This window comes from Cydia pomonella, chromosome 10 (genome assembly GCF_033807575.1).
Source record: "Cydia pomonella isolate Wapato2018A chromosome 10, ilCydPomo1, whole genome shotgun sequence".
Lineage (NCBI taxonomy): Eukaryota > Metazoa > Arthropoda > Insecta > Lepidoptera > Tortricidae > Cydia > Cydia pomonella.
In genome coordinates, this window is record NC_084712.1 from 29,241 (window position 1) to 101,329 (window position 72,089).

The following is a 72,089-nucleotide window of genomic DNA, read 5'->3' on the forward strand; positions in this document are numbered from 1 at the left end:
TCATAATCGGAAATATTACGCACGTGTGCTTTTTTATGCAGGGGGGGTCACCTCTCTCTGTAGCTGACTGAGTACAGTCAGTTGAAAAATAATTCTCAAACATGGTCGAAAATTGTCGCATTTTGCTCGTAAATCGAACACGCAAAGTGGCCAACTTTCAGCGGTGTGGACGCAGCAGACGATATACAATTCCATTTTTAGGGTTCCGTAGCCAAATGGCAAAAAACGGAACCCTTATAGATTCGTCATGTCCGTCTGTCTGTCCGATTATGTCACAGCCACTTTTTTCAGAAACTATAAGAGGTATACTGTTCAAACTTGGTAAGTAGATGTATTCTATGAACCGCATTAAGATTTTCACACAAAAATAGAAAAAAAAAACAATAAATTTTGGGGGTTCCCCATACTTAGAACTGAAACTCAAAAAATCTTTTTCCATCAAACCCATACGTGTGGGGTATCTATGGATAGGTCTTCAAAAATGATATTTAGGTTTCTAATATCATTTTTTTCTAAACTGAAAAGTTTGCGCGAGAGACACTTCCAAAGTAAAAAAATGTGTCCCCCCCCCCGTAACTTCTAAATAACAGAATGAAAAATCTGAAAAAAATTATGATATACATTACCATGCAAACTTCCACCGAAAATTGGTTTGAACGAGATCTAGTAAGTAGTTTTTTTAAACACTTCATAAAATTAAAAAAAAAAAATTTTTTCATCAAACCCATACGTGTGAGGTATCTATAGATAGGTCTTCAAAATGATATTTAGGTTTCTAATATCATTTTTTTTCTAAACTGAATAGTTTGCGCGAGAGACACTTCCAAATTGGTAAAATGTGTTCCCCCCCCCTGTAACTTCTAAAATAACAGAATGAAAAAAAAAAAAATATGATACTATGCCAACTTCCACCGAAAATTGGTTTGAACGAGATCTAGTAAGTAGTTTTTTTTTAATACGTGATAAATGGTACGGAACCCTTCATGGGAGAGTCCGACTCGCACTTGGCCCGCTTTTATCCACTGCGCGCGGGGATCCGGCCGTCGCCCCTGTGGCCGGCGCGTCCCTGCACGCGATACCGGGTGTGAACCCGCAAGGAATCTCCTCTTCTAACCTAACGTATACGACAATCGCTAAATATATTTATTGATGTTTGAGGTATATCGTCAGAAAATTACTTTCTTTCCATTCCTCGGCAACAATATAATATTTATGTCCTTCGCGCGGAAACCGTCTTCAACTTCAACGTCAAAAATAGTATACCGTACAGTCACGTCTGAAAACATCGGTACCTTAATATGTGGGCAATAAAATCGTGTATACATATTTTTAGCACTTTTTTCGTATCGATATTTTCAGATGTGACCGTACAAACCTTGGACAATAAATAAAAAAGCCTCAGATCACATGGTTGTCGACCTCGGCTTTGCGTCGGCCATCAAATCTATGACATTTCTTACTTTACGTTACAAACCGACGTGTTGGCCGGTATGACGCATAGCTCGCAACTCGCAAGTCCTAATTTTTGTGTGAGCATCAACATAATGTATTGTTATGCAACCATCGGCCCTATTCGAAGAATGAAAAGATAAGATAACGATAAGTTCTCAATTAGATATCGTTTGTATGTCGTATAATTGACAGAAGCGGCACGATTGGGGCAACCAATGTCACTTTGACGTGAGAAATATCGTAAATAGATCTTATAGAGATCACAGCAGAATCGAAATAAACGTCAATTTTGACATATCGTTTAGTTATCGATCTTTTCAATCTCTTTCCAAGATCTTAAGCATCTCTTAATCATTCTTCGAGTCGGGCCCCATGTCTTTCCGTTCTATGCAAGTCCCGAGGCTGAACAGGAATAGATGTAGTTATTGTGTTACGCTCCATCTACCAGCCTGCCAGTGCCGTCAGTACGCGACACTCGCTTGTGTTTACTTAGTTGCGTAATTAATTAATTATATTCACGTGAGAGTCACACAAACCTAGCCACCGCCGCCGTACAATCAAAACATTCTAAATTAACTAAAAGTTAGTTGTTAGTAGTAAATCTAAAAACAAATAAAACTAATCTAAGTTTTATTTATTTTTAGATTTATATTTAAGTTTTATAGGTTACTTAGTTCTATAATTCTGTTATTTGTTTTTTTCTTTTAATTTTATTATACTTTTATGAAGTGAAAGTATGTATAATTCTTTATTTAATCTTTATTGCACAATACAAAAAAGTACAAATGGCGGAATTAATGCCCGACGGCGTTCTCTACCAGTCAACCATTGCGTCAAACAGAAAAAACTCCGAGTTAACCGTTTATACAGTGCAGTTTAACGCTGTATAAATGGTTAACTGCGAGTTAGTTCGCTAACCCTGGAACGCGGAAGTGGACGCAGATATTGTCAAAAGGGTAACTTTTACATCTATTTATTTTAACACCTCACCTAGTTAACTAATTTGCCTGCTGACAGTACCTGAGGAGGCTGACAAAGAATTGCGACTCCAAGATGCAGGAAACTAGGAAAGTTCTGGTGTGTCCAGTGCTTTGATCAAACCTCGTTTTTAATGCTACCGGTTATTCCAATGACTTTTCTATTTTACTTTGTATTTCATACGATTTTTGAGCCCAGTTTTATATTAAGAAAGTGTCTATGTGAGAAGCTTATCTTCTACAGATCGTGTATGTTACATACGATCACATTTTTATTCCACGGGTAGTAAGTATGTGTACCTATAGACCCTAATGAATGAAGTTACACATGTTTTATTAATAACTTAGCGACCCACCCCACCCCGCCCCGGCTTCGCACGGGTTCCACAAAACCTTAACAAAATACATTCCTAAACCTTCCTCAAAAATCACTCTATTATTAGGTAAAAACCACATGAAAATCTGTTCAGTCGTTTTTGAATTTATCGCGAACATACAAACTGTCTCTCTGCCGATTCGAACTTTAAGATACGTCAAATATTTATTAGGCCTAGATATGATATAGATCGGATGAGTCAGTGGAAAAAGTGACATTTCTTCAGACAAAAACGGGTCGAATGTAAATATACTGCCTACTCGTACCTCGAAACACAAATTCAAATAGTTTTTGTTGAGAATGTATTTTTGTACTTACTGTAGATTTTGTTAGGTCTTAAGTGTTACTTGTTTTGCTGCCTTAGTTATGCAATTGAGATGTATATTTATAGGTACCTATGGTTAATTGTACTACCTTTGATAAATTCTTTGATTATTTTTCATATAATTTATTCTACAACGCAGCAGATTGTTTCTGGATAAATTTGTTTGTTTATGAATGAATACTTACTATGACTATATGAAATTATAAATACTATATGTGCATGCTCAAACATACGGTAAGAATGTAAAGAAACTGCCTACAACCTACCTACTTACCAGAGTCAGTTCATTTACATTTACCGTTTACAGAAACTGGCTTCGTGTTTTCCTTCCTCCTAATATCAGGATTTGCGATAGTAGCCAGTAGGTATCAAACTCACAGTTATTGAGGAAAATCTACGAGTTGTGATATATAATTTATTTATTAAATGACAAGATAAGGATTTAATGGGCTGGCGGACTAGGGTCCATCAGGGGCATTAGGACTTCCTACATCACATCGTAATATTTGCTACATCCTGCTTGTATCACAAACAAAAATTCATGACGATGGATCATGATACATGAGCATAATGTTCTGGTCTTCGTGTTCGGGTAGCTATTTATGTACCCGTGAATGGGTTCCAGCAGGCGTTCTACATGACATCAAAGCTCTCCAAACGGCATCTACGTGTTGGATCTATATACCCACGCACGCCCTATAAATGCCCGGGCTTGAACACCCGAGAGTTTGTAACGGAGATACAAATAATAATAACAAGCCCGCAGGCCGCAGGGCAACTTGTGGCGAGCTGTTGGGGAGTAACGACTCCACGGACCCGAGTGCTCCCGAGAGTCGGTCAGGGTCTCCGTCTCCGGCCTGTCTTCTTCGGTCGGAGTGGACCCCAAGAGGACCCGCAGAACTCTCAGCTCTGGCTTGCGTTCATTGGCCGTCCAGAGAGGAATCGTTAGAGCTATATGCTCCGGGGGTGGAAGTGATTTAGATTTTTAGATTTAGATTTATTTATTTTCATAACGATAAATTACAGTGTAAATTATTCTTATGTTAATCTATATGAATTTACATTACGAGTATGATCGTCAATGATTTGGCATGCAAACATATAATTACTCGTATAAAACGTCAATAATAATTATCAAAAAAAAAAAAAAAAACAAATTCGAAATTACCGTCAAATTAAAAACTACGAAACAAAGGAAACAGGAAACAAAAGAAATAATGGAATACATGTCAAACTAAATATTTAGTAGATATCACATAATGATCGTCATTAAAACTAAGAGCAGTAATAATTAATAATAGTCTAGAACAAATGTGATCTTAAATCAATTTTACATAAACTATAATGTTAAATACTTAGTTATTATAATTTTAATTCCATGTATTCATCCACTGAATATAATGGGTTTTCCAATAAAAAGTCCCTCAATTGACGTTCAAATGCTTCGTTAGATATTTCAGTTCTTAATTCGGCGGGTAGACGTTCGTAATAAGTTAGGCCTATTACTCGCGGATCTTCCCGTCGATCTGATTTGTTTGCCCATAACTTGAAAGATGCATAAGACGCGAGTCGGCACAGTGGCTGTTATCAGCCACTGGGTAGAAAGCGGCGCACACCTCTCGACACCCCTGAGCCGCTCACACCGGTGTTGCTCCTGGTCGTCTTTACGACGGCAGTTTCACTGGCCCCTCTAGTCAGCGGTAAGTCATCGCCTGCCTCGATTACGTGTTTAAGCATTGTTATGGCAGATTTATTTTTTAATACTACGTCGGTGGCAAACATGCATACGGCCCGCCTGATGGTAAGCAATCTCCGTAGCCTATGTACGCCTGCAACTCCAGAGGAGTTACATGCGCGTTGCCGACCCTAAACCCGCCCCTCCACGTTGAGCTCTGGCAACCTTATTTACCGGCAGGAACACAACACTATGAGTAGGGTCTAGTGTTATTTGGCTGCGGTTTTCTGTAAGGTGGAGGTACTTCCCCAGTTGGGCTCTGCTCTAGATCTGGAATGACATCCACTGGCTGTGCCCTACCACACAAAGCGAGATGACATTCACTTCACAATGCCCATACCTCCCTTTTGGACGTAGTTTAATAGATTATTATTATATATTATTATTACAAAAATTGGCAATATGAGGTGGCAGCGTGCGGACGCGGATATGCAGTGGCATGACCCTTACTTCCCGTTATAAACACATAAATACATAAAAAAAACAATATCTATAAGGGTTCCGTTTTTTGCCATTTGGCTACGGAACCCTAAAAAGTGAAAAAAGTTACTTAACCTTTAGTAGAGTTAAAAAATGGGTGTGTAATGCTTAATATAATTTAACTATCTACATTTGTCATAATGCCACTTGATATAATATTATTATATGTTATAATGTAATTTTTATTATACGTTTCTTTTGATATATTGTGATTTCATCTAACTGTCATTGATATCTATTGTAATATAATTTTTAAGCAGTATATAGACAGGTTTTATAATGACTTTTGTTATCAATGAGTTTTTCGGGACTTATAACAATTTTGTTTTTAATAAGAAGGTTAAGGACTTTACGGAATATCATTTGATATTCACCACTAGCTTTTCGGTGAAGGAAAACATCGCGAGGAAATCTGCATACATCCGCGAAGAAATTCAAAGGTGTATGTGAAGTCCCCAACCCGCATTGGGCCAGCATTGGGACTCTAGCCCGAGCCCTCTCGCGCATGAGAGGAGGCCTGTGGCCAGCAGTGGGACGTGTGTAGGCTTAATTATTATTATAATTATAATGTATTATGTGTAATTATTCTTATTGTCATTATTTTAATGACTATTGCATTACGTATGACAACGATGATGACGAAGATTTTCTCATCATGGGATTACCAAGACAGATGGCGTGCATCAGGGTAAAGAGTTGGTAAAGAGGAATGCTGTTTGCTACTTAAACGTTGAAATATACCATTTAATAATAAAAAAGATTGAAATAAAATACAAAACAAATTGTTTCACTAGTTAGTATTAAGTAAGTAAATATTCTTTATTGTGCACCATACAGTTAAAAATAGACAGGAAATGAAAAAAAAACTTAAAAGTTAGGTAACAACAGGCGGTGTTATCGCTAAGAAGCGATATCTTCCAGACAACCTATTAATTAGGGCATATAGTAACTATTAGTGGCTCTGTGAGCTGTAGACCTCGCTCATTACAGGGCCGCTACAATAGATGAATACCTGGTCGACGTGGCACTGAAAGGCCCAATAACACTACAATAATAACAATAAAAAAATACTAGGGTCAGATGCAGAAGGCGGTGATCTTAGATACGGCGCGGATAGTCCGCCGGTTCCTCTCTCTGCGGCCCTGACCACCGGCAGCTTGGGCCCTGCCCCGCTGCTGGCGGCACCCTAGGTCAGGTTTTTATAATATGTATAATTATTTTTGTACGTGTTTTTGTATTTTACATTTATATTCATGTTGTAAAAAGCCTAACATAAGAAGAAAGAAAAATAAAGGAAATAATAAAATACAACAGACGGTTTTGCTTAACGAGAATGTTCGGTCGGAATTGTATGCATGGGCTTATCTTTACTGTTGAATTGTTGATCAATGATTATTACGAAAAGACTAAGGTCAATTGGGAATACCGAGATAAATGCGCATAATTATCTTCGAAACGCAACGTATTATAACAATTATAACCATCGACATCAACACTTCGAACAGAGAGGGTTGCAATATTTCTAAAATGTTCCGTTTAAAAGAAATATTTAAAAGACGCATTTACCTCAAGTGACACATTTGTCCCGGTTGACATTGGAATCATACTCAGTGTAGCGTGACGTTACTTTTGCGTCAACGGCATGAAATGTACGGGCCCTGCCCGCGTAGCCAACATGCCAATCGTTAATGCTCCGTAGCTAGAGATGGGTAGGGGTACTCAGTATTTACTCAAAGCATCCGATAAATACCCGTGTTTACTCATTTAACTGAGTAAAAACGATTGCTGATAAAGTATATAAAAAGTGAGATTTAAGAACTAAATTGTTTTAAATTGAAGAGTGATAAGATAATTAACGTATATTAACAATATTTATATAAGAAAATGCATATAGGACGCTTAATTTTTGAAAAAAGGGTAATCATCAATGAGAGGCAATTTGTGATAATGCGTAGGTAACAATTTTGTTTTTAATAAGAAGGACTTTAAAAATATGGGACTTAAGTTCTATCGATGTTATAGATAACTGCAAGTTGCGCAAAAGTGCGTGTTTACGCTGCACTTAAGACCTTTTAGTAAGGGTTTTTTTAAAGAAAACTCAATAATAGCTCAATGGATCATGTTCAAAGTATTTTTTTAGTACTCCATTCTACGGCTAATCTCCTGATATTTTTTTTTAACTTTGGTTTGAAAGTTAAAGAAAGGTAATCATTATTTCGGCCTTTAGAACCGGGTTTTTTCTAAAAGTATTCAATATATCCAAAAAAAAATTTTTTATATGGAGGATAGTCTCTACTCTGGCCTTCAACAGCATCTTGTAGGTATATTGTGTACAAGTAATTTTTAAAGACCCATTTAATGATGGTTTCTGATTTTTTTTGTGACAATTAGTTACATGTATATGGAGTGTCCCCCTTAAAAAATATTTCTTACAATTTTGAGTACTTAATGCAGTAGCGGCTTACAAAATACACGTATATTTCAAATTTATATGCCCTTTAGTAAATACAAGCCGTATAAGACAATTATAGTTACTCGTAATATATGGAGTTTAATTTAAGAGACCGTTTTCAATTTTGGTCGCAAAAATGTCAAATTGATAAATTTAGTCGATGAAATTTTACATTTTTGCTCTAAAATGGTTAACGGGCTCTTAATCATAAAAAACCAAAGTTTTGTTTTGCTATACGGGTATTTCCAGTGGGTTTTTCGATCGCTCGGAAACTTACACCGACACACAAATTAACCGGGCACCTATGCGGTTTTTGTAACAGCATACCTTAACAGGTTTTTGTCCTAATGTTGGTATAAAAACGCCAAGGATACCTACTCGTATAAAAAGTGGGCACTGCGCAGTGCCTCTTACTCCGAGGACATAAGGAAAACTTACCGGAGCCGGTTCTGATTGAACAACTTGTTACGCTTTTGATCCTATTTCGAAATGACCTTGAAAATTGGCTAAGCTGATTAGTGCATGCGAAATGCAATGAAAGTAATGCGTGAGATGCGCACCAATCACAAAGATGATCGCCTAGGTCGTATAGAAACAAGATCTAAATTAAAAAAAAGTTTTCTGAGATATAAATTCAAAATTCCAAATCAAAGTTACACTGAGCATTTCGCCAAACTCCGCCTCTTTATATCAGGCGTAATTTCTCTGACGTAATATGTGGTGTTCTGTGCCTAAAGAAGGGGTCTCCAAACTTTTTGTGGGCTACCACCGGTTTTTGCACCAGAGAAAAATGATTAATGCTGAACTCCTGGAGCCAGGGATCCGTTTGGCCACCTCACGCGGTCCGGACTATGGGCAATCGCGTTTAGTGTCCGCGGGCCGGATTACAATGCCGAAAGTTTCGTCAGTCCCGTTCTCATTTTGAAATCAAAATATCGCAGGTTAATGACCTACCTACTGCTCACTGTCTGATTGTGCTGAACTTTAGCGTGCATATTTAACTCGAAACTCCAACGGTGGCCATTGGAACTAGGTTATAAAACAATGCACTTCGTTGTGATTATACGTGAAGTCCAGTTCCGCGGCCATTAAGAGAGTAAGGCCAAATTAGCCTCAAAAAAGCTCAGTGTGCTCAACATATCGAAACAGTATTTCACACCGGCCCACCGCCTACAGCTTTATAAGGCGCAGGTGCGCCCACACATGGAATACTGTTCTCATCTATGGGTACCCCATGGTATGGCATCCCAGTACCAACTTCTCCCTCTGGACCGCATCCCACGAAGAGCGACTCGAATTGTCGACTGCCAGCGTATTTCGGATCGGCTTGACTCCTTGGCGCTGCGTAGAGATGTGGCCTCGCTCTACATTTTCTATCGCATGTACAACGGGGAGTGCTCCGAAGAATTGTTCGGATTAATCCTTGCCGTTTCTTTTCGCCATCGCCCAACGCAACAACATTTCCATCTTCACCACTTAGATGGTTGGCAGTCCTCAACTGTGCGTTTTTCCAGGAACTTTCTGCCTCGCACTGCTAAACTATGGAATGAACTGTCTGCCTGCGGTATTTCCGGACCGATACGACCTTGAAACCTTCAAGAAAAGAGCGTACTCCCATCTTAAAGGCCGGCAACGCACTTACAACACCTCTGGTGTTGCAGATGTCCATGGGCGGCGGTAATCGCTTACCATCAGGTGATCTGTCTGCTCGGTTGCCTCCTCTATCATAAAAAAAGGCTAATTAGAATAGTCTCGATGAGTTAAACGGAACAACCACATCCCATTGTACACGAGATTGGCCTGCAGTTCCATCGTCAGCCTCCCCTGGAACTTGTTTGTTTATGGTATATGAGGCAAACGAAGAGACAAAACGTCTGATGGTTTGGTAAGCGATTACCGTCGCCCATGGACACACATTGCCGGCCTTTAGGAAGTACGCTCTCTTCTTGAAGGTTTAAAGGTCGTATTGGACCGGAAAAATCATTAGAAACTAAACCCCCCCCCCCCCCCCTTTTCTATGTCTGCTTATGACTCTGCCTGCAACCGGATCTTGGATTTTAATACCGGTAAGAGTCTTTCCCCCTTATTCATAAACGTCTACTAAAGTTAACAAGCCACTAATAATCGTTTGTCCTTTTCCAACGTATTGGTATGATGGAAAGGGACAAACGATTATTAGCGGCTTGTCAACTTTAGTAGACGTTTATGAATAAGGGGGAAAGACTCTTACCGGTATTAAAATCCAAGAACCGGTTGCAGGCAGAGTCATAAGCAGACATAGAAGTGTTTGTGGCAAAATGAAATAGCGCCATGTCTGTTATCCATGTTACCTATATTTTTTTACATTGTATAAGAAGATATCTACCACGGAATACAAAACACGTTCGATATCTTCTTTGATATATTGGTAGTTTTCTATTCTTTTTGGCACTGTATATTAATTAATTTAGTATACGTTAATTATTAAGTACTAACTATATATCATAGAAAAAGTATGTACTGATTTGTAATTGATTTGCAGTCTTGAAATTTCTCGGTAATTTAGAGCAAGTAGAAGTTAGATCTTTTAATTGTTAATCTATGACTGACTTATCGATAACAGATTTATCCATGTTTCATTTTCTCAAACACTCGTTTGTGCCCCACAAACTTCTATGTCTGGTCATAAGCTCATAAGACTAGGCCAAACCGGTCGACTCTACAGTGACGTCGCCTCTTATCAGTTTTTTTGTCAACACGGTTGTACGAAAGAGGTCGCTCGTGGGCGACCGGTCGGCCGCGTGGCGGCCTTAAAACAGTTTCGATACCTCGCCTCGAGTTGCCCATGTGGCTGATTAATAGAGTAGAGAGGCCAATTCAAACTTACATTGTACTGTAACATCAAAATGATATCTTTAGTATCTCAGTCGCGCGTGTATTTCTCTTTTACCTGACCGTAATTGTATTGGCGCGAACGAGACGCACGGGCGACCGACATCATTTAGATATCATTTTGATTTCAGAATTTAAGTTGAAATTGATCTCAGAGTTGCGAATGTGGTTCTTGAGCTGTCGACGCATCGCCGAACTGGTCGGAGTGATGTATGGCGGGTCACGGGAGATTAATATTATTGGCGGTTTTTTATTTATTTTAATGAGAGCTCGCGAAATTATAAATATCTATCAATTGCCACGTTTTGTTCTATCATAGCCGTTGTTTAAGAGTCCTTTAGAGAAACTGTTGATACTATGATTTTATCGCAACATGATTATAATTTGTGCTATCACCAGTTATAGTAAACAAATCTAATGCTATTTACTTTCAAAATTTGGCAAAATTTGCCGAAATGGCACGCGTTTTGTAAACAATATGCAAAAGACTAAACTGCAAGTTTTCCCACTAACACAAGTATTTTCTCGAGAAATTGCTAAAAATAAGTACCTATTAGTTCCTACCTAGCGAGGCAAGGGCCCCTTACGTAATCACGCGTAGTCAGCGCCTACGAGTCTACGGCGTAGCGCCGCTACGGCCGGGCCCGCGCTACGCGCCGCTGTATCGACAGATCGCATATCGCATGTCGCGTGACGGGTCGTGGGAAGGACGCGGCAGGTCGCATGAGCTCGCGGGCTGTGGGTCAGCTGCACATATTCATATTGATTTATTCCATTGTAATCGTGTTCATCATAGTGGTCTGACATTTTAGTCTTATAGGCGTATTTGCATTGTATACACAACAGCCTGATTGTGAACAGGTTATGAAATTGATCTGGATATTTATTATTATTATTTATTTAACCTTTATTGCACAATACAAAAAAGTACAAATGGCGGACTGTTTTTTTTTGGCGGATATTTGTGTCAGATAATAAGATCTGTCAGTGTCAACAGTAACGTTTCTGGTTAAAGAAACTCACAGGCAATATTAATAATAATACATAAATAATTAATAAACAAGCAGATCTATAGGTGCTTTTCTGTAGTTAGCACAGACCAGCGACCACACTTACGTAGTATATTTAAACTAATTAATGTTTTCCTATCAAAATCTAAGAACATAATAAAAAATCGTCAACAAAAATAAACATCGTCCCATATAATATGTATAAAGCTGCTTCTTTGACTTGCCGGTGAGACGGTAGCTTGACTCTGATTCCGGTTAGTATGGTGTAAATGGGCTTGCAATCATTTACGTAAGTAAATCTCACAGAACTTTTGTAAGTATTACTTACCGTAAATTTATTTTTAGGTGTAAACGCAGTCGTAAGCTACTTACATAAACCTTAAGTTAGTTGCTTACAAGTCTAAATCCGGCCTAACAATGACGGCCGACATTTTCAGTAACTTCGAACTTTCTAAAAATTAAACTTCAGACATTGCATTCATTTATATTTACATAAGTATTTAACTAAGGTTATGTTAAGATATATTAGCTCCTTAAACCAGGTATTATATTAATGTTACAAACACAAGATATTTAGAGAGTCTAGGTTATAATATCCTTGGCCTTTCCTTTTACGAATTATTGATTGATGAAGTTTGCCCGCATTAAGACGTAGTTCTACTCATGTCGTAATTCCGTCCTTCGACCGTTGACAAATAAATCATAACTCCGTTTTTATCGCACACAAGAATCGTAAAATAAAATGAGCTAACACTCATAAATCCTTATCGGTAAGTTATGCTAATACAGAGTTTCACCCACAGAGGTACCTTGTTAACGCCTCTTAATGAACTCGGCGTGCACGAGATATTTTAATTTATTTGAACATTCACGCAATATATTTATGAGACATAAAAATCATTTGCGCATTGATAATAATCTAAAGCTATAAGGGCTTGTCTACACATGATTGATTAGTGTTAAGTCCGAGTTAATACATTAACTACGTGCGTTTGGTGGCAAAGGTCATGAACTTACGTACGTAACACTTATAATCGATGTGAAGTAAGACCTGTGTGAACCTGTACCTACCCGATTGGCTTTCCAACTCTTTCCAAATAGCGCTAATGAATATTAGCGCTATTTCGTTTTGATAGCCATTCGATCTCCGTAAGATAAATGAATGAATACCTAAGCCTATAAATACGTGGATGAAGTACGCGGTCGCGGGATTTCCCTCCCGGGAACATGATCCCGTAAGCTGAGAGTTGCCACATTTTAAGAGGATAATGGACGACTGCTTCTTTGAAAAAAAAGAAGGTGATAATTTCGGGTTATCACCCTCGTGTCCAATATTTCACTTACCCCCCTCGTTGCACAATGTACTATTGTTTTTGTGTAATGTTAATATGCAGAGAGGAAAAATGGAACTATGTTTGTCCACTTTGTACGGAGGAGAAGCGGGCGTTCTCTTTCGTCGTCAGCACCCGTGAGATGACGGCCGGGTTGCAAACAAGCGATCTTCACATCACACACGACCCGCTCCGGTGTGCAAGCGAGACAAAGCTATATATGCATCGCTTAGGGCAATAAAAGTAGACATTGGATTACCTTAGTCTACGTCAATCCCTCAGTCAATCGGTGCCGCGGCTGGGAACAATGATCCCCGCAAAACGCCAGCGAAATTAGCGCCGACTGTAATATACAAGACTGACGCAGCGTCCACGACGAATGTACGACTGTCGTGGCGCAATGGGAAGCCGGGAAACTACTACTAACTTATTAGGTCAAGATCGCTGGTGGCACACAACATGTACAAAGTTATTGGCCTAGCTAATTCTCAATAATTTTATTACAATGATCGCCTCATAGGGTCCTTATGCTAGGAAAATCTTAACACCACCATTACTATTTACTATGCGCACTGTACAGTGACATCTAGCGAGATATTTGGTAAACTCTTTAGTAATCCTAACATAGCGATATCATGAACTGTAACAATTGGGATACCTTCAGTATATATTTACAAGTTGTTTGCGTAATTATTTGTAATTTTATAGGTTTCAGAAAACTGTTATTTAGTATTTACGATACTACTAACGCCATCTAGGAATTCTTGTTTGTGCTACACATATGAGTTGGCTATGTTCCAGTAATCTATATTTATACATTTGCTACGGTTTCGTAAACATAAAAGCGGGATTTCATAATCTTAAAGCTGCAGACACATAAATTAAAAATCAAAACATTGGGTACTACTAATGCCATCTTGTGAAGGCGCGATGAACTATAGGTTGCTAGGAACCAACTAAGAACCATGGGCTATCTAATTGACATTAGTCTTGATTTGCCCTTTCATTATGTTTACATAAAAATGTAGTCAACGCATAACACAAGTCACAGAAGGTTTCGGAATTTCAAAGCTACGGGAAAGACAAAATATTGGTGATGTTTACGTTGAAATCGAGGACTACTTACGCCATCTAGTTGGTTTCGTGCGAACTAAACATAACTTATTTATGTATTTAGGAAAGTTCGCCTTACAAATGTATAAATTTGACCTATCAAAAATAAAAACTGTTGATAAAATCATGGTTGTCCAGAAAAAGTGCGAGATTACGGAGAAATTAAGGTAAATTGGTTTGTTTTTTGTACATTACCTATTTGACATTTCTATTGAACTCCAATTCATAGGGACCGTGCGCGTTGGAGGGTCTGCCATCTTGTGGCCTGAATCGGAACGATAAACATGCACACGTCACGTGTTTTCTTGTGCATAGTAGGTTCTGCCATCTTGTGGGCTACATCTACATACGCCTCGCGCCAAAAATCTGACGCCTCCTGTGCTGCCTCCTACAGTTCATGCACGCTCCCTATAGCGAATCGTCCCTTAATTTAAACCATCATAAGCACAATTGTCAATCCGTAAACCTTATTGCGAGGACGTGCGGTACATGTATCACTTTTAAAGAAGGTTACTACGGACGCCAAATGGGACCAATCAGACATCTTTTGTGATCCTCTTTTTTAAAGGGAATCTTTAAAGAAAGTAGGTAATTGTAGCGAAATGAATTGACAATATTATTGATAAATAGAATCAGTAAGCTTAATAAGAAGTCTTGTGTTGTGTGTACTCAGACAACGATAAATATAATATACAAATACTTAAATACATAGAAAACATACTTAGGAACAAATATCTGTGCTCATCACACGAATAAATGCCTTTACCGGGATTCGAACCCAGGACCATCGGATTCATAGACAGGGTCACTACCTACTAGGCCAGACCGGTCGTCGTAGATTAAAGAATTGAAGAAGTAACGGGGCATTCCAGAAATTATCAGGTTAACTAACTTAGCTTTAGACTGGCACGTTGTAGCTCAAAACCGGGACGAGGGGAAGAAGAGGGGGAGGCCTTTGCCCAGCAGTGGGACAATAGGCTCCTAATAATAATAATTACATAGCTTTAAATGCAGTGGTAGTAGTGGTAGACCAAATAGATAGGGAGTATTATTGCAATGTTCTGCCGCCAGAGTGGAGCACTAGCACCTATCGTAAGCCATAGAGTAACTTATACATACTGTGCCCTGTGCCTTAAACTGTTTTTGACAAGTTTTCACAGATAATAAAATATGACATTGATGCATTAAGGCGGTTTGTTTACAAAAGGCCTACCGGTAAACGCGAAAATCGAAATTGTGTCGCGCAAATGGATTGTGGTAGTGGCGCCCCCTACTTTCATTGGTTATAAAACGTTATCTTTAGGAATCACGTACAAAAGAGGTGTGAAGGGCTTTGTCGCACGTCTCGTCCATATAGCGGGAATAACTAGTTATGATACTTTGTGTTTCTGGGATAGTATCGACACGTTATTACTTACTGCTGTGGCGCAGCGACCCGAAGTGGATCTTGGCCTCCGACACCAAACTCCTGTCACACGTTATTAGGTAAATGAAACTTTTTCTCGACACAAATAGTTTACGTTGAAATTAATGTTTCTTAACATACATCTTTAATCTTTTTTAACCATAGACTATGGATTGAAAAGTTGGAATATTACTACAACATATAAATAAAAATTTGGAACAGTGGGATCAAGATTGTTTAGTCCAAGTAGGTACGTAAGCAATACCGGGAGTTGTTTTAATTTCCCTATTGTAAAAGAGCCTTTCATGGGCTCACTTTATTTTTCGCCAACTACACGATACGAGTACATAATAGTCATGATTGTAGTGCAATTATGTATTATGTTATAAGTGTATAGTCGGAATTCCCGACGGGCGTGAAGTGGCGCAGGACAGGGCTGAGTGGCGCTCTCTTGTGTCAGAGACCAAGATCCTGCCTGGGTCACTCACCCAGTGAAGTATACATAATAGTGATTTCGGCGGGCTGTGGCTGCCATAGGCGTCAGTTCCCCGACAATGTGGACCTTGTTGCGGAATGCCCCTAGTTTGTTCATTAACAATTAAAAACCATATACTGAAACTACCTTTGTTTGTTGGCTTTCGTGTAGTACATAATTTTGTAAGCATCTTTTAGGGTCACGTTATTGACTTCAAAATATGGGTGAATTGAATTTAGACCGCAAGGATTTTCTAGGGTTAAATTATAAGACACTTGTAAATTTTCATATTATTTATTTTATACAGGTTATTGATAACATAAATTTGTACAAATAATAATTTAGTCTCACCATATTTATTAATAGACGTGGGAGCGATCGAGAATATAATCATATTATGTTTTAACATAATATACTCGTTAACCACGGTAGGATGAACGCTACCAGTACCTTAACTCTGCACATTTAACTCGACACTGGACGACCGCTTCTCCATATTGACTCTATAGAAAATATTTCCACGCAAACGAAGGGGTACGATCGCTGTGGTTAATATATAGCAAATTGCGTAAAAATATTTTCTATAATGATAATATTCAGAGAGGAAAATAGAGACTATATTTGTATACGAGGCGAAAGTCCCCTTTTCTCATAAAAGCTGCGACACTTCAGCACGTTGTTTACATTTTAGAGGGTTATAATTAGTCTCCTCTGTTCGTCTGTTTGTATATTATGAATTGTATTTCTTGAAAATTTCACACGAGTGTGTATTACTAAGGTATTCCTTTAAACCCTTATGTTTTCAAAAAGCTAAGTACATAGTCTTCTTTATATCGCAAGTACGCCAACTAAATATGTACAGTCAAAGATATGTTTCAACTTTAAACTTTACTCCTTTGTAATAAGGCAAACAATGTAAACATATCTTTGACGACGTTTGTACCTACAGAGTGTCCAGCAGTAGACTTGGGCTGTTTTAGTTTCGTGAGTGTTGTGGATTCATTAGTGGCATCGGATCGCTGGCCTCAGAGCAGCTTGCATTCATTTCAGAACACGCAGTATGTACACAGCCAAGGTCGACATTCAGATAAAGTAACTTTCAAATAACTAAAACAGCATTAGGTAAATTTCTGTTCATAAAAATAAACAGTTTATATGTTTGTTTTTTTAAATCAAATTTTGAAATCGAAAATCGGACACTGGACACCCTGGATAATTCTTGGCGTATATATTGGCGTACATTCCTGGATAATACAATTCACGACCACGACGTTAAAAGTCAAAATCGTTGAATAATTAGGTACTTAAACTAAATAAGGTAAGAGTTAAGGCACTGATCACGTAACTCTGGTGCTTGACAGCGTTAATTAAGATTCCACTATAAATAATTAATCACGTTGCCACTTAATTTCATTCAAATTAAATAATACTTTAAGTAATGCCACTGGGCTTCGAATTGGTTGCCTATTTTATTAGTACTATAAAATTATTGCTTAAAAATTGGCAAAATATTACATTTTTGTCGAAAAATGGGTATCAGCATCGCTCGTCTCATTCGTTTTTCGTTTATTTCTTATTTCGTATCATTCTGTATTCGTCATACGTTATTTACTCGTCTCGATCGCTCTTAGTCACAATCTTCTTAAGTCAAATTTTGTAAAAGTCTCTCTCTGAATATGTCTTAATTAGTTTTACGTCACGGTCTTCTTTAGTCTTAATCGTTGTTCGTCTCCATCGTTTTTCGTATTATTCGCAGTTTGTTAAGTCACATTAGTTTTTCATCACTCTCTTTTTTGCTCTCATTGGCAATTCTTTTAGTTCTTTTTTGGGTGCATTTGCTACCCGTCCCGTTCTCAGTCGTGCATTTTTTCGTGAAAGTCATTATTGTATTCATTTTTGAGACGGACGATATTATGTGGAAAATAGGTATTGAACACGATATTTGCAATAGTTTAATGATATTCATATTAAACAATAGTCACAGGACTCAGAATGCGATCAAAAACAGAAGAGACTAATTAGGTATGTGCCCAGAATCGAACTTGTCAAATTATTTTCGGCGAAAACGTCAATGAGAAAAAAAAGGAAACCGACAAATGATGCATGAGACTAAAGAAGACCATGACGAAAAACGAATAAGACATATTAAGGGAAAGGTGTCTATAGGCCACGGTGACTGCTTACCATCAAGCGGGCCGTATGATTGTTTGCCACCGACGTGGTATTTAAAAACAGAAAGACAACTTAAAGAATATTGCCAAAGAAGATGAAGAGTGACAAAGAGCGAACAAAACGAGAACAGAACGAGTGACGAATACACAACAATACGAAATAAGAAATAAACGAAAAACGAATGAGACGAGCGATTCTGATACCGAAAAATGATCGCGATCTTTGGTCGTCGGGCGACCGACGGAACAATTCATTTATAACTATGAAATGAAATATAACAAAGATTTACAATAGTAACGATTGTTACATTTTATGTTAAATTGTTAACTTGTCGCGTTGCGTAGCCTAAAAATAGTGTTCAATAGAAATGGCTGAAAAAGTAAACAATTAAATTCTCTACTACTGGCAAAATCTTCTAACCGTTATTTAATTTGTATTTTTATTTCACATATCAAGTTGCTATTATCTTGGCAATTTTGTGGCAATATGTATCCGGTTAGAAGTGTTAGAACATAGTATTAATTTAGCTGTATTTTTAATTGAAGAAGTAGACGTAATCTCAAGTGTACAATGATTTACAAGCAAAAAGCAGGTGATTAGAGAACGAAAAGACAAATTGGCGTGTTTACAATCTCGTCCACTTCTTCTGAACACTATTAGGTCAGATCGCGAGTTGATTGTTGATTTACATGGCGAGCCTGTCAACGGTGGGCGGCGAGTGTGCCAACGTCGGCAACATGTCGTATGCCATGTGCCAAAGTTAGCAACATGTCGTGTGCCATGTGCCAAAGTTAGCAACATGTCGTGTGCCATGTGCCAAAGTTAGCAACATGTCGTGTGCCATGTGCCAAAGTTAGCAACATGTCGTGTGCCATGTGCCAAAGTTAGCAACATGTCGTGTGCCATGTGCCAAAGTTAGCAACATGTGCCAACGCGCCTACTGGTCGGCGGCAGGTTGTCGGGCCGGGGAGTGCGCGCGCGCAGGTTCCGACTCCGCCTTCTTTTGTACGTACCTGTAGGGTTTTATGAAACAATTGCATGGAGTTAATAAACTGTAATATTGTTATACTACATATGTGACGGAAAGCATTACTATGTATGACCAGCAGTTGTAATTATTCTGAATGTAATAACTGGTTATGAATTTGATCTGGATTTCGCTAGTGAGCTGAAGGTCCCGTGCAGAAGACGTAGCCGGCTGGCGGTGAGCGACCGCCGGTCACTCACTATAGCGGCCCGCCAATAGATGTCGCTAGTGGGCTGTAAGGCGGCCCCCCTCGGTACCTGTAGATGTCGCCGGTGGGCTGCAGGGTGCCGTGCTGCAGATGCAGCCGGCGGCCCCCCTCGGTACCTGTAGATGTCGCTGGTGGGCTGCAGGGTGCCGTGCTGCAGATGCAGCCGGCGGCCCCCCTCGGTACCTGTAGATGTCGCCGGTGGGCTGCAGGGTGCCGTGCTGCAGATGCAGCCGGCGGCCCCCCTCGGTACCTGTAGATGTCGCCGGTGGGCTGCAGGGTGCCGTGCTGCAGATGCAGCCGGCGGCCCCCCTCGGTACCTGTAGATGTCGCCGGTGGGCTGCAGGGTGCCGTGCTGCAGATGCAGCCGGCGGCCCCCCTCGGTACCTGTAGATGTCGCCGGTGGGCTGCAGGGTGCCGTGCTGCAGATGCAGCCGGCGGCCCCCCTCGGTACCTGTAGATGTCGCTGGTGGGCTGCAGGGTGCCGTGCTGCAGATGCAGCCGGCGGCCCCCCTCGGTACCTGTAGATGTCGCCGGTGGGCTGCAGGGTGCCGTGCTGCAGATGCAGCCGGCGGCCCCCCTCGGTACCTGTAGATGTCGCCGGTGGGCTGCAGGGTGCCGTGCTGCAGATGCAGCCGGCGGCCCCCCTCGGTACCTGTAGATGTCGCTGGTGGGCTGCAGGGTGCCGTGCTGCAGATGCAGCCGGCGGCCCCCCTCGGTACCTGTAGATGTCGCTGGTGGGCTGCAGGGTGCCGTGCTGCAGATGCAGCCGGCGGCCCCCCTCGGTACCTGTAGATGTCGCTGGTGGGCTGCAGGGTGCCGTGCTGCAGATGCAGCCGGCGGCCCGGCGGCGGCGGCACGGCGGCGGGCGCCCACCAGTCCACCACGCGCCCCACCACGGGCACGCGCCGCAGCAGCCCCTCCTGCCACAGCCGGTTGGCGTTCTCGCGCTCCAAGTCCGCCACCGCCTCTTCGATACCTGTCGCGAGGATATATCACATAACCCTCGGCCTCCTCAGGCCCCGCCGCCAGCTGGGCGCCGGCGTGACGCCGGGCACTCCGGCGCCGACTGGCGGCCGTTGCTGGTCGTTATCGAAGCGCATCAGGCTCAATACAATATCTAGTTGCGATAGAGATATGGACACAATTCGACAAATGGCGCATTCATTCATATTGCAATTCATAAATTAGACTAAAGCATTAAAAAAGGAGTTAAACTTCGCCTCCAAACGAGTAATTGCCAAAGCGAAGTCGCGCGCTATTCTTCGGGAACTCGTGCGTTCTGGTCTCTTGCCAAAGCTATCTAGGAGAATAGGCTAGATGTCCATTTTTAGGGTTTCATAGCCAAATAGCAAAAAACGGAACCCTTATAAATTCGTCATGTCCATCTGTCTGTCCGTTTATGTCACAGCCACTTTTTTCAGAAACTATAAGAACTATAAGGTACTGATACACATGCTCTATAATAGCATGCTTAAAAGTGTGCTTATGAGCATGCTTGGTTTGAGCGTGCTTATACACTGTTCACATTTGCTACAAATAAGCATGCTAATTTTGAGCATACTCACGAATAAGCATGCTCAAAGCAAATACTCCGAATACACATGCCATTTAGTAGCGTGCTCTCTGCCACGAACGATGTAGCTTTCCGCCTAGAGCTCAATAAAATAATTCTTTTGGTGGCGATACAATGCATCACCAACGTTTTGAGAAATAGAAAGAAGAAAAAAAGCAGGAAGATTTGGGTTCGTGATTGGTTGACCAGGAGACAAGACCTTGGAGCTAGTGTACGTTTGATAAGAGAAATGCGAGAAGAAGATATTGCGGGTTATAAAAATCATTTGCGTATGCTTCCACATCAATTTGACTTGTTAGTAAGCAAGGTTGAAAGTGCTATACAGAAACAAGACACTCACATGCGAAATGCTATTTTTATATTGAGGTGACCGTGGGTTCCAAAGGCATTCATTATTTCTGTATAAAGTAATAAAACGTATGGTTTTCTCGTCACCCCAGCGAGACATTTTGGCAGACGCAGGCACATGCACCTGTTGCAAACAACAGATCGATACTAGCATGCTTATTAGCAAACGTGTTCACACTTGCTATTACCATTCCCCTCTGTACCCCCGCCTCAGGTAGCACGCTCAAAAATAGCAGGGCGTGCTATCTTTGAGTATGCTACTAAAAAGCATGCTAATTATGAGCACGTCGTAGACACACATGCTAATAGGTAGCATTTGCTCAATAGTAGCATGCTTTCGTGCTAGTAATTAGCATGTGTATCAGTACCCATACAGTTCAAACTTGGTAAGTAGATGTATTCTATGAACCGCATTAAGATTTTCACACAAAAATAAAAATAAAAAACAATAAATTTGAAACTCACTCAAAAACTGAAACTCTTTTTTTGTTTCATTCAAACCCATACGTGTGGGGTATCTATGGATAGGTCTTCAAAAATGATATTGAGGTTTCTAATATCGTTTTTTTCTAATCAAAGTGGTAAAATGTGTGTCCCCCCCCCCCTCTGTAACTTCTAAAATAAGAGAATGATAAACCTAAAAAAATATATGCCACTAATAATCCTAGGTCACTATAGAACCTTGTCGCTTTAACTACTAGATACTTGACACGCATCACTCAATAAGCACTGTCGTAGAAGTCATTATGGCATGGTTCTATAGTGGCCTAGGAACGGAGTGGCCTGGTTTGAACGAGATCTAGTAAGTAGTTTTTTTTTTAAACGTCATAAATGGTACGGAACTCTTTATGGGCGAGTCCGACTCGCACTTGGCCGCTTTTTTCATTATTTATCAATCGTTCAGATTCGTTTTTAGATTCAAATGTCTATATTACATTAAAGTAATACAAAAGTTAGAAATGATAGTCAAAGTCCGACAGTCGTACTTCACTCGCATAACGCTCCCAACAAAACGATAAGCAAACGTGACGTCACGGTCACCGAGAGCCCATCTTGAAGTATGACAAACATTAAAATTGCGATGCGATTTCGTCGGTGAAATATTGTATGGTATGGTACCCTTAGGTACTTTATTCCTTTTTGGAAATAAATAATATTATTTTAATAACCACATTATTGCAATAAATTGCTCATTTGCTGTCTATTTTAATAATGCCATCATTTACGACTCAGCACATGGGAAATGATTCATTAGCCAACAACGCAAAAGACGAAGCCAATATTCTGGGTAAGCTCTGCGTCCAACTCGCCAGCTCCTCCGGTACCCAGAGCTTAGTGACCGACAACAATACGGTTCTCGTAGGGCCGGTTCAGACGGACTGCAACTCGACTGCAACTTGTATGGGAACTGCATGCCGACTGCACTCCAACTGCAACGTCGACGTGCAGTTCCCATACAAGTTGCAGTCGAGTTGCAGTCCGTCTGAACCGGCCCGTAGAGTCTTTTCGGTTGGTGACCTTCTGGTTTACTTAACACATCTTTGGACACAGGCGATCGAGACAAAGGGCGAAGCCCTAGATCGCGTTTGGCAAAAATTATGACTTATGAGAATGGTCAGTAGCTTTCCAGCAGACGGAAGCATAAAGGTCGTAGTTGACGGCGAATGCTAAGTGTGCTATCAGTTTGAAAAGCTGTGTGATATCTATAACCCACGCTATTCCTTCTGCATATCAATATGCTGCAAATCATCGACATTCAAACAGAGTGCGTGTTGAATGGAGACGCCTTTACCATATTTCCACAGAAGAAACTTACGAACGACATCAAAACACAAGCAACCGTTGTTAAGTTCGACGTGCCCTCCATAAACAACGTTATAAACTTTTCCTACTCCTCTACTGTTATCTGTCATTTATGCATTCATTAACACGAATATAAGAACATACATAAAAGATTTCAAGAAAAGTCTATATTGTCTATTCCTCATAAAAGCTCTTGTGCTTTTATAAGCTATAATGTTACTGCGATTAATGGCTACCAACCTAACAAAACCAAAACGAATACAGTTTTAAACTAAGTGCATTGCTGCCAACTTACAAAATATTCATTTGGTTGCATAGTAAAAATAATTACTTCATAAGTCAGAAACACGCATGTGACACCCGTAATATAGCAACACCCATAGACTACGAAGACCGCTTAGCGTTGCTTGTTAGTCTCCGTAGGCTACGGTGGCCAAAATTGAGAAAAAACAGTCCAAAAAATTAATTTAGCAAGTAGCAAGTACCAGGGCCTCATGAGTTACGAGGAGGTGTCGCCGACCGGCCGGGCGCGTAACAAGGTATGCTCGCGCGTCTTGGCTATATACTTTTGCTGTAATTTGTTTACCTAAATTAAGATTTATTTTTGTTGACTCGTAGGAAAAATATTGTATGCAACGTTGTATAAGTAGGTCAAAAAATTCTCGTGGCGTATTCCTTTACTCACGCCACTCGCCTTTTTTGACTCTTCTTATACAACTGTTGCATAAAATACTATAACAGTACCAGTCCTTCAAGGCGAATCAGATGCTTTGGAAAACAATGACAAATATTTCAAGGTCATCAAAGACCAAATCGAACACATGAAGAACGAGGGAGCGCTGTCGGACAGAATCAACTGCCACGACGTACATCATTACGTAGTAATTTACGTGGCCATGGGCATTGTCATCGTGTCAGCAGCGCTGCACGTGCGCCGCTGCATTCTGATCTGACCCACACCAACATACTAATACGACAAGTTAAATAAAAGATTGAATAAAACGTTAACTGCTGCGCGTTGTACAATTGAGACGCTCGCGGCACAATACATGTGGGGTTGTTTTAGAACTCTAGAGATATCTTTACAGTTATTCTATAGTCGGTCCCGTACGTACCCTTCTTGAGCACCTCGGTCATGTCGGTGAGCTCCCGCGAGCAGGTCTCGGCGTCGCGGCCGGCCAGCAGCACGAGCTCCAGCAGCTCGCGCACGTCGGTGTCGGCGGTCACCATCCCGAAGCGCACGCAGGCGCGCCCGTCCGCCGCCTCGCCGCAGCTGAAGGCGCCGTCCGTGGCGCGGAGCGCCTCCACCAGTTGCCTGCGCAAACTACGGGCTACAGACGTCCGGAAACTTTAACCTCGTAAGACTCGCCATACAAAAAAAAACTTTTTTTAGTTTAAAAAAAAGACCAAGTTAAGATATCATTTATATACGAACTTCTAATTAACCAAAAAAATGTTGACACGCAACAAGGTCGACACGAGTCGTACCTGTTGAGCGCGTCCTGGCGCTCGGGCGCGGCGTGCTCCCAGCCGGCGGGCACGTAGCGCACGCCGCCCAGCCCCGCCCAGCCCGGCACGTGCGCCGCCTGCAGGCACGGCAGCGCCGCCACGTGCCGCCGACACGCAACAAGGTCGACACGAGACGTACCTGTTGAGCGCGTCCTGGCGCTCGGGCGCGGCGTGCTCCCAGCCGGCGGGCACGTAGCGCACGCCGCCCAGCCCCGCCCAGCCCGGCACGTGCGCCGCCTGCAGGCACGGCAGCGCCGCCACGTGCCGCCGACACGCAACAAGGTCGACACGAGACGTACCTGTTGAGCGCGTCCTGGCGCTCGGGCGCGGCGTGCTCCCAGCCGGCGGGCACGTAGCGCACGCCGCCCAGCCCCGCCCAGCCCGGCACGTGCGCCGCCTGCAGGCACGGCAGCGCCGCCACGTGCCGCCGACACGCAACAAGGTCGACACGAGACGTACCTGTTGAGCGCGTCCTGGCGCTCGGGCGCGGCGTGCTCCCAGCCGGCGGGCACGTAGCGCACGCCGCCCAGCCCCGCCCAGCCCGGCACGTGCGCCGCCTGCAGGCACGGCAGCGCCGCCACGTGCCGCCGACACGCAACAAGGTCGACACGAGACGTACCTGTTGAGCGCGTCCTGGCGCTCGGGCGCGGCGTGCTCCCAGCCGGCGGGCACGTAGCGCACGCCGCCCAGCCCCGCCCAGCCCGGCACGTGCGCCGCCTGCAGGCACGGCAGCGCCGCCACGTGCTGCCGACACGGACCATGTTAAGAGCGGTTTTTGTTTCCACGACTTACTCGAGGACGATTGACTTGAAAATTTTCACACGGAAACTTGGCTATATTTGCAAGGGCAGACTCTAAAAACCCTTAAAGAGTTACAATTGGATCAAAAGAAAAAATACGAAGACATGACTAATTATCATTTATTTGCAAATATTTATCATTACTCTGCATAAAATATAGCTACTTATATTACTGAGGGATTTGACTAGCTAAAATTTTAAACAGAACTAATACTTTCAGAGTTCGCCAGTTTCGCACGGCGCGCCACATCTTTCGTCCTTGACCAATGCGAACGTGCGCCTGGCATCAAAACTATAAATAATTATTTCGCTCGAACTTAGTAGTACAGTCGAGCTCATAAATATATATACATTTCTTCATCTTAATCCATTGCAATAAGGTGAAAAAATGTATGTGATGCAATAAGGTGAAAAAATGTATGTGATGCAATAAGGTGAAAAAATGTATGACTGTACGTGCATTAGCGCGAGCGAGACGCACGGGCGAATGAGAACAAAATTACATTACTTAGTTAGACATCGTTTTGATGTCAGGTTTAAGTTTGAATTGGCCTCTAAGTCTCACTACAACGGGGTCAGCTAAAACAAACTAAATTAAATTTTAAAATGTGAAGGTTTTCTTTCTAGCTAGTTGAAAAAGTTTCATTGTTTACGGCTGACAAAACATGTCCTAATAACCAGAACCATTACTATCTGAATATTGCTCGTTGTCTATCGTGTCGGACCAAACATAAAACCCATTTTTTAGAAACTATGTTTTCTTTCTAAATAAAAAAAAAACACTTAAAATCCCTTTGGTAAGGTTAGATCTGTGACATTTCTGATAACCTTTATATTGGCAATAAAAAAATAGTCGTCATATGGTCAAGCCTCCTCGGAGTTCAATAGTGGTAATGATTCAGCACTAAGATATGGCGTCATGTTCTGGGGCAATTCCACTGATCGCGAAGTTGTGTTTAAGATCTGTTTGTAGATTACCGTCAATGGAAACCTGTAAACCACTATTCATTAGGTTAAATATACTAACCTTGCCATGTACTTGCTATACATTTTTGAAACTGCTGTTTACATTAAAAACAACATGCATCAATTTTCAACGTTTAAAAGTGCTCGCATAATATGCGAAATATTTTACATCCAAGGAATAATTAAAATTACACTGAATAACAAAACCCAGAAAACCATACGTGTACTGGAAGGAATTTGCAAAATGACCAATTCCAGAATGGCCGGTAAACCGTCTAATACATCGTTCATTCATTCACAATGGGCCGATGCGTCTTTTCGCTTTAGCAATATAGTCGGTATTTGAGAGGGTTATCATCATTACCTGTAAGAAAGGCTCCCTAAGAGCGGCCGTGGCCCTGAGCACGTGGACCTGGGCGTCCAGGATGGGCGCCAGCCCGTCCAGCGCGCCCGGCAGCGCGGCGCCCGCCGGCGCGGCGCCCTCCAGCGGGCAGTAGCGCAGCACCACGCCGTGGCTCTCCGTCTCGCACACCTCTATGCTGATCTGGAGGCGCAGTAGGGAACTTGGCGTTACCCCTTGGTAATGTGTCGGCGGTAAATGATTAATACTGACACAGGTTCATATGGTACAAATTGTAAGAAAGTGTATTAATGAGTAATATTGACTTAAATTATGTGCACCTTGAAGATACTTTTTATAATAGAATAGAAATCATTTATTCAAGCAAATTCAAAGCAAAAGTAAATGAAACAGTTGAAATAGAAATGAAAAGCCTAGTTAAGCTTTTAATCTTGTTGTAAAGCACCCAATAGTACTGGTCTCTCGGTTTGGTGGTGGAAGATTTATTCCAGCATTTCGTGCCAGCGTAACGAAAGCTGCCACGGAATGCAACGAATCTTTTTTTTTTTATTTATTAACACAAAAATTTATACATACATTCTCAATATAATTCCAGCGAACAAAGCCTCCTAGGGCTTAACTGCCGCTGTAATCGCTCTTACACTCTATAATATTATAAGTAGGTTTATTGTTTACATTTTAAAACCATGGAGTGTTTCATATCACGAAGCCTGTGCCTTGGGCTTAGTAGTCGTCTGATATGTTATGTGTTGAAAGATGGATCAATTTCTCAAGTTTTTACGTAACTCTTGGTGTTTAACATTCGTTATGGAAATCTCGCTATCATTATAGAGATAAGCTTAGAAATGAACAAGAAAACTGACCATATCTGCCTCCCGCTGCAATACTTGTCCGAGCCAGGAGTTAAGCTTGTCGTAGTATGGCGGCGGCTTTTCTGAGTCTTCGGGGGCAAACTGAAATGTAACGCATGCGGATGCCCGCGATATTGCCTCCTGTAACACAAACATGAGAGATTTATTTAGTTTTCTGTCACTGTATATGTATAGAAATAAATAATCACATAAAAAAAAAATCTTTATTGCCACACAACAAAATTTACAATTTATGTAAAAATAGCTAAAAAAATACAAAATAACTTAAACTAATTAACTTAAATTAACACAATAATTATAACTTAAATCTATAATGTGGCAAAGGGTCCCAATCTCAGCATGTGCAGTGGCAGAGGGCTCTGCGCTGATTTTCAGACTGGTCCCGGGAGAGATTGGGGTGGGGACATGACTTTTCTCTGCACAAATGCAAATGACAAATAATTCCATACATTTTTTTCTATTCGATCGGCGTTTGTTGATGTACCATTGTCATCTTGATTAGGCTAGGCCCCAAAAAACAAATAGATTATCAGAAAAACATATATAGTATTTTAAATAGGGTTTAGTAGTACTTAATTATACAGAATTAAGTTTGAGATGTAGGAATTAAAAGTTGTCAGGACAGTACTCACAACTAGATCAACGGTTGGTGGTTCATCGCCGCCGGGTTCTGCACTCTGAAAGTATAAGTACCCAATTTTTTAAATGTAAAAACGTTAAAGATAATTAATTATTATTGAAAGTTATTTGTGTTTTCTCCATGGTTTGAGTCTTAGGAGGTACCTTATTTATTACATAATAATAGATAAACTGTAATATTATTTTCTTTTTCGGGGTGATAAATACAAAGGATAAGATAAAGTTGTATTTTTTTGTTTTACATTTTTTTTATAATTTGATATTATTTGATTGATATTTAGTCGATTTTAGTGACCAAAGTTGCCTCTGTACTTCGTCAGAAGACTTAGAAGGAGGAAGCGTGTAAATATTTAGAATAAAAGTAATTACGAAAGGCAGCAGCAAATATTTGTATTAAGCGCCGGCCGCTTCTAGCGCGGCCCACAGTGGAGGCGCTCTTTCGACCCTATATAAAGTTAATAGTACTAATTTACTGGTTAGCGACGTACCAGTATCTTGAGCCCCGCCTCGGCGACGATGGTCCTGGCCGCCCGGGCGTGGCGGAAGGCCGCCGCCAGCCGGGCGGAGAGCCGCGCGGCGCCGGCGCGGCGCAGCGCCGCCCACAGCGGCAGCGCGGCCGCCCGCCCCGCGCCGCCCGCCCCGCCCGCGCCGCCCGCCCCCGCCCCCGCCAGCCCGCCCAGCGCCGCCAGCGCGCCCTCGCGGCTGCCCGCCTGCGCGCCACACCGCCGTATTACATTACCTTCTCCGCTCCGACACAGTCGGATGGGAGGAGCTTGGCTCTTTCTACTCTACCGACCTTCTCTAAATGGATTATGTAATTTAGGCCGGCGCCCCACTGCTGCGCACGCTACATCCACGGCCCACGTTTTAATACAAACCGTGGGCAAGCCCACGAAATTTTGTATAGGAACGTGGGTCGTGTACATAGCGTGCTCTGCAGTGGGGCGCCAGCCTTAAGCGTGACAATTAGAAGCAACGAAACAGGTTGTAGACGGTGTTCTCCACATTGACCTTAATTATTAAATAATTAAAGACAAATAGAAAAAAAGCCTCGACTCAAAATCGACTTTCAAAGTTGGAAACACGTTTTCTTAGGTTTTATACCGTTTCTATACATATATCCAGAAGTTTAATTGGAAAATGTAGAAATCTTCTTCAGACTGTTTGGCAAGTTGATAACTGACATTATCCATCGGGGACCGGTCCGGTATCCCCTTCGAGGGTTTTTGGGACACAAAAACCCTCAGTTTTACAAATAAGAGCTTTAAAATCAATGCTTTACGCGCGTTTACCTAAACGTCCATCAGAAAAAATCATTACTAGTGAGCCTGTTTCCAAAAATTTGATTTATTAAAATGAAAGATAACAAAACGTGCTAATAGAAACCAGTACTTGTTATTTCTAATAGTTAACAAAAGGTGTACAATTTCATCGACTAATTCTATCAATTTGACATTTTTGCGACAAAAATCGATAACCTTTTGAACGCCAAGAACACCTAAAGGCGTCGTAACCAGTCGTGCCCACAGCGCCAAGGACAACTATAGGTGTTATGGCACACGATGTCAAAGTAACCTTCACCCTTTCGAGTAAGGTTTACATTAGCTCCCTTGCGTCCAGGATTTTGGCGTTCGAATTATGTTTGCTTTTATGACATAAATATTATGACAAGATACTCAAGATAGTTAATGTCATCAGAGCAAATCGATATATGGATAACAGCTATTATTCACCCCTTCCCAGAAAAAAGCCTTTAAATGGCTTAGCCGTTCATCGAATAGCCCCAACGATTGGCTTTCCCTTTGAATGGCTTACCCGTTCATTTGACTTAGCTCTAGGAAGGGGTTTCCCTTCCTAATAAAATAAATTATGATGCCTGTGCTGTCAACGCGCTAGATACCCAATCCTCTTTAAACTTAAATAAGCAATATTTGATTCTATTTTTACCATAGTAAGTTGAAAATGGCATAAGCGTTATAATTTATAATCGATACACCTTCAAGGGGTTAGCGCTTAGGAACGGGAATCAGCTTACCCGTATTATGAAGCGCTTTAAAAGCCAAATTAAAGGGTTTTAGTTAGCAACGGCTTTGGTATGCAAAGCCTTACGAAATATCCCGTCGTAAACCCTCGAAGGGGATACCGGACCGGTCCCTGGTTCTTATACATCATTTCCTATAATTTACCACCATAATCTTTTGATGAATTTTTAAAAACTGTCCCATCTCGTCACATATTACCGGGGACGCACGCTTGCGACCTCATTATTAAAAGGCAAGAAGAGAACATGTACTAGTAGAAACCAATACTTGTTATTTAGATATTACGTAACAAAAGGTGTACAATTTCAACGACTAAATCTATCGATTTTACATTTTTGCTCCAAAATCGTTACGGGCTCTTAAAAAACTTATTCATCTACGACACTATTGATACTCAGTACTTACTGGATTTACACCTTTGGAATGATCGTTTGCTGTCATAGGTTCTGGAATTTTGTAAAATGTCTGTAGTACAATTTCAGGAAATGAACAATCTCAATTATACTTACTAAACATATACATCATTTAGAAATATTTAATGGACCAGTCACACTAGTTTTAAAAGTCAACTGGAGCGCGCGGCTGCAGCCCAATATCAGCCTTCGTGTATACCGACGAGGTCCACGAGGACACGCCGCGCGCCGTACGCGAGGTCGGTGTTCAACGGGTTACAAGTCACAATTTGTTGAGTTTTAACAAGGTTTGAAAAGGATACGACAGTAGGGAGGCCGGGGACGCCAAACCAGGGCCCAGGCGTGAGTGTGACGGAGTCAGCTATACTATAACTCTGAAACAAGCAATATACTTCATTATTAGATAGCTAGAACGGGTCTTAATAGCATAAAAATAAACTTGACGTTTATTTATGATATAGGTATTCATTGGAAGCAAACGAGCAGACCAATCGTCTCTCAGCAACACCACGGGCCGCGCTAGACTATGCCCTTAACCAGATTCACCAGATAACCAGTTACCAGATCACCTTCTAAACTAAACAATGTGTAGGACAAGGGCACTAACTTCGTCTTTCGGCAACGACGCGGGCAGCGCCAGGCTACGCCCCCGCAGATGTAGATGTAGCCCCCAGCGGCGACAGGCGTCCGCTAACGCTACAAGATCGTCTCGTCTCGCTAGGGGGGCTGCCCCGGCGGCTGCTAGGGCTAGGAGCGGTGTGGAATCACCTAACGATGTCTACGAACGGCACTAACTTCGTCTCTGGGCGTGGCCGCGGGCAGCGCCAGGCCGTGCCCGCGCACGTGCAGGTGCAGCGCGCGGCGCCGGCACGCGCCCGCCAGCGCCGCGAGCTCGTCCCCGCCGCCCAGCGGCGCCGCGCCCGCCGCCGCCAGGGCCAGCAGCGGCGTGCGCGACGCCGCCAAGTCTTCTTCGCAGAGACGTTCGAGGGCCGATACGTCCATGCCGCGCCCTGCCAAATAAATATTGTATTTTATGCTACAGTAATATAATAAGGATTCTTAATATTCGAGGAGATTGATGATTGAAGCATTGGAGTAAATAAGAACATTTAATGCGAGCCGTGAGGCCCGGAACATTCGGTTGAGGTACACTTCCGTACGAGGAGCTGCAGGAGAACAGTTCTTGGAAATAGGTAAGTCCGGAGCGGCCGACCGCGGCCGTTGCCGGGGGACTACTCACCGCGCGGGTGCTGCGGCACGGGGCGCACGCAGGCGAGAGGCAGGCCGAGCTGCCTGCATAAATGTTGTACGACCCCTAGCGGAGATGCCACGCAGCTGTATATGCATGGGAGGCGAGTCGCGAACGCCAGTGCTACAAATAATAGAATATAAACTTATATTTATTAGGGCAAAGTGGAATGCCGTGCCTAGCCCGACCCTGCCACTTCGCATGGCTACCGATACTTATCTACTTCATTAGATTTTTTCTTTATGTTATTACCCTATACTTCTACAAACAAAAAAGATTTGCTAACACTTCAGCCATTGTGACGTAATCTTAAACATCAATCGAACTATTATAGTGTAACATACCACCATCCTCAAGATAGCGCGGGTAGCGACAGTGCAGCAGCATGCGAGTCACTCGCACCAGACCTTCCAATTGCTCTTGGTGGTAATATGCGCTGTAGTCTGCCAATCTGTGCACCAACAAACATCTCACAATGTCAGCTGTTAACATTCATCAATCCCATGCCAGAAAATGTTGAAATTGCTTTAGGCCCCGGACTGGGCGCATGCGAACGGCGGCGCGGCGAGCGGTATATCAAGGCTTCAAGGCCGTTCATAAATTTGATCGAGCGCAATGTATGATTATGATTTGCCGCTCGCTGCGATACCATTCGCGTGCGTTCAGTCCGCAGCGGTAACATTATTTTGATTTACAAACGCAAACGAACGTTTTAGGTGGAAGATTGCTTACCCAACAGTGCCAAATTTAATAATAAATGAAACGTACACATATATTATATAAACATAATAATAACAATCGAATTTAAAATGTGTGGCGTAGGTACTGGATGAAACAATGTTCATTATGTATAAGTAGGTCATGGCCATTACTACATGGCGATTCATTAGTGTAGTCAAATACCTAATAGTCCCGTTTTAGCCTGCAGTTTAAATTAGCACTACTTATAACTTTTCAGCATAGCAAATCACAAGTGTTTGAATATCCTTAGTAGATAACGTGAAACACAGGACAAGTTACAGTGGTGTCTACACGCGTTAAGTATAAAGCGAACAAGGTATCACTATTTTTCTAGCCCACATAAAGAGCCTCTGGTCTGCTCGGCAACCTAATCCCACGGGTCACACATGCAAATGCACTGACTGGTTTTATGAATGCAACTAAATTCCAACTTCTCATTGGAATTGGTTTCGTTTCCTCAAAACGTTTCCTTTCATCAAAAAGAAAGTGGTACACATCAAATGATGTTTTGTCAACAACTTCTGAAAAAGTCAGTAGTACAAGTCAGGATGTAACTAAACCCGTTATCTCTAGTTATAAAGTTATTACTTTAGAGTACCAACGACAATGAGATACATGGTGTGACGGAGAAAGCATTATTATTGTGTCCTTGTTACAGTCTCGCTTTTCAATGTTGTTTACTAATAGAATGGTACATACTTCATAAAAATTTTTTGTCTAATACCTAATAAGTGAGACGGTCAACTACTTTATTGTCAGAAGAAAAAAAAAACTGTTTTCCTGGTCACACTACAATATGAGTGAATACATAGGTACTTTCAATAATACCACCATATATTCTCTAATTCCATTGTGAGCCAATCTAATCGGAATAGGCTCAAGGTCACTGATATGGAGTTAATTCAACCATACTTATGTACTAAACTTCCTCGTAGTAATAATACGCGTGTAAAATGTATTGGACATGCACTTTATGGGTGTAATTGTCGTTATGCATGCTTGCTTTACATACTAGGCATAGATTATGGTGTATGTAGTGTAGTAGTAGTTTTAATTTATTTTTTATTTTTATTTTATTTTATTTATTGTTCGGAGAACCAACAGCTATAAATTGCACAATAGTTACATACAAAACACAAAATGTACAAAGTATCTAATAATTCTTCTAAAAACTATGGGCTCAATATTCTAGGCAGAAAACTAAATCACCTAAGGTTCGCTGACGATCTAATACTAGTATCAGATAACCCGACAGACCTGAAAATCATGTTAGAAGAACTAGACGCACAGAGCAAACTAGTTGGCCTATCTATGAACATGTCAAAAACAAAACTAATGTCAAACAGTGCTAAGGCACCAATAGACGTTAATGGAAATGAAATAGAGTATATGAATGAATATGTATACCTAGGACAAGTAATATCACCGGAAGACCAGACGGACAAAGAGCTGCAGAGGAGAACCACAAATGCCTGGAAGAAATTTTGGTCATTGAAAGATGTCCTAAAAGCCAAAGAAATACCTACAGGACAGAAATTTAAAATTTTCAAAAGTTGTATCATACCAGTCTTATCATATGGTTGTCAAACATGGGGACTTACTAAAAAACAGGAACAAAAATTAAATGTTTGCCAGAACAACATGGAAAGAACCATTTTAAATATAAAGCTAAGAGATAGGGTGAAAATAACTACCATAAAAGCAAAATCCAAGACCAAAACCCTATCATCAGTGATCAAGCAACAAAAGTGGAGATGGGCTGGCCATATAATGAGGGAAAACAAAGATAAATGGACTAGAGAACTTGTGGAGTGGTGCCCAAGATATAACACCCGAAAAAGCGGGCCACAACAGTACAGATGGTCCAACGACCTAAGAAAGACTGGAGGAAAAGCTTGGATGAGTGTTGCAAGAAATAGACCAAAATGGAAGACTTTGGAAGAGGCCTTCGTCAAGGGACGAGTTGGAGTTGCCGACGGAAATGATAAATAAATATACTTACAAATGTAAAAAAAAAAAAACTTCAATAATAAAGGCTATTTTTATTTTTATTTTTATTTTATTTTATTTTTATCTAATAATTGCAGTAATCCAGCATTGTTAATATTGGCAAGCATAATCCTAAAGATCATCAACATGCCAGGTCATATCATATCAGATAACATGGCTTCACTTGTAGTATGAGTCACTGCAGCTGGATGTAAGTTATTGAATCCCGGTAAAGGGCATTTATTTGTGTTTTAATTTTTTATGTACCTCAATTACTTACCTATTAATTATACAAGATGCCAACAAGGAACCTGAACGAATTTACACATTCAGAGGTCAAAAGATTTGCAAACAAAAAAACATTCCTCGGACCGTTCTGGCATGACTCATTCTTTATTGAAATATTTAAAAGGGGTCACTCATGTAATTTAGGTCGAATATCATTCATGGTATGATACTTAATTTAAAAGAATTGTCAATAGAAGCTAAACCTGCATTTGGAACTCTGCATTCAGTGACCCATTTTAATATCTCAGCCCATGTGTGTGAATCCGTTTCTATTTGGATGATGACTTTTATTGAATTTTATAACAAAGTCGAATTCAGTAAATAGAAAATGAGTAATTTACACAATTAATTGGACACAAAACAGACCTTTGGTTCAAAGCTTAAGCTTTTTTAATAACTTTATAAATTAAAAATAAAAATGGTTTAAGAAAAGCCTTATCGGGCAATAAACTTTCAATGAAATTAATGGCCTTCTTGAAAATGCCAGCTTATTTGATAAGCAAAATTGTTGCTCTATGTAGAATTACTCGCCTCCTCATTTCCTTGTTTTTTTGTTTGCATATCTCATATTTTAGTAAGCATTGGATAAAAAACAACTTCTATTAGGCAATAAGCAAAGAGTAGTTTTGCATTGAGTCATATCATATTTTTAAATACTTTGGCATAATCTATGAAACCAATCTTTATTTTTATGTCCCAGATACTAAAACAACAGTTTGATTGCCCCAATTAGCCCCACTTTCGCCCATCTTTCATTTTAGTACAAAATTGGTTCAATATTGATTGAGTATAAGAGTCATTAAAACTGTCATATTAGCTTGAGCAATATAAAAATGGAGCTAAGGATGAATGTCAACACTTTGTGTCTAATTATGATCGGACTCTCTCTTCAGTCTCTAAATATGATCAGGAAAAACTGCTAAAATCCTTCATCCCACAAGAACGTGGGCACATCAAATCTGTTGTTATTTAGGTACAATCAGGGACCCGTCCACCCTTTCCCAGAAAAAAGCCTTTAAACGGCTTAGTCATTCATCCAATAGTCCCAATGATTGACATTCCCTTTTAATTGCTTACCCATTCATTTGACGTAGCTCTTTGAAGGAGTTTCTCTTTCAGAAAACAAAAGGGTATCCCCTTCCTAATTCAAAAAATTATGACACCTGTGCTGTCACTGCGCTAGACACCCAGTCCTTCACTTTAAACATAAATAAGCAATATTTGATTCTATTTTTATGAACAGAAAGTTGAAAATGGCATAAGCAATTTAATTTATAATCCATACCCCTTCAAGAGGTTACCACTTAGGGACAGGTATCAGCTTACATGTATTATGAAGTGCTTAAAAAGCCAAATGAAAGGGTTTTAGTAAGCAATGGCTTTGGTAAGAAAAACCCTACGCTTCCAAAACTCTCGAAGGGGATACTGGACCAGTTCCTGTGTACAATATTAAACACAACACAACCAAACCTTATTGTGCTTACTGCGTCTACATTTATATAGTACCTGAACATGTGCGCCATCCACCGCGACGTTTCGCTTGCGATGTGCGCTCCGAGCCGAGCGGCGTGCCCGCGCTCCAGCCGCCCGAACAGCGCCGAGATGCTGTGCGACAGGATCGCCGCGCGCGTCACCTCGTCCGTCGGCAGCAGCGGCGGCTCCGCGCTCTCGCAACTAGGGTCCGTCTTCAACACCAACTCCTCTAAAACCTTCAATATCTCATCCATAGACGTTTCTTCCGGCTCGAAGAACCCGGCGCTGATTTTGCGCGGTTCCCTCCGTCTCTCTTCATCTCCGGCCTCGTGAGCGTTCACTCCGGCTTCCAACCTCTCTACCACTTCTGAAACTTGAAATTCCAGCCCGCCGAAAGGACCCCGGTCCTGTTAACAAGATGAAAATAAGAATTTTTCTCACAAACCACAAAGCCACTAAATAGTAGGAGTTTTACCGTCTCGGACGGCGCCTCGCTTTGAGGACTGGGTTTATTAGATTCGGTATCTGCGACCGATGCATCTCCCATGCTGCGTGGCGAATTTTTCGCAAATTTACAGCAGCTATCGCGATATCACCCAACATAAAAATTTGTAAACGTCACGTATTGTTTTGACGTGGGCTGCCGCTCACAGACAAGAAAATGTTTTTACTCAAGCAATACAAACAAAGATCTGTTCAAATGGACGACTTTTACTGTTGCTCAAACAATATGATATCAAATGTGACGTTATCGGTTTTTTTTTGTACTCTATTTTGAGTTTTGACAGCAGTTTGAAGTTTCACTCGTCAAAATTCATTATTTCTAAATAGGGCTTAAATATGTCCTTAGCTAAAATATTTTCCGTAACTACGCGAGGTAATAACAGTGTTTGATTCAATCTATCATTAATATTCTTCCCCGAAAGCGCCTTTTCGATATTTTTGCATTAATATATCGATTACGCAACTGTGTTGTTTATAACCTCTTCTGCGTATTTACTATTGAAAAATTCTATTAATATACCGAAATTGCGGCGTGATTTCATATATTATACACTACTTACATTAGGCTCTTGAGTTTATCATTCCTACTTGGCCACAATTCGGTAATAAAACTAACTTATTGCTTGCCCTTTTAAATTGACCAAGTATAGAAAATGAGTGTGTTGTAGTGCGCGCTTGCGGCGCACTGAGCCGCGCGTACAGCGCGCCGGCGGGCAAGGCGGCAGGCGAGTACCCGCTGCAGGAGAAAGGCTACATGTACGTGAACGCCGAGCCGCAGGACATGTCGTTCAAGGCGCTGTCCGACAAGGCTGCACAGACCATGTTCTGGACGGAGCTCGCCAGAGGCTTCGCTGTCACCTTGGCTCATATATTTAAGGTATGTTTAAAAGCTATACTTTGGTGCAATTATTTAGTGAAATCTGTGAAAATGTATATTTTTTCAAAACAGCTGTCTTATGCAAAGGTTTGAGATATTATTATGTGTATAACTGTAAGCCTAAGGAAATCTAAACGTGTGTGTAACCAGTATGAAATAGAAAGATTTACTCCCTATAATGTCTACATTTGTTGGCTATAGTTGCTTTGCTTTAATATTAATTTCTCTTTTAATGACGAAAACTCAATGGACCATATTTTAAAAGGAGAAGAGAAGAAGTATAGCATCAAAGAACGCCCAATCCCTTGAGTGTTGCTATATAGAGCTTACACTGTAGTTTATTTTTACAATGCTCTTTTACGTATGTGACATAGTATAAAAAAGCGGCCAAGTGCGAGTCGGACTCGCGCATGAAGGGTTCCGTACAATTTAAGACGTATTAAAAAAAAATCTTCTTATTAGATCTTGTTCAACATTTTACCACTTTGGACACACATTTTACCACTTTGGAAGTGTCTCTCGCACAAACTATTCAGTTTAGAAAAAAATGATATTAGGAACCTAAATATCATTTTTGAAGACCTATCCATAGATACCCCACACGTATATGTTTGACGAAAAAAATTTTTTTTTAATTTTATGACGTATTAAAAAAAAACTACTTACTAGATCTCGTTCAAACCAATTTTCGGTGGAAGTTTACATGGCAATGTATATCATATATTTTTTTTAGATTTTTCATTCTGTTATTTTAGAAGTTACAGGGGGGGGGACACACTTTTTTTCACTTTGGAAGGTTCTCTCGCGCAAACTATTCAGTTTAGAAAAAAATAATATTAGAAACCTTAATATCATTTTTGAAGACCTATCCATAGATACCCCACACGTATGGGTATGATGAAAAAAAATTTTTTTTTTTAATTTCATGACGTATTAAAAAAAAACTACTTACTAGATCTCGTTCAAACCAATTTTCGGTGGAAGTTTACATGGCAATGTATATCATATATTTTTTTTAGATTTTTCATTCTGTTATTTTAGAAGTTACAGGGGGGGGGACACACTTTTTTTCACTTTGGAAGGTTCTCTCGCGCAAACTATTCAGTTTAGAAAAAAATAATATTAGAAACCTTAATATCATTTTTGAAGACCTATCCATAGATACCCCACACGTATGGGTATGATGAAAAAAAATATTTTTTTTAAATTTCATGACGTATTAAAAAAAAACTACTTACTAGATCTCGTTCAAACCAATTTTCGGTGGAAGTTTACATGGCAATGTATATCATATATTTTTTTTAGATTTTTCATTCTGTTATTTTAGAAGTTACGGGGGGGGGGGGACACACTTTTTACCACTTTGGAAGTATCTCTCGCGCAAACTATTCAGTTTAGAAAAAAATGATATTAGAAACCTCAATATCATTTTTGAAGACCTATCCATAGATACCCCACACGTATGGGTTTGATGAAAAAAGATTTTTTGAGTTTCAGTTCTAAGTATGGGGAACCCCCAAAATTTATTGTTTTTTTTCTATTTTTGTGTGAAAATCTTAATGCGGTTCATAGAATACATCCACTTACTAAGTTTGAACAGTACAGCTCTTATAGTTTCGGAAAAAAGTGGCTGTGACAGAATCGGACAGACAGACGGACATGACGAATCTATAAGGGTTCCGTTTTTTGCCATTTGGCTACGGAACCCTAAAAAAAGATATAATTGCTTGATTTATAGTATGCTTGCAAAATGACTTTTTGCGTATACATTAATATAACAATAACAGCCTATACCTATACCCAACTAGGGTTTCCTATACAAGAAAATAATGATTAAACAAATCAATAGTGCATTAAGAGCAATTCCTAGCTGAGCAACTTTTCAAATCTCGAATTTTTGAAGCTATGTTTCTGTCGCGCTGCGGTGGGCGGGTGCCGGAGCTATCTAAGTGTGAGTGCGCGCACACAGACGCGAGACTCGTGCGCTCGCTCATTGTGCGCCGTTCCGTCGACATCGCCCGCGAGCCGGACGGAATTTATTCTGCGCTGCCCGACGCAAGTTGTTTTTGTTGTTACCACGTAATATTGTTTTTATTATACTGTATCTATTACACCCTATCACCTGTACTAAATGTATTTTTCACCTATGATGACGAAATAATAAATGATTGATTGATATTAATTACCATATAGGTAAAAACTGCAAAAAAGAATGATGTCTCAGCTTTGGTTGTCGTCGTACAGTCAAGTGCAAAAATATGTATCGAAAGAATCGTCTCATAAATATGGTACTACGCTCTTATTACACTGGAATAAGATGCTATGGGACATATTTTTGAGTAAGATGTGTACACCCATATTTTTACACTTGACTGTACCTATCCGTATCAGTAAGTTGGGAGTGATCATGGTGTGTTGTGAAATTTTGTAAGTAGGTATAAATATACCTATGGTTAAACTACAATCTATTTAACTTGTAGTACGATGGGGCTAAACTTGAGCCGCCTTATTGAAGAACGTATCGCAATGACAATCTGGGACCAATAGAGAGAACTCGTGAAAAAATGTTTTTTCGAGATCTCAACACGTGACAGATTCTTGAAGTACGTAGTGAATCGTTAAATAATAACCGTAGATTCGGCCTGAATTTTGGTAATCTTCAATATAGAACGGTTTTAGTTTTGTACCTGTGTAAAGATGAGACATACTTTTCTTAGGGTAACGAGTGTTTTGCCATCAAGGGAGAACATTGGATGGTGAAAAAAAGTTGCTTCTAATGGAAAGAGAATAAGGTATCACAAAGAAATAGGTCCGGTGTCTACCCTTTTGTATCCGATCTTAACCCTGATACAAAAATTGGTAAAATTGTGGCTCTCAAACTTTGATACCTATGTCATAAGGCAATTTGATAAGTAAACAATGTGCTAAGAAACCTCTTATTGTAAGGTTTACCCGAAGTAATAAAAAAAAACCACTGAAATAATAGATACGTTGCGAAGTTTTGACAATTTAAGATTTCGTGAACTATACAGGTTTAGGGAAAGTGTAAATGTATTGTTTATTGAATGGAATGTACTGGAAGATATTAAGTACTTAAGTAGGAGGGACAAAAATAAAAAAAAAAAAAAAATCGCGCCCAGTCATTTTTAATGAAGGTCGCCAAAAAAATAAGAATCAAACTTAGAAATCTAAAAGACTAAGTAGTTCTTTAAAAAGGTCAAGGTCACTGAAAGCCCATCTTGAAGTATGGAAAATAATTAAAATTGCGATTTTGTTGGTTTAATTTTGCAATAGTTGATATACAATCTTTTTTTTTTTGATAAAATGTAAGGATCGTATGTAAAGAGTAAAGTAAATATATCGGAAAAGAGAGCCCTCTTGAAGCATTTTAAGGAAACTAATTTCGAAGCCCTATCTCTATTTTGTATCCGAAACTAGCAATGTATGTATGCGTGCACATCTACATATGCATCCGTATGTGTAGGTACTTTATTGCGAAAAATTGCTCATTTGGTATCTATTTTACTCGATTTTGTTATAAATTTCAACATGTATCATCATCCCTATACAATATAAATACTCTTTATTGCACACCTCAATAAAAGAAAACATACACATAAGCACAGGTAAACAACATGCGGTCTTATCGCTGAAAGGCAACCTTTGGGTTGCGGAAATTAAAAAAATTACATTGTCAGTAACTGTCGCGCTGGTAGTGGTACTGGATAAAAATAATGGTACGAAAGTGTGATCAAGAAAACAATAAATGTGATAATTAAGGTCAGTAGGTAAATTGAAGAAAATTTAAAGTTTGATAATCACTGTTGTCTTTTAAATAGGTAAAGATCTGATTGTTTCTGGTCCGATCTTTACCTGGAAGGGTCAAGATCGGATATCGGTCTACAGCAGTGCTAGGTCTGTTAACACAATTACAAAAACAAACACAGTTTCATCACAATACGCAAAATAAATTACAGAGCGAAGATCGGATAGAAGGAAGAATTCGCGAAATTTACCTTGCTCTCTGTGATTGCACATAGCACAAGCCCGACTCCCTGAGCGACGCGGGAACACTGACAGTCGAGGCGCAATGAAATGGCGACTTACACAATGTTGCCAACATTAAAAAATAAAGCCAAATTAGGGGGAAATGAATGTCCTACGTTCTTCACCCGCATCCGGTATTTACCCAACATAGGTACCTTAATCGTTGAACCGCCGCATTTCAAAATGGCCCTTATTTTGATATCGGCTAGCCGTAATGTAATACGGCGGATTATACAATACGACTGCGATACTTATATAAATCCCATCGTCGATGTAATTTCATTAAATTTGCTATCTAGTGGCAAACATCAAAGTCTTTTACTTGTGACGCACAAGTGTGAGCAAGGTAAAATACTATATTTCTAAAAAAAATTGCCTACTACGTAATAAAAGAAAATGTGATTATTAAATTATAATACGAAAGGTGGTCAAATCGCAAAATGCTGTCGTTTTATTTAAAATAATGAAATAATTAGACCAGTTCCGAAAGTACCGGGAAATCCCGGTTCTTTAAAACAGTACCGGTTTTCGTGCGATAAGGACAACTGCAGCTCGGACCGAAATTCACTCGCAAAAAACTCAAAAATCGAGGTTTCGCTCTCGACTGTTTCCTCCTCCAAAACGCAACTAATCATTATGAAATTTTGGAAATTGCAAGAGGAAGAAATAATCTATGCCGCTATGTTTTGATTTTTTGGATATTTTTTGTCATATTTGTATACTGTGCCTTTTTTTACAGCCAATTCAATTGAGCCGTTTTTGCGATTTTCGAGGCGCTGTATCTTTCTTCAAAATAAAATAATCCAAAAAAGCAAAACATAGCGGCACAGATATTGATCTTATTTGAAAAAATCACTGCTCTAGGTTAAAAATCCAGGGAGGAATCAGTCGAGAGCGTTTGTATGGAAAAATCGCAACTAGGAATTCCTCTTAAACAATTATGTGATGGGAAACAAATTGCTATATAAATAAATAAAAACAATAACAGCCCCCTCTTTTTCCATCAGGGGTTATTATTATTATTATTAAAGCTTTTTTCCACTTAACAAGTTTGGCAATGTATTTCTAATTTACAACTATTTCTTCCATCTTTGTTATGTGGCCCCTCTGAGGGTAAAAGCCTCCTCCATTCTGGTAAAACTAAAACATGCACCAGATATGCAAAATAGGAAGAGTGGAGAAGATTGGGGGGGCCTTTGCCCAAAGTCAATCGTCAGGTCAATGAGAATCGGTTATCATAGATTAAGAAAAACTATAGATACTTATGTTAAACCTGCCACCTCTCTTATATCGTCAATCCATCTTTGTCGTGAAGAATGTCATCAGAAATGGTTATAGATAAAAAATGCTTCCAGGAACCTGCAACCATTAACTACCCATTCGAGAAGGGGCCACTGTCCCCGCGGTTCAGAGGGGAACACGCGCTGCGCCGCTACCCCTCCGGCGAGGAGCGCTGCATAGCTTGCAAGCTGTGCGAAGCTATCTGCCCCGCGCAGGTTAGTCACTACAGTACGTTTCAGAATGAAGCCATTCGAGACATTAAACAGAAGGCTATTCCCCAGCTACTTGGCCTCTTTATTAATGAATGTATTCATAAAGTGTCCATGCAATTTTACAGATAGCACACAACACCTCCAGTCCTTGTTTGGTCTTTGAACAAATTGGGTATTAGATAGTTAAAATCACTTGAAAAAACTGATTTCCACTGTTAGTTATTACAAAGTTACAAAGCAGTGTGCCCCGCAGGCCATCACGATCGAGGCGGAGGAGCGCGCGGACGGCTCGCGCCGCACCACGCGGTACGACATCGACATGACCAAGTGCATCTACTGCGGCTTCTGCCAGGTTACACGTCTACCTTGTACTCCTTATACCTCATCATTCATTTAAATTTTCTGAATTTTTGGCAAAAATATCGGCATGTCCAGGGATCGGCCCTGGATCTTTGACTGATAAAGAGCTGAAAAGAAATTTTGTCTTCCTCTCAAGAGGTTCTAAGTATGAGCCTTACATTATTTATCTTAATCTTCATTTTAGCGTGAAATAAACAAGCTGATAATTATGTAATAGTAGCTCTGCGAGCTGTAGACTTTGCCATTAATTAATATAAAGCCTGCTAGCAAATTTCATGAAAATCGGTATAAAAATGCATACTGCAGAGAATAGTCAGATAGCATTTTTGTCAAAGTTGAAACACTCTCTCGATACACATATAAGAAAATTTGAGAAAAATAACCAATGTACATGAAATGAGAGTAATAACGTGGTCTTACAGGAGGCGTGCCCGGTGGACGCCATCGTGGAGGGCCCGAACTTCGAGTTCTCGACGGAGACGCACGAGGAGCTGCTCTACAACAAGGAGAAGCTGCTGCTCAACGGCGACAAGTGGGAGGCCGAGATCGCCTCCAACATCCGCGCCGACCATCTCTACCGCTGAACTGTCAACATCCGCGCCGACCATCTCTACCGCTGAACTGTCAACATCCGCGCCGACCATCTCTACCGCTGAACTGTCAACATCCGCGCCGACCATCTCTACCGCTGAACTGTCAACATCCGCGCCGACCATCTCTACCGCTGAACTGTCAACATCCGCGCCGACCATCTCTACCGCTGAACTGTCAACATCCGCGCCGACCATCTCTACCGCTGAACTGTCAACATCCGCGCCGACCATCTCTACCGCTGAACTGTCAAGTGCCCACCTCACTCGCATAGCTTTAGGAGCCGACTTGCACTGAGCTTTTGAAGATATTCTTCGGTTTAAAGACATGTTTTATCGTACATGAAATGTATTTGGGTATTTCCAAAAGGAAAAAGCAATACAAGTGAAAGAAACTTCTAAAAAGAAACCTTTATTAGCTTATTACTTTACGTGATTTTCGGGATTACCCAATTTCCAAAGGTACGCGAATACCCTTTAGTGGTAAAGTCAGCCTTTAGTTAGTTAAAATAATGTTCAATTTCATCTAGCCGGTGGTACAAGTGTTTCACTAGCTGTAGAAATGATCCATGTGACAGCTGTAAGTAATAAATGTAAATATTTGAGCTCGGCGCAAAATAGCTCTTAAATATAGAAATATTAAGTTATTCTTTTGTGATAATAAATCAATATCTCAGTTATCACTGTTCTTTTACTGATATTCTCAAATACTGTTTTTCTTGGGGGTATATAATTATGTACATTTTACGTCGTACAGACAAACTTTTTCTAATACTTTCATTGGTAGGATACTAGGATAGCATAAGATAAAAAAAAGTACTACAGATGAAAATAATTTATTCTATTATTTGATTTAATAAATTTAATTGACATAAAACATAACTAATTAATGAGGTAATCATTAGTAAATAGCCGGGTCCACACAGAGCGAGCGAGCGAGCACGTACGTGCGAGGCAATTTTCCTCACGCACAAACCGGCCAGTGTAGACGTGCCTCGGCCGAGGCGGCGCGCTCGGCCGAGCACAACGCACGCGCCGCCTCGGCCGAGGCACGTACGTGCTCGCTCGCTCGCTCTGTGTGGACCCGGCTATTATAAACATATACAACAAAAACATTTGCAAATACTTCTATTTATTTTAAATGTTATTTATAGTTTATTAACAAATACGCGTGACACACTTATACGTGCGAATCGGATGCAGTGCCATGTGCCATAAATAACAACATAAAAATACGGTTTGCAAAGTTTTGGTCAACAATTTATCAATAAAGCAATATTTAATTATCACTACTCAGTCCATGGCTTAAAATACTTGTAAATTAATTAATGCTACAGTTCGTTATTTCAAAACGTTTTAAAAAGATGTTTATATTACTCATGAAAGCAAAAGAATGTAAAAGATCGTATATGATTTATAATTGTTACATATTTGACTTATTTTTCTAATGGTAAAAAAACGAATTATAGGTAACGTTATATAAAATAAGCAGCACAGCGATACAGTAAAAGTTGATATTAGAAATGGTATTGTGGCTCTGCTTTCACGAGTATTGCTAGCGTTTACAGAATACATTATAGGATCACATTGGTACGTATTTCACAGGGGCTTTTCTTACGTTAGATATTTAGAGTAAAGTTGTTAGTAGTAGAAGAGTATAAAGTCTGAATAATTTGTGCCTCGACAGCTGAAGTAGATATCGCTGTACGGCCCCTTATTCGGTGACTCTGGTTAATGGTTGACAATTTAGTTAGGTACGACAAATTATAAATATTGCGCCATCTTTGCCGTCGTCAGCTGTCAAACTTAGGGACACTACACATCTAATACAATCGATTATTTAGCCAGAGGTTGCGTAAACATCACATATACGGCATATGAAGTTTTTGGCGTCAGCTGATGTGGACAGCACTTGGAAGCCAAGGCCCCTGGCGTCAGTTGGTGTGGTTCCCGCCGAGGATCTTGTAGGAGTACCTCTCCAGGTCCTCCGCCACGAGGCCCAGGCCGCGGTCCGCGTCGACGGCGAGCACCTCGCAGCCCACGGAGCCCGAGCTCAGCCAGCTCTCGTACGAGTCGTGCACCTGCACGTCAGTTACAATCTTTACAGTGAGGACATAACTGCACAGTGCGAGCGGGATAGTAATATAGATATGCGTGTGCGACAGAGATAGATAATAGTGGATTAGTTTCATCTAAAGCGTGTAATGCAACTCACTTCCTGCAGGTACTCGAGCGGCACGGCGGCCTCCTCGGCGCGCGCGCGCCGCAGCATGCGTTCGTACACAACTTGTGGGGTGGTCCGCAGATACACTGCAACATAATTTGTTGTAGAAAACCCTAAAGTATATTTACGTAAATCAAAATCACCCAAATCCATGAAATAGGGAATCCCATCTTTCTGAAGTGTTTGAAATTACGATGTTGTTTCATTTAATTTCATTGATCAGCCAAATTAGATGTAAATTGAATAGGCCACGATGTAACTGAAATCTCATGCAAGTTCATGCACCATCTAAATGACCCCTTAAGAACTACAGATAATAGTGTCTAGTTGGATCACCTAGAAAACATAAAATTTTGAATGTGTAACTAACCTAATGTTTGGGTTTCAAACTCACCTATAAGATCCAGGCTGATGTCGAGATTCTTCTCGGAGTAATCAAACCAGGTCATCAGAACTTGGTACTCTGCATCCTCCAGGTAGTTCTGCTTCTTGGCGTTCTCTACGAAGCAGTGCCGGCTGTTCTGTACTGACCTGCATCAAATATAGTTAAATTACGACATTTTGCCTCACAGAATAAAAGTAGAAGAGCTGATGACCACACGGTCTGGTACATGAATAGGGACCAGGAGTGAAGGGTCATACCATTCAGCAGGCAGAAAGGAAGCAGGAAGCTCATGCTAAATTATTAGTTAATGAAAAGGAAGAAAGTGGGCACTCAGTTTAACCCTATGGCACTCAAGTTTGTCAAACCCTTACTTTTATAAACTGCAGGTTTTAGGGACTCTATTAATATCAATTTTAAGAGGCATAGTAAGTAAATAAATTAGTCTTAAATGGGTCTATACATGAAATTGATGTATTCCCTGTATGCTAGGTACAAGTGGGAAGAGTCGCTGCATATAAATCATTCCCATTTGTGGGTTGGCAAATAGGAATACATCATGAAATGTGCCCTAAAAAGTGTCTTACTACAATCCGCACCAAAGAATTTTACCTCTCAAACATCTTGACAGTGATTCCCGGGTGCGAGGGTGGACTGATCTGTATCTTGAGGCGGCTCAGATGCACATAGTGCTGGAACGGGAAGGTCCACTTGTGCACATTCCCATACAACAGTCCCAGCAGATTGTGGCCACCAACATTCCTCCACTCATCTAAGGGTTCCTGCAGATCAAATGTGTGTTAGTTTTCAAACCACTGTTTTATAAGGTTGACATTAGTCCTCCCTACAACTTTTAGTCAAAATGAGTGCTTTGGATACAGGTTAGGTTCACCCTTCAGATATATATTAGCTTGTATGGGGCCTGGATGAGGGTTTCTGCAGGCAGAGGCTAATGGAGACTGCTTGCTGCAGAGAGAGAGAGTTGCACAGATATATTATAATTACAAAATATTCAAATGAAATTTACATGTTCTGATGGCTTTATTATTAGAATAGGTGTTGCAATTTGTAATGGTAGATACTTACTGTGGGACCTAGAAGCTTTTAGATTAATATGTAAGCAACATTTCGCTTTTAAGCACTAATAAGTCATACAGATATTATGTTGGATCTTAATGGTTAACAAAATTAAGTATCTCAATAACTCACCGGATGTGCCTCAACGTTGCGGTATTTCTGAAAGAACTTGATACAAGTCGACTTCCCGGAGCCAATGTTGCCTTCGATGGACACTCTAAAGGGCCGAGAGCCCGCCAAACGGGCAGCGGAGCCCACTGATTTCATTTGAGACATTATACTTGATATAGTTGCGAAATAAGCCTTTTTTGAACTTAGATAATATATATATATTAAACCGAGTGACCTGTGGCATTTAAATATAAAAATAAATTGCATCTACCATGCCAAAATAGAAAACATCACAATATTCAGAGAGAAACGGCGGCAAATCTAGCGCTGCATCAAAAACAACTGTCAATGTCAAAATGGCAGATTGTTTGAGCTCTTAATAAAAACGCGTAATACATTCAATAAATCGCCAAAAATGAGCATCCGGTAATGGCAGGTACTTGTACAACAAACAAACCATTTTTGTTATAGTTAAGATTTACTTACTTACAAACTTACTTATCTCTAAAATCTTTAAACAAACCTTTTTAAATGTGGCTTGATTCAGTTACATAAAAAAAAAACAAAATAGTAAAAAAAAAATAAAACACTTTTCACTAGGATATCTTAATACTAAAATTATACTATAAAATATAAGCCATCATAAAAATCTATTCTGTCAGAAATGTATAGTTATGTTGCGCACTAATTCCCGTCGGCCCCAGATAACAGAGCAGTCCGCACGTAATTAAAGTGCCCGGCTCATTATATGTCGTTATAATGGGATAACGAGCGCATTGTCGCCCCAAACACACTCCAAACGCTTACCGAGTTCTGGAGATACGACAATTTAGGTAAATTACATTTATTATTTGCCTGAAAATGTTGTTATTACGAGTACGTTCGTCATAATAAGGGTGTGGGCTGCGCGCGCTTACACATGGCGCGTCTGTAATGAAGTAGTGTAGCCTTATACGGCCCGTTTCGAAGAATAATTAAGACACGTTTAAGATCTTGGAAAGATCGATAACTAAACGACATGTCAAAATTGACGTTTATTTCAATTCCGCTGTGATCCCAATAAGATCTATCTACTTACTATATTTCTAACGTTAAAGTGACATTGGTTACCCGAATCGAACTGCTTCTGTCAATTATACGACATACAAACGATATCTAAATGAGAACTTATTGTTATCGTATTTCATTCTTCGAATCGGGCCGCTAGGCCGGCTAGACCAGCGCAGTAGTGAGCGTGATCACCGTGTGTTTTAAGTTTTATATCCACGCATTTTTGAGAAAAGCAGTCGACTTTAAACATAACTCGGCCGTGGTAGAAATTAATGGCCGTGTAGGTATTCATAAAATGGCCCACTACGCTCGGTCGACAATTCGCTCTTTCCCGGCCTTCGTATAAAAAATATGTATGTATGTATATTCTTTATTGTACATTTTTTTTTTTTTTTTTTTTTTCATTTATTTTACCTGGGAGTTTTAGCTTTACGCTAAGCCACCCCCGTAATCCAAAAAATTACATGTATGACTCTAGGTAACATTTAACAATGAGGAAAAATAAATTTTAAGCAGTTCCTTAGCATCATCTGATGATGGTGAGGCCAAGGCACTGTTACACCATCCTACGTTACTACCATTACCACTGACACGATCGCGTCGCTGGGCAGCGCTCCGGACACATTCCGTCAGTACGTGTACAACATCCTCAACCATATTGCAATCTAGGCAATTAGATGAATCTGATAACTTCATAAGATATTTGAATTTATTAGAAGGTATGTGTCCAGTACGCAGTCGAAGCAGTGATACAATGTACTTGCGTTTTATTTTTAATTTTTCAAACCATGGGTAACGAGGAAGATCGTGTTGAATGGTTTTATACCAAATTCCTTTAGTTAATGACCGCTCATCGTAATATTCCTTCCATTGTAGACGGCACTTTTCTTTTGCTGCTCTCAAGATCTCATTGTGCATTGGTAAACATTCATAATCATTTCCTTCACTGATGGCTAGTTTGGCGGCGAGGTCTGCTTCCTCGTTACCCATTAGGCCTATATGTGAGGGTACCCACTGCATCACAACTTTTTTATTCGCAGCTTGGATTTTACCGATGGTTTCCAAGATATGATAGGCTATCGGTAGACCTCGACTTCTCGAGGTTAACCGAGCCAAATGTAATAAAGCACTTTTAGAGTCAGATAAGATGACAAATTGATTATAGTCCACCGATAATATATACGCTAAAGATTCTGAAACAGCAATTAATTCAGTATGCATTATTGATATGTTTGCACTTATTTTAAATTTAGCACGTAGGTCTAATTGCGGGTCGAAGAAAGCCGCGCCAGAACCGGTTTCCTCCCTGGAACCATCGGTAAAAATCTTGTAATATGTAGCATACTCCCTACCCAGTAACATACTGCATTTGTTTTTTAAAGTGACTGCGCATAACTGTTTTTTAGCAACGTTAACCCCTTCAATATTCAACCTAATGTTTTGCGATAAATCAAAAGAAGTAATCCAATTACTCAAAGAATACATAGGTAATTTACTCGCCGATTGAATTGGGTACTGTTTATAGGCTCTAAGTGTACTAACCAAAAGAGGTATTTTTTTTCTAACCCAGTATCTATGGTTACACGAACTGTCTAACTGTTTAACAACCTCACTTGTTATGTTGTTTTTAAACGCTTGAGATCTCAGCCAAAATTTAACCGCTAAATACCTTCTACGCATGTGTAAAGGAGGGAGACACAGCTCACTCTCCATCGCTTGTATGGGAGTTGTTCTGATAAAACCCCCAATTACGCGCATTGCTAGGTTTTGCACCGTGTTAAGTTTGTTTAAATGGTTATTGATGCTAGTATCATATAAGAAACTGCAATAATCGATCCTACTGCGAATAATCGTTATGTATAGGCGCCTCAAATGTGTAGGATGAATGCCCCAGTTACCCCCAGCGAGTACCTTAAATACATTGATATATGTAAATAGTTTGTCTCTAGTCTCGTTAATATGTCTACCCCACTTTAAACTTCTGTCTAGCCACATGCCCAAGTATCTGACGCTGTCCACCTGTTGAATGATGTTAGCATTATTCAAATATAGTTTTACATCAGTCTTTCTTTTTCCCCTGCTAAAAAGACATACTTTTGTCTTTCTATGAGATATATCTAACCCCAGGTCCTCTATTAACTTGGAAAATACGCGCAATGCACATTGTACGTCAGCGATGGCTCGTGATAAGTTTTTGTTCGAGCTGTAAAGGACAAAGTCATCAGCGTACTGTGAAATGAACACCTGTTTTATGTTATGACATATTTTGCTTGTGGCAGCATTAAACAGGGTCGGCGATAACGGGTCACCCTGTGCTATGCCCATTCCTGTGGTGCGTATAAGAGTTTCCTGCCCGGTTTCTATTATTAGATTTCTTTGATTCAAAAAACCCCACAAGTAGTTACACAAGCTGCCTCCGACTCCTATACTATCTAGGATAGATAGAAGGCTAGCTACGTTAATTTTGTTATAAGCGCTATTTATGTCTATAAAGCAGCCAACGGTGGGGGTTCCTGTGGTAAGACCTATTTGTATTCGAGTTACTATCCTCACTAAGTTGTCCAGACACGACCTAGATCTTCTAAAACCTATAGTTTCCCCAGACAAACATTCATTTTTTTCGATGTACCATTCAAGTCGGCGAGTAATAATTGTATGGAAAACTTTACAATAACATGATAACAAAGCTATTGGTCGAATACCTGCTGAACTCTGATTCCCATTTCCCGGCTTCGGTACAGGAATAATGTTTACTAACCTCCACTGTTTGGGCACAAAACTGGATTCTAAAAATCGATTATACAATGCAACCAGAGTCTTCTTCCCAACTTCCGGTAGGTTGTAAATCATAGAATATGAAGCATTGTCGGGTCCAGGAGCTGTGTCTGAGCGTTTAACACAATTGTTTAGTTCCTGTATCGTAACCGGTGAATTCAGCAATATGTTACTTGAGTAAAATATAGGCTTCTCGGGCGATACAAAGTCTGGTGCTAATTCATTGAGTAAAACCTCTAACTTATCTTTGTTTACACTAGGTCTTGAAGATTTATAGCCTTTGATCCATCTCATTTTTGACCACATTTCTCTGGAAGAGGTAACATTGTCAATATCGTCGCAAAACTTTTGCCAAGACTTCTGTTTCTGTCGTTTAATCGCTGCCCGAGCATTATTCACTTTAATCTGTAAGACGTGGAGTTTGTCGGGTGTAGGATTTTTCCTGAACTGAGCTAGAGCTAAGCGTCTTTCTGCCACCAATTTTGATAGATCTTGCGTCCAGTAAGGCTTGGGCGAAAATTTTGCTGGGTTTAATGGAGTTCTGGGTATTCTAGTTACAGGTATGAATTCGTCCGCCACTTCGTCTATGACCTCTATAAATTTGTCATACGCAGTTTGGTGATCCAAAGGTAAGAGAAACCCCGATAATTTCTCATCAATTTTATTACTATATCCAGCCCAATCAGCTTGACCGAAGATCCTGCGCCGTTTAGAATGTTTGTAAGCCATGCCTCCGATAGTAATTTTAATCATCATATGATCGCTGCCTAGGTTTTCGTTCATAACTTTCCATTCGAACCTGAGCGCAATATCTGCAGAGCAAAATGAGATATCGGGCGCTGATTTCTGTACTACGTTCATGAGCTTTATACGAGTTGGATTGCCATTGTTGAGTGACACATAGTCATTATCTATAGCAGAGTCAAATACACGTTTCCCTCTCGTATCTGTTTTTGATGACCAATTAGTATGGTGTGCATTAAAATCCCCGGCTATCAGAGATTGTTGATTGGACTGTGAAAAAATATAGTTCCAATCTTCCATTGAAGTATTTACATTAGGAGGACAATACACTGATATAATATTTTTGAGGTGTTCACAGTTCTCTAACTTGACGCTCACTAGTTCAATTTGTTCGTTACGTGTTCTGGATTCAGCTCTTTGAGCCTTTAATGACCAATGAGTTATTATAGCTACACCCCCGTATCCGTCCTGACGATCATTTCGAAATATGTTGTAACCTTTGATTCTAAATGAACTGTCCGGCTCCAGCCAGGTCTCGCTTACTAATGCTACATGAATTTTTTCCTGATATAAAAGTGCCTCGAACTCTGTTTTCTTTGGCCTAAGGCTTTGCGCATTCCATTGAAGTACGTTTACTGAGGAGGTTCTGTCTTTACTATCCATAACTGTTCAAAAAACTAAAACAAGGAATTTCCGATAGGTACTGTACTGCAAAGGATATAGCCGCTTTCCAAATTATGTCAATACATTTCTTTATCCTGTCCTCCAAGGGTGCCGCTTCATTTAACAATTGTGTTTTAAGTTTATTCCAAAGCACTATCCACGAAAACGTACGCTTTCTTTCCGGCCTATTTCGAGCTCCCGCTGGTTCCTGTTCTCTTACTGTATGGGAACCACCTTCTATTGATGAACTTCTATCAGTCGCTTCGAGAATATAAGCATTACAATCTAATTCGCGGTTTCCTGTCTTACCTTTTTGCTTTTTTTCCTTCCTTTCTTTCGCTGTCTGAGCATACGATTGGGGCGTTTTTGATGCTGTATCTGAAGTGTTCGTAGAACTGCTGGTTGAAGATGACGGCGCCACCGTATCATCTGCTTCTTTTTCAGATCCAGGAATCGGGAAGTTACTTTCAACGCTTCTTGAAGGAGGAGGCGAGGGAGGAACGTATAAGGTCAGCGCTCTTTTGTATGAGCAATTAAACTCGGACATCAGATCACGAATTTTTCGTTCTCTTATATATATTGGACAATCTTTGGACAGTGCCATGTGTCTACCGCCGCAATTGCTGCACGTAAAATCGATCTTTTCGCAGTTTTCATGATTTTTCCCACATTTTGGACAAATTGGTCGATTGGCCGGGCACAGGCGCACCATATGACCAAATCTCCAGCAGCGGGAACACTGTGTTACTGGGTATCTATAAGACTCAATTTTCACTTTTGCATCAAATAAATAAACATGCGGTGGTACTGACGCCCCTTCAAAACAAATCCTTATTGCTTCACTATTCTCCCATTTACCGGATTCTGTTCTACGCTTGAGTCGTTTAACGCTAAGAATAATAGCAGAGTTGCAGCTTAAACTTGCTAAAATTTCGTCTTCAGCGTATTCACGATCAATATCCCGTATTACACCGTATGAATGGTTTATATCTAATGTTTTTTGGCATTTTAATCCACCTTCGTTGAATATCTTGGAATTTATGAGTGCTTCTGCACATTCTTCTGTCGAGAACTGAATTAACACTTTGTACAAGTTAACGTATTTTATTTGCACAACACCCCTTATTTTTTCCGCTTTTAACGTTTTTGCAAGCTTAAATTGTTTAGGCAGTATTTCCGTTCCCGTCATGCTAACTTCGAATTTATTTTCTGGTACCCTCGTGGAGTCGTCACAATCTGAGTTTACGACTCGAGCAAGCAGTTTTCCTCGTCTACCTGCCTGTATCCATAATTCTTCCGGATCTACACCCCTACTTCTCTTCTCTGCTCTGCTCGTTTCCTCTTGGTTGGTAAAACTCTTCACTTGATCATGTTCAGTCATCTCCATGTCATTCAACTTTTCATTACTCTTACTACTTGTCATTCTGTTCTCGTGATTTGGTAAGCTGGTAGATTCATTTAACTCATCTTGCTCATTTTCAATAGGCTTATCGCCTTTATTCATATAAAAGAACAACTAAGCGCATCGAACCTATTGTGCGGAGCGGCGACACGACCGGTTTTTATAAATACCGACAGGACGCGTCTTACAATAACAAGCGCCCGCGCGCAACTGTTTATTGTACATAGAAAGACAAATACGAGAAATACACTTTCAAAGGGAATTAAATACAACAAAGGCAAAAGTTATCCCAATATGGGATCTCTTCCTTTGAGGAAACCTTTTATACCGGAATAATGAAAAGTCACGGTGAATATTTATATATTTTTTTCTATGAATGTTTGTCATCTTGCCCAGGCCTCCAGGTCATGTAACATTGGTTCAGGAGGTCAACGTTGGCCTGACCCGCACGCGCCCTGCCTGTGCAACCAACAACCCCGGAGTCGCGGGCGAGCTTCCCGGGCATTGTTTGTGGATCATCGTTTTTGCGCGACGGAGAACTCTGTAGATAGCAGCATTGCTAGAATAAAACGGGATAAGGATTGTTAATTTTGTGCTTTTCGGTGAAGTTACCTTGCGATACAATTCAAGGTATCCCCAAGCAATCAGCATTGGTCTAGCAATAGCATTCTAAAATATCTTCAATGAAAAGAAGGAATGTGCTCAGAAGTAAAGGTATTAAGATGATAATATGTATGATGTTCATAATCATAGGCTCTTTGCGCATGAGGTCCTTAGCAATTTTTTTCATTATCTACGTAAACACTTAGACGCATTCTATCCAATTTGGTGGGAAAATACCAACAACAGGGTCGAGTGGTGAAAACGAGGAGAGGCCTTAGCCCAGTAGTGGGACACTGAAGAAGGCTAACAATGAAATAAAATAAATCTACGTAGACAGGTAGGGAAAACGCGTATGTTACACGTCCCACCGTTGGGCACATGCCTACTTTCAGATATTTCTTTTTTCATCAGATAGGTATGAGTTTATTTAGATTTCTCTCATAAAAAATGTGTTATCACAATCTAGATTAAATAACGAATGAAAGTAAATAAAAAGTAAGATACTTAAAACATAGCAAGTACTTACCCGTAATGTTGTTGCTAATAGAATTGATGGTCCCCTCGAGGCAGTTATTTAACATTCTAAACTAAGTTGGACTCGTAAACTAACTCATAAAATAACTAATTAATTTTTGAACTTGAGCTGTCAACAAGTTTAATGCGCCCTTTATACCTCGGGTTCATTATGAAAATGTCGATTTACCCGAGGTTTTTGATTAAAGTATTTGGAAGTCGATTGTAATTTAATGATTTATTATGGTTTTGACGTTAGACGATCGTCGTGATGGTGATCGGCATGCATCCACGCATAACTTTCACTTTAATTATTATGGGTTTGACGTTAGACGATCGTCATGGTGATCGGCGCGCATCCACGCATAACTTTCACTGTATTTATTATGGGTTGGACGTTAGACGATCGTCGTGGTGATCGGCGCGCATCCACGCATAACTTTCACTTTAATTATTATGGGTTTGACGTTAGACGATCGTCATGGTGATCGGCGCGCATCCACGCATAACTTTCACTGTATTTATTATGGGTTGGACGTTAGACGATCGTCGTGGTGATCAGCGCGCATCCACGCATAACTTTCACTTTATTTATTATGGATTTGACGTTAGACGATCTTCGTGGTGATCGGCGCACATCCACGCATAACTTTCACTTTATTTATTATGAGTTCGACGTTAGACGATCGTCGTGGTAATCGGAGCGCATTCACGCATCACTTTCACTTTATTTGGCATTCAGCAATCAGGGTGAGCGATCGTCACGGTCGTATCAACATCAGTTCGAATCTATAACAAATTCTTAAATTTCAATCGGCCTCGAAGTTTTCGATTAAAATATACTTTATAAAGGCTCGTCTTTATACCTTTTAGCACAAAATTTTGTAGATAATTTCATTTAAATTATAATTTCATATATAATAGATAATTTCATGTTCAATTCTCGTTCCCCTTATGATACATATAGAAAAATAGATATCTTTGTCCTAATTAGACTTACGTTGTTAATTCAAAGTTTGGTTATACCGTATTTTGTTTTTCTTTAATAGATTATTAAGTGGTGGCAACTGTATTGGTTTATGAATTATGTATATATAGTAATGATAAGAAATATGTACCGTTTGTGCCCGAATAAACCCATTAAAACGGATGCATAGCTGAATGTGCAAGTCGCAAAATGTGCACTAATGCAAATCGCAGAAGGTGTAGATCGTAAAAAGAGCAGGTCGCAAAATGTGCAAATCGTAAAACGAGTAGGTCGCAAAATGTACAAATCGTAAAATGTGCACGTCGCAAAATGTGCAAATCGTAAAATGTGCAGGTCGCAAAATGTGCAATTCGTAAAATGTGCAGGTCGCAATATGTGCAGATCACACTGTACTCGTAGATGAGAATGAGAAGTCTTCTTGAATTCTCTTCATCCGGGCGGGTCACGGGTGTTCAATACCCGAGTAGAGCCGATACCGCAGATCCGGACGTGAACTTAACCTGGACCTTAACCTTGTCCTAGAGGAAACGATTCTTGGCGGGCCCGTGTAGTTGTTAGTACGACTTTAAAATAAGAAGTTTTTCCATACGGAGGAAGATTAACTGTCAAAAATGTTAATAAGAGCACTCTATTAAAACACACTAAGGTCCATTTTCATTTGACAGGGTTGAAGGAGGAAAACGTGCCGAAAAAGAGAGCAAAAGAGACCACTGTCCTTTTCTAAAAGTAGTCATTGGTTAAAAAGAATAATCTATGATAGGTGAATATATTATATAAAATACGCGAAGAAAATAATAGAATAAACAAGGACATCTGAATATTTAATCAACGTTAATTTGTAACCAACACGGTAGCCATATCAATACGATAGGAAGGGACAGTTGTTAGTTAATAGTTAGTTATATTATTATCTGCTTGCACATTTTGCGATCTGCCCATTGTGAGATCTGCACATTTTGCGATCTGCCCATTATGAGAACTGCACATTTTGCGATCTGCCCATTATGAGATCTGCACATTTTGCGATTTGCCCATTATGAGATCTGCACATTTTGCTGTTTGCTCATTGTGAGATTTGCACATTTTGCGATTTGCTCATTTTACCTAACCTGCACATTTTGCGACTTGCACATTCAGCTATGCATCCATTAAAATATATATATAATAATAAAGCCATTTATTCCGAACTATATACTTTTTAAATGAGTTTTTTTTCTATAGTATATCCCTCAGTTCGGTGTGCCGTAAGGCATAGGCGTACATAGGCTACTGATACTGCTTACCATCAGGCGGGCCGTATGCTTGTTTGCCACCGACGTAGTATAAAAAAATAGGCCTCCTCCAACTGTCTCCATTGGGCTCTGTCTGCAGCAACCCTGATCCAGTATGGCCCCAGACTCAGACGAATGTCATCTTTCCATCTTGTAATTGGATGCGCTTGCTTTCTAGTACAGCCTCTAGGGTACCATAGAGTATCCTGTTTTCTCCATATTTCTATAGGGCAGCGTAGCATCAGTAGCATGTGGCCTGTTTGTGGAATTAGTTAGATACAGTAAAATAATGAGAGTGTACCCTATTGGCGAAAGCTGTCCAGCAAAAAAAATGAGATTAAATAATGTCTTATTTGCTAAGCAACTTTCAAAATGCCGGGACAACGCGAGGAAGAAGTAATTCGCAAGTATTTCCTTGACAAATTTGCTTCTTCATCAACTCAATGATTCACACTTGCTATAAATTATGTATGTATTAATATATGTTTGTATATTTGTATTAAGTATATGTGTCAGTTTATCAATGTATTTTTTATATTCATATATAGTCTCGGTTACAAATTCATTTACTTTAAAAGACACTGCACCTACTTAATCTTTCTGGTTTAACCCATTGGTTGACTGGTAGAGAATGCCTTTAAGGCATTAAGTCCGCCATTTTTACCTTCATGTATTGTGCAATAAAGATTAAATAAATAAATAATAAGAAGATTCCCTGTATAATAAAAAAAGATTATTTAATTTAATTAGTTTCTCCGATCATTCCCTATAATTTGCATCGAAACCCCGGTTAGTTTCCAGCACTCAGTCTGAAGTAATTCTTAAGTTCAATTTGCTACATTAACTTTCAGTACTAAGAATTTAGCTAGCAGAGCGGGTTCTAATACTTTAATAGATACTCGTATTCTAGTTGCGAGTAGTGGAGCGGAGCGTACGGGAATATAAGTACGAAGATTGCTTCTCTCAACTTCTTTTTCATGCCTCGCTTGCTACATGCTTTTAATGCTTTTACTTAATAGTTTAAGCCTGTTATTCTGAGCAATCTGAGCTCTATTTTATAAAACTAGTTCTTGTGTTTAAAATTTCACGATAATTACATACATATTATTCTCATTGCCTGTATTTAGGAAACATTTATCGGAATTTTTAGTATAAAACGGTTTATGTCATGACCATATTTATTAAATTTAGTAGTTATAATGTAGTATAAATTAGATTAATTTATTTATGAATATAAGATTTGCATGCCCATTGGCTGGCTGAATACATTGTTCCTTGAAATGTATTTGACAACATCCAATTGACTGTATTCTAGCCACGGACCTAGATAATAAGCTTTATGTGAAGCTTCATGATTCTAGCAAATAAATGATTTTATATTTGATATTTCATGAGTTCATGACACGATTAAGTCCCGTTTTACTTAATAAGGCCGGCGCCCCACTGCTGCGCACGCTACATCCACGGCCCACGTTTTAATACAAACCGTGGGCAAGCCCACGAAATTTTGTATAGGAACGTGGGTCGTGTACATAGCGTGCGCTGCAGTGGGGCGCCGGCCTAATAACAAAACTAAGCACTTTCTGCTCTAAGAGTAGGTAAAAAACTGTTTTTAACCGAGCCTGTCATTTTCAAATTTGGAAAATTAATCAAAACAAATACCTATGGACAGCAGGCAGAAACGTTTTGCACAAAATGACCTACTTTTGATCAAAACTTTGACTTGTAGATGTTTTTGAATTATCGAGTAATCCTCAGCTATAAAGCACTTTTAAATCCGGGTATGAGATTGACCATTGGACAGACAGACACACAAGGTAATATGAAACAGAATTGCTCCTGCTCAGAACGTTGTTACGTAATCTTAAGTTTATTTATTAGGCATCATTAGTTATTTTTAATTATCTTATAATATGTCCCACTAACGCATCTAAAACTTAAATCGGCCATCGGCGAAGCTAACTGGTTAATTTATTTATGTATATTTTCTTCGTCAAATTTTAATAGGCCTGGGCCCACGCGGCTCCGGTGAGGCAGCATTGTGGCCACAATAGTCGTGACTCTTTTCAAGGCCTCTTCCCACCCGGTGTTCGTTCCATTGTTAGTTTTTTTTGTTTTTCTGCAGCATTATTTTATGGTTTCCGAAAGCATTATTTGTAAATTTAAAAAGCCAATTGATGCCATATAAAAGCAGCAATTGCATCGACTGATTATCGTTAAGGAAAACTATAAGAATATATTGTTTTTTTTAGGACAAACAGTGAGAGTGTACCCGGGTTTGGGTCGCAGATGAAGGTTAAAGAGAATATAATCACTAATGAAGGCCCTCTTAGAGTCAAGTGTACGTGAGTTTTGATAAAGGATGCAATAATAATCTATAATAATATATATATAATAATAATCATATGTGGTTGTTCCTCGGAGTAACAGTGAGAGTGAAGCCGTCTTTGGGTCGCAGAATGAAGGCCCTGGGGTCAAGTTTTCGTGATGAGCCGCCGCTGACGCTGTAGTGCCGTAGGAACTGCGACAGGAACACTTTTGCTGCTGTTGTCGCGAAACGGGACCCTGAAATATCAGATGTATCGTCAATATTTTTTTTATACTATGAACGCCTATGAACGCCTGCAATTCCAGAGGAGTGACATTCGCGTTACCAACCCTATTAACACTCCACAGTCTCCACACCCTCATTGAGCTCTGGAAACCTTACGCACCGGCAGGAACACAAAACTATGAGTAGGGTCTAGTGTTATTTGGCTGCGGTTTTCTATAAGGTGGAGGTACTTCCCCAGTTGGGCTCTGCTCTAGATCGGGAATGACATCGCTGTGCCCTACCACACAAAGCGAGATGACATTCACAGTGCCCATACCATACCTCTATTTGGACGTAGTTTAAGGACATAGCCGAGGTAGGTATAGAAGTAAAGAAGCAATTCATGTAGGTATTTATTAAAATAAAGGAAAAAAATTAAAATTTCACTGCTTTGGGCAAGATTTGAACTTGCGACCTTTTAAAACACCGGTCCAATCGCTCTTAACCAACTACCGGAGCTTACCCCAAGCATATATATGACCTCTCCATTCCTTCTTGTTTGTTTACACGTTTATACGCCTTAGGCAAGGAGGCGCATGGCGACATCTACCATAAGAATGTTGTATCTTTCCGGCACCGAAGTTTCAAATTATAATACCAGTAATAATGTGTTAACCCATATGTTAATTATTTGAGGCCTGAATCTGATCATAGGCGTCGTAGTGGAATAAGGATTCAGTCTAAAATTAAACTTCTAAATGACAACTATCTGGTAATAACGTACGAAGACTTAGTTCAGTTATATCCTTCAGTTATGACAAAGTGCGGGGGCGGGCGCCGTGAGTTACGACAAATCTCTAATATGTGTTAATATTTAAATAGCAATCGACTTCGAGGTTTCTCGCACGTGTAAGCAAACGTCTAAAGGTTACATTCTGATTGCGGCTGGAGCAGCATGCAGCATGCAGCCGGAGGCTGGGGATGCTACTGTAATATTCTAAATAAAATGCTTCACTGATTGAATGTTTAAACTGTTTCTCTTGAACTGTACTGCTGCCGTTATTACGTTTTACTACTGCGACGTTCGGATGTCAACTGCAGCTGTATTACTGTTCGGGCGTCGTTGTTCCTACCGCTGTATCTTTATATTTCTTTGTCCAAATGAGAGACAGATTGAACGTCATAATCGGGCCAATAATGCGGCTGCGAACTTCACTGACTTTATCAAGGAAATTGACAGATACTGGCAACAACGACGCCGCGACAGTAGGTAATGCAGCTGCAGCTAACATCCAAACTTCATCTTAAGATAGAGACACATTTACAATAAACTTAATAGAGAGCTCAACGTGTGCGAAACTAACTCTGTGGCCTAGTTCAGTGAGATCTTGATTAAGCTGCGACTCTATTTAGTTGAATGAATTGTTTGAGCAAGTTGGTAAATCACTGCTATGAATATCTAAAGGTATGTATGGCAGAATATTCTGCTTATTGGCAGACGAAAAGCGCTCCGGATTGCACTGCTGTGGGTCAGACCATTAACGCTCACGATGTACAGCATACCGACAGTCACATATACTTTACTCACCGATGCAGTGTCTAGGCCCAGTGACAAAAGGCATGTATGTATATGTCACAATATTCTGCTTATTGGCAGACAAGAAGGGCTCCGGATCATACTGGTGTGGGTCTGACCAGTAGCGCTTACGATGTTTAGTTACAGTATAGCGGCAGTCATATATACTTTACTCACCGATACAGTGTCTAGGCCCAGTACCAAACGGCATGTATGTATATGGCAGAATATTATGCTTATTGGCAGACGAGAAGCGCTCCGGATCGCACTGGGTTGGTGTGCCCGGTAGTGGGCACGATGTAACAGTATACCGGCCGGCAGTCACATATACTTTACTCACCGATGCAGTGTCTAGGCCCAGTACCAAACGGCATGTATGTGTAGGGTAGAATCTTGTGCTTGTTGGTAGAGGAGAAGCGCTCCGGATCGCACTGGTGAGGGTCGACCCAGTAGCGTGCATCGCGATGCAGGGAATATACTGGTAGCCATATGTGCACGCCCGCTTCTGCCTGGAATGACATTTAAACTTAATGCTTCTTTTAGAGGATCGTTATATCGTCATAAATAACTGTTAGAGGAGAGATTATGACTCTGTGCATTGAGTTTTTATTGGCTTTAAAGCGCGATAATTCTATTTTATGAAATGCTATCATAAGAAATGTAGTGGTGTCGGTACTTATGCTAGCTATATGGTACGAGACGTGACATGTTATAAAAGTACGGGGTAGTCTTTTGTGGTAAACCTGTGTCATACTCCTAAATGGTTTTAGAGTTTGTCTACAATAAGCTAAACTCTGCACTGACTTGATAAGCTAGATACTTAGGAAACGTCACCACAAACTACTATGAAACAATTGCTGCTATATACGTACATCTTGTATCTGCCACGTTGGTGCTTAGTTACTTACTCGAGATGAATTTTATTATTAGATAATGTTGTTAGTGAACTTACAACAAAGTGAGTATTTCCATCGGGCTGGCTTGGGCCAAAGTCGTAGCGCGCAACCGAGCGCCGATCTGCGGCACCGACCAGGGGCCACAACCTCAGAACCTCTGTAAAATAACACAATTATTACGACGAAGAAAGAACTAATTTATTTTACTTGTTGAATCTTGTTTACTGTTTAGAGTATAGACGACCTTAGTCGTTCAGTAAAGGGTTCCGCGTGGTGCCAAGCTTTTAAGTGTTTTGTATATTTAAGTTATACAGATGTATATGTTGTCCTGCATATCAATAAAAACAATATATATAGACGTCCATAAGGTACGGTGGCTGTTTAACTGACAGTTCATATTTGTTAAACTCACCGCAGACACACATGTCCAAGTATTCCAACCCCTGGACATTATCGTATGCTTCCTTGTCCTCCTGTGACCCTGGTAACTGGTCCAATTCACTCTGCAGTTTTTCCTGTATGTAGAAATTATAGTAGGTACAATTGTTAAGAATTCGAACTTCAATATTAAAATACGATTGGACTTATTGTCTTAGACCTAGAGATTTTGCTCTCAGAAAAACACTGCAGTCTTGAAATCTGTATGTCTATGTCTGTCCTGAAAATATAAATAAATGATATGAAATTATAAGATTAAGTTCTTTCTCGAAACTTTTTGGAGGGTGGTGCTCTGTCACCAATTTGAAGATTTTGCCTTCTGTGACCTAAATAATTTGTTGCAATAAATCTGCAGAAAAGCTTTGATATTTTATCTAAGAATTTTAAAAGACATCAAGTTAAGAAAATAATGCCTGAGTCATGTCGTAAAGTTGAGAAGTACAGTTTACCTGTGTAGTAGGGTTGGTAGCCATTTCATAGAGGAAATAATTGATGAGATTTGCCGTCGTGTCGTAGCCGGCAATATAGAACAGGACAGCCTGGGCGACCAAGTCGTCGTCGGCGAAATCTGGAAATATTTATTATAAATATTTGGAAGAAATTTTACAAAGTAAGTCAAGACCTAGCCCCAGCCTAACCAAGGCTACCGCCGCTGTGACCTAACGTCCGAAGTATGCACTATGCAGCTCTGTGGATTTTAGACGATAGACGATAAATGACATACTGAGGGCCACTTGCACCATCCAACCAACCCAGGGTTAACCGGTTAAACCGTTAACCCAGTGTCAAATTGTAACTCCAGGTTTAACCGGTTAACTCCCGGGTTAGTGGAATAGTGAAAGTGACCCTAAGAATACTAAGATTAATGACAAACACACAAAGAAATGCCCTTACAGGGATGCGAACATATCAGGCCGTCCCACTTTCCTAGGCATGGTCACCACCGACGAGGCTAAGAGGCCGTATAATTAAACAGCTACAGATAAATATTTTTTTTATTTCTATTGCTGGAAGAAAAAGGCTCTGTAGTTTGATTTCTTGTAGTGATTATTATTATTAATTCTTTATTTCAGATAAATTTTATCCATAGTATTGTTAGTTTGGTTTATGGCTACGTTAGTTAACTACTACAGTATTTATTTATATTTCATTGAACCTAACATTTCAGTAAATTAAGTACAATCCACCCTGTCAGCTATGGCCTTATGACTATACTGATTTGACTTATTTATATGTATTGTTAAAACCGGTCCCGACATAGGTTGGTGCGGTACCAATATTGTGGTATATTTTTTACCAGTAATTTTTAGGCACAGAGAACCTAAATCTGTGACTTAAATAGGTAGGTACGATTATTGCACCTCATTTTAAATCACATATAAGCGTCAAAAAACCCGTTCATTCGTAGCGAAAAAATACTTTTAAAACACTATCCTAAGAAAAAAGAAGATCCGGCACAAAGTGAAGCAGCGAAATACCGATTTTTGCCACTCAATTTACTCCAAATGAACACAATAAATGTCCCAGAAGAAAGGAGCCGTCCACCTTCACAATCCCTCAAAAGCGGGATTAATGGTCTCAAGCCCACAATGGTCGTCACAACAAGTAATAATTGAATTTCTCCGTCAATCAAAGTCAACACTTGCTAAAGGAGAACAAAATTAAACATGGTACTTACTCTCAGCGCCTGACGCCGTTTTGCCTGAAATGAGAAATAAGTATGTTGCAAAGTAATTTTGATTTGAATGGTTTTGAAGTGTTTAATTACGAGACCTATGATGTCGGTTTTCAATCTTCTATGCTGGGTATTAAAAGGAAATAAAATATTGTGATATTTACACGCGACCTAGTGCCACAGTAAAGCGTTATATTATACAAGTTAATATAAAACTGATATCCTTGAATTAAATAAGAGAGAATTTTTTTTTTCATTTGATTAATAATTTTTTTTAAATCAAAAACTTCATTTTTAGGGTTCCGTAGCCAAATGGCAAAAAACGGAACCCTTATACATTCGTCATGTCCGTCTGTCTGTCCGTTTAGGTCACAGCCACTTTTTTCCGAAACTATAAGAACTATACTGTTCAAACTTGGTAAGTAGATGTATTCTATGAACCGCATTAAGATTTTCACACAATAATAGAAAAAAAAAACAATAAATTTTGGGGGTTCCCCATAGAACTGAAACCTAAAAATGTTTTTTCATCAAACCCATTCGTGTGGGGTATCTATGGATAGCTCTTCAAAAATGATATTGAAGTTTGTCATATAATTTTTTTCTAAACAGAATAGTTTGCGCGAGAGACACTTCCAAAGTGGTAAAATGTGTCCCCCCCCCCGTAACTTCTAAAATAAGAGAATGATAAAACTAAAAAAAATATATGATGTACATTACCATGCAAACTTCCACCGAAAATTGGTTTGAACGAGATCTAGTAAGTAGTTTTTTTAATACGTCATAAAATTAAAAAAAAATTAAAAAATTTCATCAAACCTATGTATCTATGGATAGGTCTTCAAAAATGATATTGAGGTTTCTAATATCATTTTTTTCTAAATAGTTTGCGCGAGACACACTTCCAAAGTGGTAAAATGTGTGACTTCTAAAATAACAGAATGATATAACTAACAAAAATATATCCAATATACGGACCCCAGGTTACACAAAATTGGTTTGAACGATTTCTAGTAAGTCGTTTTTTTTTTTAATACGTCAGAAATGTTACGGAACTCTTCATGTCCGACTCGCACTTGGTCGCTTTTTGATACAAGATTTTGTAGCTGCCTGCACTTTTCTTTCAACAGGCAACTAATATTAATCCAGACAATTCTAACAAACCCAAGTACAATTATAAGTTACGTTGTTTTATCACAGAGTTCCTCAAACTAATAATGGGAAATGGGTCTAATTTAGCTTGGAAGATTGGACCAACATGAATTACAAACAAACATAAGCTTGTAAAATAATTGTTGCTGTGAACCTCAGTTTGAAAAAACGTCGTGGCATAATTGAAAAACAACTTAAACAACTTAATTTTGATTCTGTATAATTGGCGTAGCCACGGCCCTCGTACATCGCTAATCACCCAGCATTTGGATGACTAAGTCACAGCCCAATTCCGGTTGAATTTCTAATTATAATCAAGAACATTTATGCGGTTTCTATAACTGTGAAGTATAAAGATATGACTCGCCTTAGACCGGGTCGGGTCCGGGCCGGAGCTTCCGCCGGCACTTCGTTTTCTATGGAAAGCATCAAATGATCACCGGTCATCTGTCATAGAAACCGCCGGAAGCTCCTGCCCGACCCGGCCCGGTCCAACGTGAGTCATCCTTTATGAGCAGCATCCACCAGAGTCTGTATAAAGTCCGGGCTCGACGTGGCTCCGATTTAAGACGATATTTAGTGCACAAACGCTTCTCCATACAAAGATAGTCTTCATTTTCCTCCCTGGATATTAACATTATGGAAAATATTTTCACACATTTTAATGTATCTTCATCATAGCTTTGCCTCTTCGTTTGACTTTTTTAAATTTTTTATTATCATTATTATTAATGTAGTAGAAGCGAAAAAACAAATTTTGTATATATTTAAAAGCTCCTGACACAATAATTAAATAATCTAGGAAAGAGAACGCTCCTGCCAATGGCCTGTGGTGATTTTTACACATCAAATTTTGCACAAATATTTACTATAATACCCAGAGAGAAGAATGGGGAGGCTGCGTTTGTATGGAGAAGCATTTTTGAGCGGTCGTCCACTTTCATCTTATACAGCTCACCAAACTTCTTACGTCATAGGTCCTTATTAACATCCTCAGACACATACATATTCCCTACGTCATGGGTCCTTATTAACATCCTCAGACACATACCTATGCCCTACGTCATGGGTCCTTATTAACATCCTCAGACACATACCTATTCCCTACGTCATGGGTCCATATTAACACCCTCAGACACATACCTATTCCCTACGTCATGGGTCCGTATTAACACCCTCAGACACATACCGGCGGCGTCCACGAGCGTCTGTATGAAGTCCGGCCTCGGCGTGGCTCCGCCGCGCCGCGCGCGCAGCGCGGACTTAAACAGCTCGCCGAACTGTTCGGCGTCACTGGACTTTATTATTTTCACTTTCAGCAACTGCAACAAATATTCCTTTTCTATTACATTAGTTTCCCCGTGTTTTTCTTCTCGGGTTTTTGCCACTGCTCGCTAAAAGAGTCTGAGGTCTAATTAACGCCACAAAAATTGGTACAGGCCCAGGATTAACACCAAGCGTCTGCAATCTAAGCTTTCATTCTAGAGGGAAAACTATGATTTTTGGGATTAGATAGATTTGCTCAACACTTTTTTAATCCAACTTGGTAAATATCAAATGAAAAGTAAATGTAATTCCAAGAAACTTGTTGGAAAGAGCCGGGCCTTGGGCCCGGCTTGGATTAACCGTACACCTTACATCTAAAGCCACTGGCTCTCTCGGTACCTAGGACGTCTTTGTGTCTCTGGACTTTCTTACAGATTTATGGTTTGAAATTCTCTTCGACAGCTGCGGACGGTTTACCTGCATGATTGTCTTCATATTCTCATAGCCGAAGAACTTCATGATCTGTGTAGTATCCTGGACAACAGCTCGCTTCGCCAGCCGGAAGATGCAGTTGTGCGGGTCCTGGAGGGAGTCCGTCGCAAATCCAAACGCGCATGAAGCGATCACATCGTTCACATATGCCGTAGAAATCTGGAAATTCAACAATTGAAGAATATAAGTAGGTTGTTTTTTTAATATTGGATTTTAGTCATTTGCTCGGACTTTCGGTGAGATGATTGTGATACCTGAGCAGCGTGTTCAGCAGCAGAACATTTTGGATACTTTTTGGAGTATATCACTCACCTATCGCTATCCTATCACTACCGTACCTCATCGACATCTAGCTCTGTATCTTGTCGCACTCGCTCGCGCAGATGTATATGTAAGTTACGTGCACAGACCGCCATGAGAGGCGCCATGCTGCGACAGCGCGACGCGGAGAACGCTGGGGTCAGCGCCGCGCGCATTGTGCGCCATCTTGAACCTGAATCGACAAAAACTCTATCAATAGGTCCCGTAAGGTTCCAACATCCTCCATCTTTATGTCAGCGATAGTGTTTGACTAAACTCAGTGTCGGTTTCAGGTTTGGCAAAGATTTGGCTTAAATTTAATTTTTGGTTTCGGCGCCAAACATTCAGAACAAAACTTCAATAGAAAAGTACTTAACTAATTCCACCGTGAACTCTGAAATTATTATTTTTAGTAAGTTTTAATCCTGAACCTAATTTTTATTTATTTGTCAGTTTATTTTACAGTAATTCTACCGTAACTACTTGAGATTCCGAGCAATGATGGCCGTAACCAAGATCAGCATGTTAATTACCTGTTAGATTATTTATTTCAAAAGTATCTACCTCTTAGCATGATGAGGTTCCTTCCGAACAGCGGGTCGCAGTCCTGGTCGATGTGGACTCCTCGGTCGCTAAAGGCCGCGAAGTCTGCCACCATGATCCGGCGGATGAGCTCCGGGTCGCAAGGTACGAGGGTAGGCACGTGGTATTGGTAAATGCCGAAATATCTGAAAAGAATAAGCAAAACAATAGTTGTAAAATAATATATAGTAAATTATTTTGATTTAGATTACCGTAAAACCACCCAACTATAGTCCAATACTGCAACTATGGTCCACAAGTGCAAAAGGAAATTAAGTATCTATACCAATGTTCCTTGTGGTTTACTCCTAGTTTTACCTTCCATTTATAAACATACTTTGCCTTAGAACTACAAAAATATAGTAAAATACACACCTGAACGAGAAAAATTTAGTTTATTTGTGGACCATAGTTGGGAGCTTTGGACTATAGTTGGGTGGTTTTACGGTATTCTAAGTGACGAAGGAGGCAATCTAGTCGACAAATCGCCTGATTCCAACCGATTACCGTAGTCCATCCATATACACCCGCAACACCAGACAGATTGTAAGCGCGTTGCTTTCCTTTCTTTAAGGTTTTAAGGTTATATCGGTCCGAAAATACCGCACACGACAGTTCCATTCCACAGTTAATCAGTGCGAGCCGGTATTAAACTAATTATTTACTTTCTCGAATCATATCTCATATCTATGTATGTACCTATATCTAGTGTAACAATAAAATGAAAAAAAGAAATGAAAAATCTTTTTTCACGCGACTGTTGGATCATAAATAAATAACTTAAAACTACACCGAACTAAAAAACATACACTATGGCTGCCAAAATGCACCAAATTACAAACATTTTCCTGTTTTAAAGAATATTAAATATTAGTAAAATTACTAACCTCTGATCTTTGAAATTATTATAACCAGCTTCAATAACCTCTACAAAGTTCTCTCGTCCAAATGTAACCGCCGTCAAATTCCCCAAAAACGGGACCGGTACCAGAGTCTTCACGCCATTCGATGAGAAGTACCGCAAACGCCATAACGAATACACTAAGCACAACACTAGTAACAGAAAGAACCACATCGTTATATTTTTTTATTCTCTAAATTTTGTTTAAAGCTTGTGTTTTTAAATAAAAAAAATTAACCACAGGTTTATTTAGTTTGTCCACTTAGGTTTTACCGTTCAGGTTTTTTTCTACATGTTACATACGTTACACACTCAAAAAAATCCTAAACGAATGAATTCCTTTTTGTCATTATTATTTTCCATATTACTTTAAGATGTGAACACATAATGTTTTAAACAACCGACATAAAATTTCAAATAGACCAAAGTTGTTATTTTAAATTCGATTTTCAAATTTAGAATGTCCGGTTAGAGACGAGTGAATGTTTAGATAACAAACAAATGACTAGCGGCTAGAGGTATCTAGTAAGCGTGTCATAGAAAGTTGTTAGGTAATAGTGACGCAGGCGATGATTCTATGGAGAGTGGTAATCATAGATGGTACAGCTTTGGTTACTTCGTAGAAATTAAATTTGGTTATGTGTGTCTCTATCGTTCGAATCATAAAAGGTAGATACAAAAAAAAACATTCCTCGAAATTAAGTCTTTTACAATTTACGTTAATTAAAAATATTGTAGAAGAAATACAACATTAACATGTAACTTTAAATAAAAGTAACACATAGTTTTGGTACAAAGGTTCTAGTTTAAGTACCTTGTGTGTTCAGATATTTATGAGCACCTCGGCCGCTCCGTTGTATCTGATGGCGACTGTACAGTCAGTAGCAAAGTAACTAAGCGGGTCAGGAATTCAAAATGATTTGAACAAAAACTGCTTTGCTTTGTAAAGGTTTACTGTACCATTTGTAGGTACCTATAGAGAATAAAGAACGTGTGTAGATATTTTGAACACCTCGGCCGTCTAGCAATTTCTGCGGCTAACTGCACAGTCAGCATAAAAAAAGTACCGTATCAGACTAAGTGTCAAAACTATCTCTATCATTCTCTAATAGCTTAACAAAAAGAGATATTTCTTTGTATTCTGTCGAGATTATTTAGGTATATAAATAGTAAAGTAATCGAGGGTGGCAAATACTTTTGGCGCGTTGTTTCATACGCTACTACGAGTATTGATGCAGTTAGTCGACAATAAAATTGTAATACAAAACACAATGTACTTTTATTACCACACAATGCTTGTGTAAATACGTCCCTTAGTATCGTTCAGCGTCGCACTGCATAACTGTATAGACTCTATACAGTTAGACTATAGAGTGGTAGGGTAAAACCGGGATCGATAGCCCAACTATTTCTCAACTATCTCTTGCTGTGTTTAAAAAATCACTCAAAGAACATTATTTATCTCTCCCTTAGTGTTTATATAGTATATAGTTATTTTTACTCTGTGGCTGACATGCTGCTGTCATATTTAGCTATGTTTCGGTTAATTATATATATATATATATATATATATATATATATATATATATATATATATATATATATTTATATGTATGTTTATGTATGTCTATTTGTATTCCTTATATGTGTATGTTTATTCACTGTAATTGTGTGTATGAATAAGGCTTCATAACGGTTTAGCAACACCTACTTTTTCGATTAACTTCTCTATTTCCGCTACCCAAAGGTTGTCTGGAAGAGATCGCTTTTTAGCGATAAGACCGCCTGTTGTCTGCCTCTACATTTAATCATTTTTTTATTTTTGTATCTTTTTACTGAGGTGTGCCAATAAAGAGTATTCTATCTATCTATCTATCTATTTTTATGGCATAATTAGTGAAAAAATTAAAGATGACTTTTATTTAATGTTAACTGTCCATTGGTGGATCTTATTACACAAGGCATAAGGTCCATTGATGGACAGTTAGGAGTGTTTCTGTTTATACCTATGTAATATTTTTGAGTTATAATCAGAGATCGGACAAATTTGCGTCATTGCTCGCAATAATGTGGACATGACTCCAAAATTAATCAAATATGTAATCATTTAATTACTTTCTTACTTGACT

General features: G+C 39.9%; 4 protein-coding genes across 4 annotated transcripts; 1 reads left to right on the forward strand and 3 right to left on the reverse strand.

Annotated features, from left to right (window-relative positions):
• Positions 1-16,277: 16,277 nt before the first annotated feature.
• LOC133521790 (pyridoxal-dependent decarboxylase domain-containing protein 1-like) lies at positions 16,278-37,138 on the reverse strand. The gene is made up of 15 exons (XM_061856857.1): positions 36,951-37,138; positions 36,509-36,882; positions 32,329-32,435; positions 31,976-32,107; positions 31,531-31,745; positions 31,038-31,109; positions 30,728-30,787; positions 28,769-28,990; positions 28,274-28,318; positions 27,633-27,761; positions 26,773-26,952; positions 25,262-25,386; positions 24,249-24,448; positions 20,196-20,385; positions 16,278-19,187 (listed from the first exon to the last, which is right to left on the reverse strand). The coding sequence occupies exons 1-15, from the start codon at positions 37,020-37,022 to the stop codon at positions 19,112-19,114; spliced, it is 2,199 nt and encodes a 732-aa protein (XP_061712841.1). The 5' UTR covers positions 37,023-37,138; the 3' UTR covers positions 16,278-19,111.
• Positions 37,139-37,247: 109 nt separating this feature from the next.
• On the forward strand, positions 37,248-45,026 carry LOC133521777 (NADH-ubiquinone oxidoreductase subunit 8-like). The gene is made up of 5 exons (XM_061856846.1): positions 37,248-37,352; positions 37,648-37,856; positions 43,259-43,399; positions 43,650-43,748; positions 44,179-45,026. The coding sequence occupies exons 1-5, from the start codon at positions 37,316-37,318 to the stop codon at positions 44,338-44,340; spliced, it is 648 nt and encodes a 215-aa protein (XP_061712830.1). The 5' UTR covers positions 37,248-37,315; the 3' UTR covers positions 44,341-45,026.
• A 721-nt stretch (positions 45,027-45,747) lies between these two features.
• Positions 45,748-48,453, reverse strand: LOC133521776 (deoxynucleoside kinase-like). Its single transcript, XM_061856845.1, has 5 exons — positions 48,162-48,453; positions 47,565-47,734; positions 46,965-47,101; positions 46,562-46,656; positions 45,748-46,427 (listed from the first exon to the last, which is right to left on the reverse strand). Exons 1-5 carry the CDS (start codon positions 48,405-48,407, stop codon positions 46,281-46,283), a joined length of 795 nt encoding a protein of 264 aa, XP_061712829.1. The 5' UTR covers positions 48,408-48,453; the 3' UTR covers positions 45,748-46,280.
• Positions 48,454-60,535: 12,082 nt separating this feature from the next.
• Positions 60,536-71,021, reverse strand: LOC133521778 (cytochrome P450 9e2-like). Its single transcript, XM_061856847.1, has 11 exons — positions 69,947-71,021; positions 69,042-69,205; positions 68,516-68,670; positions 68,163-68,336; positions 67,609-67,741; positions 65,271-65,294; positions 64,042-64,160; positions 63,567-63,669; positions 63,211-63,311; positions 62,599-62,767; positions 60,536-60,714 (listed from the first exon to the last, which is right to left on the reverse strand). The coding sequence occupies exons 1-11, from the start codon at positions 70,132-70,134 to the stop codon at positions 60,551-60,553; spliced, it is 1,494 nt and encodes a 497-aa protein (XP_061712831.1). The 5' UTR covers positions 70,135-71,021; the 3' UTR covers positions 60,536-60,550.
• Positions 71,022-72,089: the final 1,068 nt, after the last annotated feature.

Bases quoted from the DNA above. Each gene is read 5' to 3' on its own strand.
- LOC133521790 (XM_061856857.1), bottom strand. From the start codon at position 37,022: ATGGGAGATGCATCGGTCGCAGATACCGAATCTAATAAACCCAGTCCT. The intron at 31,110-31,530 runs GTTAGTGCCGTT...TGCTTGTTTCAG, and splicing joins CGGCCACGCCCAGAGACGAA to AGTTATAGTATAGCTGACTC. The intron at 26,953-27,632 runs GTCAGTTTTCTT...CTGCGCCTCCAG, and splicing joins TGCAGCGGGAGGCAGATATG to ATCAGCATAGAGGTGTGCGA.
- LOC133521777 (XM_061856846.1), top strand. From the start codon at position 37,316: ATGTCCTTAGCTAAAATATTTTCCGTAACTACGCGAG. The intron at 37,353-37,647 runs GTAATAACAGTG...AGTGTGTTGTAG, and splicing joins ATTTTCCGTAACTACGCGAG to TGCGCGCTTGCGGCGCACTG. The intron at 37,857-43,258 runs GTATGTTTAAAA...AAATGCTTCCAG, and splicing joins CCTTGGCTCATATATTTAAG to GAACCTGCAACCATTAACTA.
- LOC133521776 (XM_061856845.1), bottom strand. From the start codon at position 48,407: ATGCAATTTATTTTTATATTTAAATGCCACAGGTCACTCGGTTTAATA. The intron at 46,657-46,964 runs GTGAGTTTGAAA...ATTATGTTGCAG, and splicing joins CATCAGCCTGGATCTTATAG to TGTATCTGCGGACCACCCCA. The intron at 46,428-46,561 runs GTGAGTTGCATT...ACTGACGTGCAG, and splicing joins CGCTCGAGTACCTGCAGGAA to GTGCACGACTCGTACGAGAG.
- LOC133521778 (XM_061856847.1), bottom strand. From the start codon at position 70,134: ATGTGGTTCTTTCTGTTACTAGTGTTGTGCTTAGTGTATTCGTTATGG. The intron at 67,742-68,162 runs GTAAACCGTCCG...TATTTGTTGCAG, and splicing joins ATATGAAGACAATCATGCAG to TTGCTGAAAGTGAAAATAAT. The intron at 63,670-64,041 runs GTAAACTGTACT...TTCTACATACAG, and splicing joins CTACCAACCCTACTACACAG to GAAAAACTGCAGAGTGAATT.